This window comes from Panthera tigris, chromosome B1, assembly GCF_018350195.1.
Source record: "Panthera tigris isolate Pti1 chromosome B1, P.tigris_Pti1_mat1.1, whole genome shotgun sequence".
NCBI classification, from domain to species: Eukaryota; Metazoa; Chordata; class Mammalia; order Carnivora; family Felidae; genus Panthera; species Panthera tigris.
In genome coordinates, this window is record NC_056663.1 from 87,008,746 (window position 1) to 87,080,834 (window position 72,089).

General features: G+C 37.5%; 1 long non-coding RNA gene across 1 annotated transcript; it reads right to left on the bottom strand.

The window, feature by feature from the left end:
- Positions 1–19,229: 19,229 nt before the first annotated feature.
- LOC122237953 lies at positions 19,230–53,428 on the bottom strand. The gene is made up of 3 exons (XR_006216765.1): positions 53,324–53,428; positions 38,734–38,838; positions 19,230–19,369 (listed from the first exon to the last, which is right to left on the bottom strand). It is a non-coding gene; the product is annotated as an uncharacterized LOC122237953 (long non-coding RNA).
- Positions 53,429–72,089: the final 18,661 nt, after the last annotated feature.

A 72,089-nucleotide genomic window follows, 5' to 3' on the forward strand; every position in this document is an offset into this window, starting at 1 on the left:
CTGGGAAGAGTCAAAGAAAAAAAAAACCTCATCCTGCAACTTTGAGGAGCTCCTAGCCTGGGGATGGATAGAGATCTATAACTGTGAATTATGATGTGGTGTGGTCAGTGGCACTGGGGTGGGATGAGGGAATGAGGTCCTGTGAGAGCACAGGGAAAGGGTGGTTGGGGAGGAAGGTACACCTGACTTTAAAAGATATATTAAATAGAGACAGAAAGGAAGGTCATCTAATGCATAGTGGATTGCATCACATGGGAAAAACCAGGAAGATATAAAGATTTCCTTTTTGAAGAATATAAGAAGACAAACAACACAACTGGCAAATGATTTGAAGAGATATTTCGTGAAAGAAGATGTAGGAATGGCCAATAATACATGCAAAGATGCTCGACATCGTGAGACATGAGGAGAAGGCAAATTTAAAATCACAGTGGGACATCTCTACAAACCCACTTGAGTGGCTAAGATTAAAAAGACTTCAATCCCAAGCGCTGGCTGGTGAGGGAACAGAACAACTGAACCCTCACGCACTGCTGGTGGGAATATAAAATGGTAAAGTCATTTTGGAAAACAGCTTGGCCATTTCTTATAGGATTAAATATATCCTTTCCCTAAGACTCAGCCATTCCACTTCTATTTATTTACCCAAGAGAAATGAAAACATGTATCCTCTCAAAGATTTGTATATACATGTGCCTAGCAGATTTATTCACCGTAGTCAAAAGCCTCAAGTAACCCAAATGTTCCTCAATTGGAAAATGGATAGACAAATCATAGTACAGCCAACGAATGAAATATTTCTCAGGAATGAAAAGAAACTACTTACATACCCACTGGCATGGCTGACCTCGAAGCATTATTCTGAGTGAAAGAAACCAGACATTATGAGTGCAAGCTGTGTGATTACATTTATATAATACTTTAGAATGGGCAAAACCAATCTATAGTGACAGGCTATCCATGGTTGCCTGGGGTCAGAGGTGGGGGAGGGAACGACCATAAATGGGCATTAGTGAGAATTTGGAGGTGAGGGAAATATTCTTGATTGTGGTAATAGTTGCATTGCTGCATGTATCTGCTGAAATATCAAATTAAATCTCGGGCAGCAGAAACTATAAAGTCCGTTACAGAGATTATTCTTGACTCAAGCAAACAGGACCACTTGTTGATTCCCAAACACCACATGCTTTTCTGCATCAGAGTTTTTGATAACATTGTTCCCTCTGCCAGGAAGGTCCAGCCTCATCTTTGTTGGATGAAGTTCTACCAACTTTACGATGCATCCTTTCCATGATGTCCACCTACCTAATTAGATGATCTCGAGCTATCCTGCCTCTGAACCCTGTAATTATTTTTTTTTATCCTTAAGTTTTTTCTTATTTTGCCTGGCATTCTATTTATTTGTGGCCCTTACTTGGCTTGTTCTCCAATAATCTATAAGCTGCCTGGGGGCAAGGGCTCTATACCTTCAAGAGCATACTGCCCAGCAATGCATGTGAGAGTGGGTATTCAGTGCCAATTTGCTGACATCAATCGATTGCAATGCATTGTTTTGCTAGTCTGATCTGAGAGACGTGTGAAATCATTTTTTTTCCTTCACATAAAGATACATTTGAAAGAGATCCGCTGTTTTTTACTGTTGTTCATACCAGGTGTTCACAATAGAATCAGGAGGATTTGCCCTTGGATTAGTTTTTAAAATTGAAACAGCTACCTGTGAGTTGAGCCCAGAAAGATATATGACAGCTTCAGAGAGACATGTGGCAGTTGGGTCATGACATGAAAGGGTTGCTGATGTAAAACTATTATTTGTTCTGGGGAACTTCTAAAACAAAGGGAAAATAATTTTGCTTTTGTAAAACATGAAAGTTGATATATGGTAATTATTTTCTGCTTGACTGCAATTATGACTTCATAACATAATATAGTATATTAATGACTGTGCTGTGTTAATTGGAGAAACAGGTATATTAAGAATATGTATTAACTGTCAAATTCCATATAGAAATTTGTTATTGTAATAAGGCTCTTTCATATATATTATTTTATTTAACAGTGTTTCCAGGTCTTGTAAGTCTCATAAATTGCAAAAGATATTTTAATCCTAAAGAAGAATCTTTTCCATAATTAAAAAGTTATTTGGGCAAGTAACTTAACCTTAGTTTCTTCACCTGTGAAATAGGGAATAATAAATGTTTCCTGGTGATGCATAGAGAGCAGATCTATGCACAGATCCATCTTTACAAAGGATAAACCTCAGCTCTAATGATCTACCTCTTAGCCATGTAATTGCTATTGCATATAATTGTGCTTTTTTTTCCCCCCCACCAGAATTCAATACATATGTTTATAAGGTTAAGGCTATGGGTACGGGCTTGAATAAATAGTAAGTTCATAATAAAATGTATCAAGCAACAAGGAAAAAAATGGAATGTCGGTGAGATTTTAACACTGGTAATGTATTTATATCCTTAACTCTAATGGAAAATGGCGTGAAACATTATTTTTCCACGCCATGACTTTTATCCTCAAAGCCAAAGAAGTTGAGCAGTGAGTTTATAGCCTTATCAACACAGAGAATCAACTAATTGACAGTTTTTTTTTAATGCAATTTGTTCCAAGAAATGCTAAACTGGAGATTGGAAAGATGAAAATGCTATAACCCTTGGTTACAGAGAAGAGAGAACTAACCCTACTGCTCTCTCCCAAGGCCCCCTGGGCCATTACTTTTTCTTGGCTGTAAGGTTGCTAAAGGGTGTTCTGTGTACTAAGTAGATGTTGACCCAGATTTATATTTTGGATCTTACAGTTATAGAACCCAGACTTTTTTTTTCCGGGCTTATCAGGCCTTGTGTGGTTCTCAGCATCTGTGTCTGTTTCTCAGTTGTGTTTAGAGACATCATCATATTATACCCTCTGGGAGAGTAGACAGTAGAAACTGAAGAGCACTGTTAATGGCAACTCCTCTACCTTCTCTTTTTCACATGTTATGCTCAGTTTTACCCACTGGTATACTGGTGAGGATACTGAGGGAATCATCAAGATGAAAATAGCCATTTTTTGAGTGCCAATGGTATGCTGAGCCCATTCCATACAATTGTATAAGGGGAATATTATTATTATTATTCCCATTTTACAGGTGAGCCAATGGAGACTTGGGTTAAGTCAACTTACCCAAGTGTACAGAATAGTAAACATTAGGATTTCAACCACCAATATTTTTTTACTTTTAGGTCACTTTTAAGAACATACTCTTTCACTGCTGTGATCTTTGGCCCTAAGATGAGATTAGAAAGAGCTGAACATATCACCACAAATTAATCAAGCAGTACTTATAGACACACACCCTGATCTGAACAACTTTTTGCTCAGAATGGGCAAAGAGAATTCATATACAGCCAAAGCTGGGAAGCACTGTTCTTATTTTTCTGTCTGCAAATTCAAGTTATAGCCTTTTGAGCATACATAAACATACAAATATAATCAATATATTTGCCCTCTTAGGCTTTGGGCTTGAAAGTCTAGTTTTAACAAAAATCTGCCAATACATGTTTAATAGATTCAATGTATAATCCCCCCCGTCTTCAGAATGTATAAGGTTATGATTTTAGATATTTTTCATAAATGGCTGCAGCATCCATATATTATTGGAGTGAGCTTTTCTAATGGGGATAAATGTACCGCACTGTGGGCTCTCAAGATGGCAAGATACACAACTCATGCTCAGCGAAGCAGGGGGAAATATATTATCCCTCTGCCATGCTGTGACATGCATATATTCCATTCGAGCTTCATGAGGGCATTAAATCCAGAGAGAGATCAAAAGAAAATACAGACACAGACTTCCACTGCTAGCTTTTACAGCAGTTTCTGTTGGCTCAATGCTATTTGCATAGAGCGCAGAAGGTTCAGTTGCTTTTCATAGGAGAAATTTTGTTAAAACATTATTTTTTCTCTTGCAAGTTACATTTCCCTAAATTGCCTAAAAATCTGGGGAGATTTATAATAAATGATAACTCAAGGGAAAACGTTCTACTCCAGTTTCATAATGATGGAGTGTGGAAAAAAAATTAAAAAGTTACTCACAAATTATCAAAAACAGTTCAAAATTTTATTTCCCGAAGACAGGGTTTTCACGAAACTTGTTTCAAATAATTGTTTTTGTCTGGCTTATTTCCTTCCATTCTTTTGTTGGTAGCACTTCACAAATGAAAATAAAGGTGCCCCAGGTTAATAAATTCTATAGGCAATACTGTTCATTTTCTTCAGGCCAGCAAAACAAAACAAAAACAATCATAATGGGAGGGTGATTTTTCACAAGAGCTATCATTTTCAGTTTTTGTACTCTGCATAGTACAGTAGACTGTTCAAGCCATTGAAATCATGGGGGTGCTGGTGAGGGTTCCAGAGGATTATAGAAAGTACTCAGCAATGCCTCTTTGCTCCAAACTAATCCTGGTGTCTGAAATGCATTGTTGAACCAGAGAGATAAAGCCTTGTGATCGCCTACCTCTGTGGAAATGTAAGTGTGAGGAGAGGTGTTAACACTCTGGCTATCAACCCATTTGGCAATACTAACAAACTTCAGGATGGCATTCAACTAAGGGATTGAAGCCACAAATTTTGGATTCTAGCTATTGTCGATTCTACTACCGTGACCTCTGAAAATAAAGAGATGGCATTTTCGATGAGAATTTTGCATTTGCACAGGAAACTCGATGATAGGTTTAGTTTAAAAAAAGGGAGCCTGAGGCTGGGGGTCTGTCAGTCATGACTAAGTTCAGTTGGCATGAAAGGGATGTAGTTATCTCTCGCATTGTTGAAGGTTGGAAGTTGGTATTCTAGGGCTGTGGAGGCACTACAAAATTGCTAGGGACTCAGGCTCTCTCCAGCTGACTGCTTTGCCTCTCTTAGGATGGTTCAAAATGATGGCTGGGGCTCTAGCTCACATGGAGAAAGGAATGAAAGAGCGGGTAAAGAGCACATGACATGTTTTAATGGATTTTCCTACTGCCCATACAATTTTTCCTGACATCCCATTGGCCCAAACTGAATTCCACCATCCCACATAGCTGTGAAGGAAGTTGGAAAACATAATCTTAATTCTGGGCGTCTTTGGCTCAGCTGAAGATCAAAAGTTCTGCTGCTGGTCAAAAGGGAAGGAAGGATATTGGGGTGGTAACTCTTATCTCTTTTACAGTGGGGTTCAACAATTACTTAGGATCACACAATTTGCTAATTGTAGAGATAAGTAGTGAGTCTCCTGCTGGTACAGTGCTCTTCGAATCAAAGAAAATGAACTTCTAAGCTCAAAGAGGGGGGAAATGAGGGACTGTATAGAGGGAAATGAGAATAAAGGCCATTATGATTTTAAAGTTGGGTTAGAAAGTTTGGTTTAATCATTCTTTCACACGTACATTTCGGCCTATTATAACATGATACCTATTCTATTAAGTTTTATTCTCTCCAGTTTCAAATAGAGATGATATTCAGATTTCCCATCCAGTAGCACTGGCGAAGCAGAAAGAGCCAGAGAGTCACTCAACTTGTGACTACAGGTGTCAGGTGTGCGCTGTGCACTGCCTGGAGGGCTGCTAGGTCCTCTGGCCAACTCATGCCACCACACTCACGCCTTCTCTCACTCCCCTAGCATTTGATACTCTTTCCCTTCACTGTCAGCTCATGACCCTACCTGCTATTTCACTGAGAGAATAAAGGCAAACACAGAGATTTTCTGCCAGTTCCTACCATCACAGATCCACCCGTCACTGGGTCCATACACTTGGTGTTCCCGTTCATTCCAATGGGTGAACAGTCCCATTTGTGTTTTTTTAATTATTTTTTTTAATGTTAATTTATTTTGAGGGAGAGAGAGAGACAGAGTGCAAGCAGGTTAGGGGCAGAGAGAGAGGGAGATACAGAATCCCAAGCAGGCTCCGGGCTCTGAGCTGTCAGCGCCCAACGCAAGGCTTGAACTCAAGAACCATGAGATCATGACCTGAGCTGAGGTCGGACCCTTAACCGACCAAGCCACCCAGGTGCCCCCATTTTCTCTTTCTTAACGTGCTCATTCCTATCAGCATTCAAAGATTTTCTAAAATCTCCCCTAACAAAATCACCCACTCTAGACCATTTCACATCCCCTTTCAGGTATTTCCTTTTCTCGTTGGAAGGTGTGTGTGTGTGTGGGGGGGGTTATGTTTTATATTCATTCCTTGGCTCTTTCCACTCAGGCCTTCATCTCCAGCACACCACCAAAATCCTTCTGGTTGAGGCTACCAATGCTTCCCATCGTGCCATATCCTATGGGCTTCTCAACCTTGATCTTACTTGACCTGTCAGTAGCACTTGACCCAATTGTTCACTTTTGCCCTCTGGAAGCATAGTTTTTACTTGGCTTGGGTAGCTGTCTTGTTTTCTTCCTTTGCAATGGCTGTGCCTTCCTCTTCTTTTCTGGTTCCCCTCTCCCTGACATAATAATTTTGAGAGTGCTCTAGGGCTCAGCCTCTTGGTTGTTTTCTCTCCTTTTCTTGCTTTCTCTCTAGGTGATCCCATTCACTATGATGGCTTTAAATATCATCTATGCCTAGGTGGTTCTGAATTCACATCTTCAGCCTTTTCCTTTTCTGTGGGCTCCAGACTTGTATGTCTAACTTCCTCTTCACCCTCTCCCCCTGAGTATCTAAAAAGCATTTTCAAATTTAACATCTTCAAAATAGAACTCTTGATCTTGTTTTCCCATTTCTTCCTCACATTAAAATTTTTTTTCTAATGTTTATTTATTTTTGAGAGAGACAGAGACAGAATGTGAGTAGGTTACGGGCAGAGAGAGAGGGAGACACAGAATCCAAAGCAGGCTCCAGACTCTGAGCTGTCAGCACAGAGCCCAACGTGGGGCTTGAACTCAGGAGCTGTGAGATCATGACCTGAGCCAAAGTCAGAAGCCCAACCAACTGAGCCACCCGGGCACCCCTGTTCCTTGCATTTTAGTAAACAGCACCATCGTTCATTAAATGGATCAGTTCAAAAACCGGGAGTGATCTTTGACGCCTATCTCATAAGCTTCACATTTAATATATCAAAAAAGTATAATCTCTAACCTCAAAATACATCTAGGATTTAATCAGTTTCATCACGTTCACTGTTACTTTTCCTAGTCCCAGACCCCCATTTTGCTCCTAATTGGTTTTTCTGCTTCTCAACTTGCCCACCCCAAGTCATAATTTTCTGAGTTAGCTGATTGAAATATAAATCAGGCCATGTAAGTCACTCTTCTGCTCAAAATCCTCCAGTGGATTTATTCAGTCAGAATAAAAACCCAGCCCCTCACCAGGTCTTCAAGGCTCCATTTGACCTGCCCTTTTCCTGTCCACACAACCTTATCTCCTGCCACTCTCAGCTCTACCATACTGACTCTTCAATTCCTCAAAAATACCAGCCTTGCTGCCACATCAGGACCTTTGAATATGTTATTTCCTCTGGTTGGAAAGCTCTGTCTGCAGATGTCTGGTAAGGATAGTTCTACCATTTTCTGCAAGTCTTCATTCTGATATCACCTTCTCAGATGGGCCTACTGTGGGTATGCACTCCGTCTTCACATTTATCCCCTCACCTAGGGTTATTTTGACTCACACAACATAGCATTACATGAACACAGGACTTTTGGGTTTCTTTATTGTCTGTCTCTCCTCCAGTGTAAGTTCTATGATGGCAGAGGTTTTTGTGTTGCTTAGCTTTTTATCTTCTGTGCCTAGAAAGAGTCAAGGTAGTGTGTGTGTGTGTGTGTGTGTGTGTGTGTGTGTGTGTTGTGTGTAATATGAGAGGGAATGATTCTGAAGCCTTGGAGAGACTTTAGTCAGTTACCTGAATAAAACTAAACATTTATTTCTGTTTTCATTTAATCTGTGCTGGGCTGCCTAACCTTTATGTCTGTCCTCTTTCTGGGAGAACAAATCAGTATCCAGCAAGATCAAGAGCATTTGGGAAGCAAAGGTCAATCTGATGCCCACCCTACAAGCTTTGCATTTCAAAGATGGCATTGTGGCCAAAAACAGATCCATTAGCTGCTTGAGCACATGCTACCCTTCAAACACTGGAAAACAGGGAGAATTATCTTCTGAATCAAGCAAGTCACTGGAAAGCCCTGGATGCAAAGGCACATGTGCAAATTTCATCATTTCTTTCGAGCTCATCTCTATTTCACAGAGGCATCCATTCCACACTTGTCGAAACGTATTGGGCTTGAAAATCATTCTCGGGATGTTCAGAGTTGCATCAAGGACACCTGATGGGGGAACAATGTGGTTAAGCAGAAAAAGAGACTCAGAGGACCAGGAGAATTTGTTTCTGGCATCCGTTTAAAGTCTTTTGTGTGTGTGTGTGTGTTTGACAGCATTACTTGTGGCACCCATTCCCCCTCCATTTACATAAAAAGCAACATGCATACTTTTCAGCCTCAAGCAACTCCTGACAGGTTTTGGCTGGATAACTTGAAGGAGGGTGAATCACAGCCATTTTTAAGGGGGAGGTGAAAACAGTTGTTTAAGACCAGAAACGCTCTCCTGCCAGAGGGAGAAACCCATTTCCTAAGTGTACCCAAGTGATCCTGTGCGTTAGGAACTTTGTTTCCTGCCTATTATGAATACCTCGACTCTAGGTAAGGTTGACAATCTTCAGTTAAGTTGTTTGATCCAAATTTTGTGAAATCATTAGTGTCAGTCCTTTTGTGTGGCTAACTGAAAAGAACCACTCCTTGGGTTCCATGGACATTTAGCTTGAGGTGTGTGGCACTAGCTTTGGCCTGCTTTCTGTGATTGCTTTCATCCCATTGCAGGCAAAAATAGAAAGCGTATTAGGTTTGCCTTTGGCAAAGGACCAATTTAGTGTTGAGGCATCAGGTATCTGAAATACCCTTACCACTACCCCTGGATGGCTTGCTAATCAGTCCTGAGTTGGCTCTGGACCTGTCTTTTCTTTTGCTCCTCACTCTGACTCCCATTGTGAAAACAGAATCTGTCTGTGGCTGGGTAATGAGAAGGAGCCTTAATAATCAAATCATTGCAAATATGTCAAAAAATCAAAAACAATTTAATGTGTACTTCCCATGGATGTTAATAGGAATAGGATGTTTAATTTGGAATTTTAGGCAAGAGGTATTTTGGACCTGGGACAGAGGAAGAGTCCCCGGAAACACTTTCATTTTATATAGGTGGCCACCTCCACAGCTCGGCAATTAGAGTTTCCTTGCCTTGAGTGTAATATTCTAAATCAGGCCAGGTTACGTTTGACCATTATCCTTCTAATTAGGCTCCGACCCAGACCTCCACCATAGATTTGGTGCAATTACGCTTGGCTCTTAAATGTTTGTGTTTAATTCACTTCCGATTTGTACTTATAACATTGATAGATATTTTGGGAAAGTCACTGAAAAATGTATCTTTGTAAATTTGGCCCAAGTCTCTGACTCAACCAGAGAGAACTGTTAGCTTACAAATACCTCATTATTTTTTAGATAGCAACTACTCTTGGACAGAGCAAGTAACTCACACCTGGAAGAATTGCAGTAAGATCAATGGAGCATTCTTTGAAGGAACAAACCCATCTAAGCATAAATCTAGTATTTTTAGTATTGGATCTGAAATTCCTCTTTTTCTAACTCTTTGGCCATGATCTCTGTTAAAACAGCCAGCTCTTCAAATCATAGATCATTAGGAGCTTTCATATTGGACTTTTATCCCGATACTGAAGGCTAGAAGGCAGTGTGTTTTATTTTAAGTTTCGCTACATGGACAAGAGCAGGATGATTTCTCACTGAACTAAATCCCTATTGTCATTTATTTTTATGATAATAGTAAGGTCTGTGAACATTTTGGAGGCTTTAGGATAAAAGAAAATATCGTTTTTAACTTTCACTACACTTGTCACTTGGGAACCCGTATTGTTCATTCGCTCTCAAGAAATCACCTAAATAGATTAAGTGCTCCATATGGCTTTGGAGAAATGGAAAATACTGATGGAAAAGGTGTTGGTGACCACAACAATACACTTGCAATTGCCATTTAGCTTATCCCTTTGTAATCCTCTGTTCCACCTCACTGAGGCTGGTAATGTGAAAACCAAACCAAGTGCCCCCGACGCTCAGCACAGGGATTGCTGAGCTCATTGCACCAACCCCATCACCTCCCTCAAGACTTTTTTCATGTGCATGTAATCTTTTTAGGGGAAGAGAATGCCATGGGGAGGAGGGGGGAGCTCCTCATGTTTTTTATTCTCTGAGGCAGGCAATGCAGATGGGGCATCAGTTCCTGTTTTTGCCTTTTTTGCTGGAAAGAACACAGACATTTGGTGTTAGAGGTCATCATGGTCAGTTGCAAGTGGCCTAAGTCCTTGGTACGTGAAGTATGATCTCGGGATCATCTTTGTACGATGTATCATCCTTGGATGCAGAATCCGCATCCCTTGGAGGCTAGTCAGAAATGCAGAATCTGAGGGTCCCACCCAGGCCCAGTGAATCAGGTTCTCCATTGTGACAAGATCCCTGGTGACTCATATGCACATGAGATTTACGTTGGAGGAGCCCATCCGTAAATTGCTTCATGTGTTTCCCCCCTGTCAGCTTCCAGAGAAGACTCTCCTAGGAAGTGCCACAGGCATTGCATTTCCGACTTGTGTTCCTAGGTAGGGAAGTATACTCTTCCTTCTCTGCCTCCTGTCCTGGTCTGACAATGTAGACCTTTCGATTTCATGTTTAGGTGTCCTTTTCAACTTAATAGTTGATCTTTGGGAAAAGAAATCAATATTTGCCCACAAGTCATTCCTTTTCGGGGCCCGTTTCAAAAGAAGAAAAGGATTGACGAATATTCTTAGCGTCTGCCACAGCCTTTATAAAGCTGCAAATCTCTCAGGTCAGCAGAGAGTCTATGATGACTACTAAAGTGTACAAATACCGTTTGAAAAGGCATTGCAAAAATTCTTACCTAAGGCATGGCTCTCTGTTCCTTCACTGAAGCAGCTCACACAAAGACCACTGGGGCAAGTCTTCAAAGGGGACAATTCTCTGCAGAATGCAGCTCACCGGGATTTGCAACAAAGGACTTCTCGAGATCAGCAGCGGCTTGCTGAAGCTAGAGTGGGTTGAGGGATTGAAAAACATGATTAAAATGCAATTAAGGCACCACAGCAGTAGTGGAGAGATCCTTGTGGGGCCTGTAATGGGGTCCTATGGAAGGAGAGGAATAAACCAGCAGTTTTATACAGATTGGGCTAGAAAGCTGTTGAAGTTGATGGACTTAAGTGGTGTTTCTTTCTTGTATTCTTGAAAATAATTATGACTTCTCCCCATAGATATCAGTAAACAGGCTAAATTTATAATGCCACACAATACATTAATACAAAGTGTGAAAATAATTAAATCGAATAACTTACCCTATATGCAAGTAAATGTAGTTCCTTAAAATCAAATTGGTTTTGAGGTTTCCCGTTCAATTAATATAATTTCTATATGCAGATCCAGGCACTGACTCTTCTAGCAACAAATGACAATGCATGATGTGCCTACTTAGAGACTGGGTTTCATAATGCTTATTATATCAGTATTCCTTACTATCAATTTAGAGAATTAATGTAAGGCATTAAGTTCTTTTTTTCTTAAACTTTCTTTATTTATTTTGAGAGAGAGATCACCAGTGGGAGAGGGGCAGAAAGAGAGAGAGAGAGAGAGACAGAGAGAGAGAGAGAGAGACAGACAGACAGACAGAGAGAATCCTAAGAAGGCTATGCACTGTCAGCACGGAGCCCTATGCTGGGCTTGAACTCACGAACGGTGATCAAAATCAAGAGTCAGATGCTTAACGAACTGAGCCACCCAGATGCCCTTAAGGTATTACATTCTTTAAGCATATTTAGAAAACCAAATAAGACAAGACTCCCTGTCAAGACATGACAGCTTGGGATAGGAATGTAGATAAAAGTACATATCCCGTAGAAAACATTATGACCTTGACATATGGTCACACACATTGTACGCTGTGCAACTCCAGGGGGAGACATGTACATGGCCTCCATGAATGCCATTCCACAGTTACAAGATGCGGCAGCTATGAGTCTTGTCATGTGCTCAATATACTCCTCTTAAAAACTTTAGTATCACTCATTTTTGGTAATATGTAAAATTCTCTAGCCTACAGCCATGTAAGTTTATAGAGTAGCTCCAAAAATACTCTTTACATATCCTGCCATTTGATGTATGAAAGGAATCTGACGAAATTAAAAGCTAGTGCTATTTCTTTTTTAATGAGAGAATGTGCTGGCATGCTGTTTTGGAACCCTTTTCTCAAAATTATGATTGTAAACTGGCATTGATTTAAATACACAAGTTCAAATGGTATTTATGAATAAGACACTTCACCAGTGTTACTCACTGTCGTGTGTTGGTTGGGAGTGTGGGCTCTGGAGTCCACGGCTGGGACAGAATCCTCCCTCTTTCACCACTGAGTTCTGCCATCTTCCTAACCTTTTTCATTGGAGTCATGGGGCTCATTGTAGTATCGACATATTTCATGCAGTTGCTCTGAAGATGATATGAGATGCCACAAACCTCACTGAGCATAACATCTGGCATAGAGTCTAAATAAATGTTAGGGACCATGGGTCTTACTCTGATGTTCTTGAGTCCGTACTGACCTCTTCCTAATTTTTCTGGGAGGTTTGGAAGCTAACCAGATTTCCTTTTAGCAATATCTTGGAAACAAAAAAAGGAAAGGCTCGCTTTAAGGTGCACACTTACATTTACAGGGACGTGATGCTCTGAGGAAAAATAGGAACCCTAACTCTATTTCTTGCATCCTCTGGAGTCTGAGTTAGAAGGACCAGAATGAATGTCACTGAAGGATTTTGGGCTTTTGTTGGTCCTGCTATTAAAACTCCTGCCTTTTCCCTTCTTCTCTTGATGACAGGGTGAGTGGGGCCATGAGTGTCACCCTCTAAATGTTTCCAGTTATCTTTAACATGTGGAAGAATCATGTGTCCCTGCCCACATAAACTTGGGTGATCCATATGTTTGCTTTGGCTAAGGAAGTATGAAAGAACGTGATTTTTGTGGCTTTGAGGAAGAATCTTTAATGCTGGATGCTTGGTTAATTAAGCTCTTGGTCCCTCCTGCTTTAGTGACTGTTAGAAGCATGAGCTCGATGGAGTGGCCCGTGGCTTGGATCCCTGCCAGGCTGTAAAGAGCAGAGGCCCCCCCCGCTGGCCTGGGATGGACACAGAGCATGAGCCAGATATAAAGCTTTATGGTCTCAAGCCACTGAGATGCTGGAGGTTCCTTGTTGATGTGGCCTCACTTGTCCACCCTGATTTCTCCAAGGAGCCTCGTGAGAACCTCACACAGTGTTGCCTCTGAGGTATGCTCTAAGAGCCACAGATGCTGTGCAGGTGACAATGTGTGGTGCTTCTAGGCAATATTAATTTTATGATTGTTTAGAATGATAAATATAGATAATATACAATAAGTCAGCTAGTTATATATTTCGAGCATATAGTGATAAATAGTAAACACTACTTATTCAAATGTCAATCATTCGTTCTCCTAAAAATCCACACTTGATCTTTAACAAATTAATCTTCACTAGTTAGGTCTAACCTTATTGAAGAGGAACTGAGGTAGAATAAGCTTCTCTATCCCAGGCTCAACTCCATTTATTTTTAAAGAACCTCGAGTAAAATCTATCCGATTGGGATAAAAGGCTGCAAAGCTACTGGCTAATTTTCTTTAAAAAATAGGGAAGAATATTAACATCTGCCTAAAGAGATTCTTTCCTGCAAAATGGCATTGAACCGGTGTAAAATTATTATTGATTTTTGCGTATTATTTATGGTGTTGTATGAAGGTGACGAACATGGAGTGCAGCAACCGTTGCTGTATTCTGAATGCGATTCAACCCGCTTTACAGAAAACCAGAAAGTATCTCACAAAGGACCTTTGAAAACTAGGAAGTGCAAAGCATGGTTACTAAGAGACTCATGGGATGGGAAAAATACTAATCTGTTTAAAAAACAAGGTATTGTTCAATTACATTGTAGCTAGGAGATCTGTATTTTGTCTCCTTTACAAATATTATTGCATAGCTGACTGAAAAGTAGAAACAGAAAAAAAAAATCAGATTTGTAACCAATAATTTCTCTGCTAAAACAAATTTGATTAGGAAAAGAGCCATGAATAACATGAGAAATTAATAGGTTTTCAACAACCAAAGCAAAAATACGAGAAGGAAGGCAGGCAACTGATTTGTCAGAAATTAAATTCTGTATGCCATAACGCTTTATTTGTTTATTTATTTATTTATTTATTTATTTATTTATATTTTTAATTTTTAAAGTTGATATATTTATTTTGAGAGAGAGAGAGAGAACTAGAGAGCCAGCGTGAGTGGGGGAGGGGCAGAGAGAGAGAGGGAAAGAGAGAATCCCAAGCAGGCTTGTGCTGTTGGCTCAGAGCCCATTACGAGGCTCAATCTCATGAACTGAGCTGCAGACTGGAGTTGCACACTCAGCTGACTGAGCCACCCAGGCGTCCCTATAAGACACTTTCAATCCCTATATGTACTGATCATATCCATTTTGCTGTATTTTATAGGAATTTGTTCTTAAATTCTAATGTTCGTTTAAAGATTATTTCTGATTATTCTGTTACCTTAGTGATAGATTGTAGATGTGTCAAGGGCTAAATGACACTCACCAAGATATGCAGTTTTGGTCCCCTGTTAGGGATGATCCTGTCTTACTTATTCAGTAACCCACATGGAATGTTTTCTGTGTCCTTTCATAACAGTATGTCCTTTTTATAAGAGTTACTTCATTTAATCATCCTTCTTCACTTCAGACATGAGGGAACTGAGCTTTGGAGAGGTTAAGGAAATCATTGAAGGACGCTGTTGCAGAATTGCTTCTGTGGGCTACCTTACAAAATATATAGCCCATTTCAATTCTCATTAGACCGCCTATGGGATTATGTGCGGATATGAAGGAAAATAGAGAAATGGTACCAATCATCGGGTCCCCATTCTCTCATCCCTTGACTCTGAGAAGACTAATGCGCCTGGTCTTCTGTACCTTTTGGATGAATCTATTAATGGTGTCTTTGGACCTCACTCAGAGGCTCAGATCCCTATCTATCCCACTCCAGAAAGGGCGAGACGTGGGATGTTGGGTTCCAGGATATACTTCTAATTGGAAGGCCCTACGGTAATTATGGCAACTCAGCTTGTGTGCGTGACACAGCATGTGTACCTTAAGAAAGGTACAGGGGTGCCTGGGTAGCTCCATCGGTTAAGTGTCTGACTCTTGATTTCTGCTCAGGTCATGGTCTTAAGGTCATGAGACTGAGCCCCACATCAGGCTCTGGACTCGGTGTTAAGATTTTTCTCTCCCTCTGCCCCTCTTCCCCGCTCATGCTCTCTCTCTCTCTCTCTCTCTTTCTCTTAAAAAAAAAATGGTATAGAGACTTCCTTAAAGTCAACTTCCATACGTAGTATCCCTTCATTACATTACATTTTCACTCTTCTAAATCACCTTTTTATTTGTAAAGTTTAGACTTTCTTATATCAGGTGACAAAAATTCGAGCTGTTTTCATAGTGAAGCCATATGCCAGACAACAACTCCCTTGTAACAGTGTTGTCTTCTTGTGTGGTTGTTTGTTCAATTGTTTGAATATTTGATTGCATTTTACTTGATTGTTTAAAAAATTATTTGAAAATGAAAACCTGAAAATGTTCAACATGATAAGAAAGCAGAAATGGAAGTTCTTTGATCTGCTGAAAGTGACAGATCTTCAGTTCAGCTACTCATTGACCTTAAGACAGCTTCTATGTATCCACTTAGAGAAGAAAAAAATAAAGAATGTATATTTCACGAGCATAATCATACTACTCTTAAAGAAGTCATGCTTTTGATGCCTATGAAAGTGTGCCACAGTCCAAACATGTTTTTACATTTCTTTCTTACTGTATAGCTGGTATAAGTGTTGAGTGAAGTGACTGATCTTGATCCTTTATAGACATTGATCACAGCTACATAAATATACTTGTTTATATTTGTTTTTCTCCAGTGAGAAAATGAGTTCTACAGAAACTTGAAATGTTAGTAGAAATGCTGTGTTGTTCAGAGCTGTATCCAGAGCACACAGAATAGATACGAGCTCACTGCAGGTGCTTATTAAACGTTTGTGCAACACATGAGTGAGGGATTCCGGCTTTACATAATTATACTTGTTATATGTGCCTTTATGTACACCTATGCACCTTATGCTTATTTAAAAAAATATTATCCTTCAGCCTTAAAGTTATTCTTTAATTTTTGCTCATTATTCTATTCTGTTTCAGGCTCAATTATGGTTATTAGGAATTTATGGAACTTAAAAATGCACTAGGTGTTTTATGGCTGTGGTATACTATCTTCATTTAAAAAAATTTTTTAACATTTATTTATTTTTTGGGGGGAGAGACAGAACATGAGTGGGGGGAGGGGCAGACACACACACACACACACACACACACACACACACACACACACACAGAATCCTAAGCAGGCTCCAGGCTCTGAGCTGTCAGCACAGAGCCTGATGCTGGCCTGAAACTCAGGAACAGCGAGATCATGACCTAAGCTGAAGTCGGCTGCTTAAGTAACTGAGCCACCCAGGTGCCCCCTTCTATCTTTAAAGTCACTTTTTCCCACAGCCTTTCATATACTTTTATAAAATTCACCCTGATATGTGTGCACGTGTGCGTCTTAAAACAAGTCCTTGAGGATTAGTTTCTAAATCTTTCTCAGCATATTGTTATACCTGATGATTCCAACTAAGCGTTTCCTAGGTGAGTTCGGAGAGCATCCGGTCTGCTGGCTTTTGATTTTCAATAAAATCCGAGTTCTTGCAGCTGGTTTTCTTCCTGTGCAAGGGTTGGTGGGCCAGTATAATTTCAATAGCCATTACTGCCCGGCAACTTCAGCAATGGAATGTCATTTAGCGACAGTGTCCGAACATGGTTTTAGCACCTGTTCTAAGTTCTTTGCCACCCTGGTTTTTCAGGAGCATTCCATTTTGTAGAAGAACAGAAAACTTAAACAGAACACCGAAACAGCCCCCGCCCCCCGCCCACCCCGTGTCTGTGCAAATGGGGAAAGGTTTTTACAGACCACATTGAAAAAAGAGCAGTACAGTCCACACAGGAACCATTTTTTTTAATGTTTATTTATTTTTGAAAGAGTGAGACAGAGTGCAAGTGGGCGAGGGGGCAGAGAGAGAGAGAGAGAGGGAGACACAGGATCTGAAGCAGGCTCCAGGCTCTGAGCTGTCAGCACAGAGCACCATGTGGGGCTCCGAGGTGGAACTCACTAACTGTGAGGTCATGACCTCAGCTGAAGTCAGACCCTTTAACCCCCTGAGCCACCCAGGTATGCCACCCACACATTAAAAACCTTGTTGGCTTTCTGTTAATCTGGCTTGGAACTGTGGGGAAGGTGAAGAAAAATATGAAAATAATATTCTCTGATTGGAACCAGGGAGTTTAGATTCTCCAAAGTTGCTTCTTTGGCCCCATGAATCATTTTGGAGATTATATCGCATTGAATTGGCCACCTGAAATTCAGGTGAGGACTTATTCCATGTCAGGGAATCATACATTCTGAAGTTCATCCTGACTTTTTCCAATTCCCCTTGTTTTAGTACCCTTTATGTAGCATAATTGTTTTTCATGTAAAATACAGGCATCCTAACTGTACCCTCCCTGGATAATCCATCTCTCTTTCTTCCCCGCCTCTCATTTTACCTGTTTCTTTTTTCTTCCCTTTCCATTCAGGGCAGTACATGCATGGCAGCTATTTTGCTGGAAAGAGCATTACATTGTCAATTTTGTTTTAACATTTAAATGCTCAACTCGCATTCCTGTCTCTTTAGACATCACGTAAGAATGGTACACATTGGAGTTTTAAGATATCATTTCTTTTCTCCTCTCTCCACTCCTTGTCTCCAGCAGCCCTGTAAAATAGCTCATTGCTTTGCATTTCTCAACCATTCAAGTGTTTATAGAATCTAACGATCCCGATCTCTCACTTCCTTTTTATAAGCATGAAATGATAGCTGTATATGGCACAGTTCCCAGGGAAGCTGCATGGAAAGTGGCAGATGAGCCAATGGCAGGGTATGGAAAACAGCCGTAGGTATGTGCTTTTAAGGAGTTGTCCTATCAGCGCAACTGCCACGTTCAATGGCATAAGGATTGTTCAGCTTCGTTTTCTAGGAGAAAGGAAATTTGAAAGATGTATTTGAAAATTTCTCCGATCAATCTCCCTTTGAAATTCAGTGCACAGTAGCTCCATAGCAAAGAAAAAAAAAAGTGATGCCAAATGAATTAAACAGCTGAGGCCAAATGGGAAGAGAGGGCTACTGAGCAGGACAATTGTCCATGGGGAAGCAAAGCCAAATATGAATAGTAATTAGTAACTTAGTGTTCTGTACACATTAACCCACAAGAACAAGCCTTTAAGAAGGTGCTGGGGCAGGAAAACATGGTTAATATCTATAAGAATCCTTCTAGCAGTAGATTTGTATTTCTTTAGGTTACAAGATTATATTAGCTGTATTGTTTCTGGGATTCCTGATGGAAAAGTCCCAGTGACTATAGTTGGATGTAAAGAGGCTCAGTCCAAAATCAGAATAACTGGGGTACAGTGGTTAAAAAGACCCTTGGATTGGATTCAGGGATGGAAATTACAGGTAGTGATCCAAGTAGGCACAGGGAGTGTGCAGCTGGGGTCCTGCTGTTAGGGAGGGAGAGATCAGGCAGTAGGCATTGACGAAATTCATGTATTAATGCCAGTAATTATATGCCAGGCCTAGTTCTAAGCACTTTATGTGATTTCTCTCATAGTCCTTATACAACTATGGAATATGACTGTTGTCCCCACTTCACAGATGAAGAAACTGAGCATAGAGGATTTAAGTAACTTGCCTGAGGTTCACACAGGAAATAAGTGCCAGAGTCAAAGTTGAAATCTGTACTCTTAACTCCTACATTGTCCTTCAGGTAGGCAAATAGCTTCAAAGAGACCTAGTCTAGCATCTAGAGAGTGACTCCCTCAGAGACTCGAGGTGGAGGTGTGTGAGTGAGGTTATCTGGGAAGCATTTGGTGGCAAGTAACAGCATACAATTTAAACACATTTATTGACTCAGTAACTGCAAGTTCAGAGTTAATTGTCATCGTCAAGGCTGAGTCCTGATTCATTTCTCTGTGATTCTTTGGGTTCTGTCCTCCTCTCAGTGATGGCTGGTAGAGAGGCAACTGCTACAATTTTGGATCTCCAATCGTCACAGAACTCTGGCTGGAAGAAAAGAAATAGCTGTTCTCTGATGCTGTCCCAGAGGAACGAGGAAGAGCTTCCTCAGATGGTTAGCGCAAACCTCTGCCTGTATCTTAGGACTCTGAACTCAGTCGCCTGCTCGCTGCTGATCTAGTCCCTGACAGGGGGCATAGGATTGCATGTGGACTGTTAGGGACTCAGGTGGGGCTAACTTTCCCGAGCCACATGAAGTTGGGGAGACAACTGGATATCTAAATAGAATTGCAGATCTCTGAAGGAAAGAAAGAGGGTGGGAGGGAGGTGGATGCCCACAGTGACTAGTCCAGAGAGGCTACATGTTGGTTTTGGGTCTATTGACTATCATATACATCCAGGGGCCCACCTCTTAGAACTGTTAAGTCAGGGAAGAGCTTGATTCAGAGCTCCGTTTCTTGGTTTAATATGTATTTGAGAATGGAGCTATAAATCAGGTGAATTAGATGCTGTGCCATTTTTCTCATCTGCCTAGAATTTCTGATCTCCCTTATGCTGGCCAAAACTGGTTTGAAGCAGTGGCCTTGGTGAAGCAAAGGTAGAAGTTCAAGTGGCCTTCCTATGACCGGTGGAGCCACGCTGAGCATTACAAAATGAGGCTGAACATTTAGCACATGGAACTTGCTGGTCTGATCTACTTTCGATACCATATATAATACTCTCTTCTATTTGTTTTATTTCTCAAGATTTATTTTTCTCATTGGCTCCTGAGGCTTTATTTAGGGAGTGAAATTTTGTTGACTGATTTTAGGGTTTTTCCTAAACACAACTGTGAAGTTGGTAAAACGTTTCTTTGGTCCCCAGCATTGTGCTTTGGGCAATAGTGGCAAATACAGTGTCCCACACTGCCGCTCTTGCCTCCAGTTTCCATGGCAGACATCGGTCATTTGTCACGGTCCTCTTTCTTGCTGAGCATGGTTGTAGCTAGAAATTATTCTCCATTCAGTGCTCAAGGCGGCCATTGAAGAGCTGGCACAAGTGGAAATTATTTCACATCCTTGCTCGGGGAACTCTGTGTCTGAGAGGAAACATGGGAGAGCAGAGGAGCATTCTAGAACTATATATGAAACAAGTAACCCCGCTTTGACTCAGACATATTAGGAACCAGCCAAGCTTGGGTTTGAATCCAGGCTTTGCCACTAACTAACTTGGCAAGTTTAGCTTACTTCTCTGAGCCTACTTCCTCTTTGTAAAGTGAGATTAATGATACCAATTTCCAAGGCTTTTTGGTAATATTAAATGAGATGGAAATATGTACTAGTCTTACCAGATTGCTTGGCTCCCTGAATATGAGTTCTTGTTATGTGTTTATGAAAACCTAGACTAAGGGGACGATATGATGAATTTATTCTCAGTAGTGTGCAAAAATATTTGCATTTTTTCAAGAAAATCCCTTCAATAAAATGGATTAATTGTTGTAGAATTTTATGTTGAAATTAGGGATCAAATGCTTTGAGCTGGGGCTTCATTTTCTCAAACCCCTCAGACCATCCTTGGTTCTATCCAAAGACACGGCTTGATTCTAGTTTCTAAAATGTCAAACTTGGCAGAGACTAGTATTTTAGGGAATTACAGAGGGAGGAGAATCCATAATCTTTGCCCTTGAGGAAGTCAAACCAGAGGAACACAGTGACAAATAAACATACTGCAGAATACAAATAACTAAAGCCTGGAAATATACCCACATATGCTAAATTATAGCTCCATAAATGTATTCACATTTAAAATATCTGCAAAGACAGGCAGATCAATGGAACGGAATAGAATCTTAAGTAGGTCCAAATACTTCAGGGAATCTAGTGTGTGATAGAAGTGGCATTTTAAATCAGTGAAAAAAGGTAGATTATTTACTAAACAGTATTAAGAAACTTTTTAGCTATTGAGGGGAGAAATGGATCTGTATGCTTTAAATAGAAAATACAAAACTATAGAAATTTGATAAGGCATCATGGAAAAAAAAAATTAAGTAACCTTAGGGTAAGACCTTCTCAAGTAAGAAACAATCTAAGTAGACATTTAAAAACAAGAGTGATAGAGATACATTTTGCTACAAAATATTAAAACTTGCTTGGAAAAATGCAGTAATTAAAGGCGAAAGACAAAACTAAAAAATCTGTACATGTGCAATTGTGTTCCAAAAAGGCTTATACCAATTTTACCACACCTGCAATGCGCATGTGCCTGTATCTTCAAAATGTGTATACAGCGTTCTTTTTTTTCAACGTTTATTTATTTTTGAGAGAGAGTGAGAGAGAGTGAGCGCAAGCAGGGGAGGGGCAGAGAGAGAAGGAGACACAGAATCTGAAGCAGGCTCTGAGCTGTCAGCATAGAGCCCTATGTGGGGCTAAAACTCACAAACTGCGAGATCATGACCTGAGCCAAAGTCAGTCACTTAACCGACGAAGCCACCCAGGCACCCCTACAGGGTTCTTATATATCAACAAGAAAAATATAAACAGATCTTATAAAATAGTCAAAGGATATGAAAAAGTTCAGAGGAAAAAAATGTCTTTTTTAAGCACATGAAAAATCTTCAGTCTTATTCATAATTAAAGAAATATAAATTCAGAACAAAATACCCTTGTAAGGTGAGCAGGGCAGAGCAGACTTTATTATCTCAGAAGATTGTAGTTTGGGATACAGTTGAATATTTTGCTTACGATAAAACTATCAGTGACCAAGTTGAGATTCATCAGGATTTTTAATTCCAAATACATAGATAGCACTTCTATGTAAGCTATATACCAAGCTTATCCTACTTTATAAAGTGAAATAGTCACTATGACTTTTTCTGAAGTCAGGGCACAATAGCACTGAGAAGATGTGCATGTGAAGAATTATTGGATTTTTGTTTTCTACTTGTATTTCTTAAACATCACCAAGTACAAGATTACTAGAGGCAGCTTCTATGTATACATAACAGCTTGGATTTATGGTTTCAGGAAATAACATAGCAGGAAACTTAGTGACATGCCTTTAAAAAAGTTTTGTAGGCTGTCTATTTCAGCTTGAAAGAAGTAGGTCATGAGGGTGACCACAGATTTATCAAGAAACTTAAGATGTTTTTTATTTCATATGAAACTGTGCTTATCCCCAGATTCTTACAGTGATGGCATGAACTATATAGCTAAGGAAAAGCTCCTGATCCACCCGTGTCGATGTTCAGGACTTATTTTAAGACTAAAGCTCAGGTTTGCAAGGACTCTGGGGTAGCTGTCCAACCTGATCACACATGTTCTTATTCCCATGTACATCTTTCAGAAAGAAAATAGTTTCCTCAAATTCTGTTTGGATCCCAAAAGCTTGTAAGCAGACCCAGCCTCCACAGGTGATATAGTGCAATGGATGAGCTTGGTGCCATTGAACTGTAAAGTACCATGAAGAGTGTCTGAAAGTTGAAATTAACTTTTTATTAGCATGACACAGCTGTGGGCTGTTTCATCTTGTCAGAAGCAAATTTCTGGTTTTCTCTCACTCGCCTTTTCATAGACCTCACGTTGGTTCACCTCCAGCTATTCCTGCCGTCCTAACAGGCACTGTCCTGCTCCTTGTCAGCTTTTTCTGGTCCTACCGCTTCTTTATGTGGCTTTTTGATGTTTCAAAAGAAGCGTGGAATGTGATAGACTTTTCATTTTCAAATGTGCTTTTACTGGCTTTGATGCCATATAAGAGCAATAGCCTGGAAAGATTGGGTGAAGAAGAATTGGGGGACCAACTCTTCCAAGGGCTGACTGAACAATCTCAGTGATGCAACATTTGGCTATCTACATCAGGAATGTGGGTTAAAACTAAGTCTTCACTTCTCCAGAATTTGCTAGCCACCCGCCAGGTTTGTTGCCAAGACACCTGACAAAATACAGACCTCCGGTGGTCAGACCCACACTAGATCTGAAATGTAATAATCCTTGATTTAGCAGTGTATCAGTGTGCATGTCCTTTTCTTAATTCTCTCTTCTGAATAATCAGAGTTAGGTAGGCAGTTCATGCCTTGTTTTCTGTATACCTTGTCCGTCTCCATTTGGTCACCTGAATACGCATCTTGCTTTTTGCCTGTGAGTATTTAAAGCCATGACCTCTTGAAAGAAATAACCTGAAACAGCTGAGACGGTATGAACATTTGCTCTGTTATGCAGTTTTGATTTCTGGAACATCGTGTTTCAAATTGCGGTGGAAACAAAAGGCCTCTTTATGGCATTCGGTAAAAGTACATTTTGTTCTCAAAAGATTTGATGAGCCGAGATGCTCTACAAAGTCTCTTAAGGATTAGGATGGAACAACAGAAGAATAAAGATCTGACCTAAATTGTAAATATTTCTGGTTTTGGAATATCTGATTATTGAAATTTTCTGTGATGTTAGCAGCTTGGGAAAGAGAGAAGTATTGGGCTCTGCCTTGTAGGGCCACATCACATTTAATAACAGGGAAAACGTTACTCCCTAAAGGGCATAAAGATGTCTGCGTTAACACCATTTGAGCTCCTTTATTTGAATAACTGTAATCTCACGCAGTAAATCCACCAAAAAGCCAAATTCACAATTAAAACTAGAGGCAAAATCAATGTGCCAAACTCATTGCAAGGATAACAGAGGTTTGATTGTCTCATATTTAGACTTGAACCATCACTTCTTAGGTTTTTCCAAATTCGTTGAATATTCTTGTCACCTTGGGAGCAATGGGTCATTTGTCTTGAAGGAATGCAAGAAGAATACACAACCGACAAGTTGAAAGCACAATCTAATTACCTAAGGAAAATATACTCCATGTATTCAAATTACTCTTCTGTTCTGTAGGCATGATGAAAGAATATGATGTAAAGTTGAGATGAGAGTCTTGCCGTTCTTTTACTCCTTGCCGAAACTCTTTTAAAAGTGTTCATTTGGTGAATAAGTGATGTTAAAAATGACAGAAACTTAATAAACATAACAGGAAAATATGTTCTAGCACCAACTGTGAATTAGAACAGATTTGATAGTGAAGGCTATAACTCTTCAGAATATACCAGCACTGGAGCCCCTGGTCATTTTGTGTGACCTCACAAAGCACCCAAGGATTTGTAAGTTCTAGGTTTCCCAGGGAAGAGACCCCTCCCTCACCTCGGTGGCTTTTTCCTTACTCATGAAGGCTGCCCAATAAAAAATCCTCTACGTGGTTGTATTCTTGAATTCAAGGGATAAGATCTGGTTGTATTCAGGCTTTTGTTGGATAAGTCTAAGTTATTTTAAAATTCTGTTTAACTAACATTTTAAAAACCGAGTTTCATGTTTATGGCAGATTGTCCAGTTGCTATAATAGACTTTAAAGAGTTAGGCTTAGACATTTATAACTGGAAGTCTGGCCATTCACCTTGTGGAGTTAGTGATACAGAATATGAAATAAAATACCATAACTGTGGACAGGAATATCAATTGGAAATGATGTTCTGCTCTAAAAAATATGGAGACGATTATGCATTTGGGCTTTTGGTTCAGACTATTCCATGTTTAACAAGTGAGCTAGCCTGTTTTCCCTAAGTGCTTCTAGGAATTCCCTTTAAAGAAAAACACAAAGTTAGTAATATAAAAGAGTATAAGGACATTGGATAAAACCCAGAGGTCAAATATTTAAAACTAAAAATTAGCTAATTTAAAAATGGTCCAGTAAATTTTATTTAAAATGCTGCCCTTGAGATGTGGCTTATTCTATACGCTTTGAACATTTTAGGTTATATGTTGAAAAGTGACATTGACTTTCATTTCTAAAGGTGAATGTGCATTTCAGTCATGCTGTAATTTTGAAGACTGTGTCTAATATTTTGAGGGCTTTCTATATATGTTTTTATATCTTAAAAAATATGTATTCTCATTGTAGATGATTCAAACAATGCTGAGTATACAAGAAAATGCTCTGCCTCTCTTCTGCCTTCTATCCTTCTTTTCTATATTCTGTCCTATAATTAGTGTTACACATCCTTGCATCTTCTTCTCTGTGCCTTAGAATGTATTCATACACACCATGCTATATGCATACTTATGCCTACAAATACCTACATATTTTTAAAATACAGGGGATTAAATATATAAATTATTTTGTGACTTGTGACTCCCCCCCCCCCTTAAATATATTGCTATATTTTTCTATATTGGTCCATTTAGGTTCATTTCATTCTTCTTAATGGCCATATAATATTTCATGGCATGAATGTGCCATAATTTATTTAACCACTCCATTTTTGGTGATCATTAAGATTGCTTCTATTTTTTTAAAGCTGTTTGAAAGAATGATGAAATAAACATCAGTGTACATATATCTTTGTGAATTTAAAGGAGAATGTCTTTGGAATAGATTCCTAGAAATGGAAATGTTACATCAAAGGGCGTGTATACTTTAAGGCTAGGTAAATCCTCGTGGGGTTGATATTCAGCTGGTATGTATTGGGAAGACTGTTGCCAGGACATTATCAATTGGTTATACCTGGCATGTGGTTTGATGAGTCAAGGCCTGTGCCACATTAGATGTTAAATGCCTTGAATTTCATCCCTGAAATTGCCTTCCTAAAAGATTTCATTAATTTATACTCTTCCCAGAGGTGTAAAAGGACTTGCCTTCCTCACCCCCATTTAAGATGTCTTTGTAACTGTTGCCAATACGAGATGAGGAATTAAGAAATGGAGCATTGCTTTTCAGTGGGTATAATATTTCAGCTACACAAGATGACTAAGTTCTAGATCTGCTGTACAACATTGTGTCTGTTAATGATGTTGTATTGTGTACCTAAAAATTTGTAAAGAGGGAAGATCTCATGTTAAGTGTTCTGACCTTAAATAAATTTTCTATTTTAAAACTTCATAGTTCCCTGATCACCAGTGAGGTGGTGTCTTTTCATAAGTTTATTGGCCAGTTTTGGTTCTTCTGGGAATTGTGTCTTTATTTGCTTTGTTTAATTTCTATTGGGTTGTTTGACTTTTCTTAACTGATGGGCAAATAATTTTTATATATGGTAGACATTAAGCTTTTATAAAATATGTTCTGGATGTTTTCTCCCCATCCGCCGTTTATATCCAACTTTGTTTTTGGAGACTTTTGTTGTAAAGATATTTAAAAAAAGTTTTAAATACCTTTGAATCTCACTTTTGATGAGATATGATTGATATACAAAAAGCTGTATCTATTTAATGTATACAACTTGATGAGTTGGGAGATAAGTATATACCTGTGAAACCATCACCACAGTCCATGCCATAAACATATCTATCACCTCCAAAAGTTTTTGCCTGTCTTCCTTATTATTACTATTATTAGTGATAAGCACACAATATAAGAGTTATTCTCTTGGCAACTTTTTAAGTATATAATGTGGTGCTGTTGACTATAGGAACACTGTACAGTTGATCTCTAGGATTTTTTCATCTTGCATAACTGAAATTTTGTACCCTTCGATTAGTAACTTCCCGTTTCCCTTTGCTCTCAGCCCCTGGCAGCTACCATTCCACTCTCTGCTTCAGTGAGTTTGACTATTTTCTATTCATCATATCATGGTATCATGTAGTATTTATCCTTCTGTATCTGGCTTATTTCACATTAGCATAGTGTCCTTTAGGTTCATCTCTTTTGTTGCAAATGGCAGCACTTTCTTCTTTTTTCTTAAGGCTGAATAATGTTCCATTGTATGGGTATACCACTATTCATTAATTGATGGACATTTAGATTCCTCCATACCTCGGCTGTTGTGAACAACGCTGCAATGAACATGGAAGCAGATACCTCTTCAGGACCTTGATTTCAATTCCTTTGGATATATATCTATATAACCAAACGTGGGACTGCTGGATCATATGGTAGTTCTGTTTTTAATTTTTTTGAGGAAACTTCATACTGTTTTCCATAGTGCCTGAACAAATTTACATTCCCACCAACAGTGCAGTAGGGTTCCCTTTTTCCCAAACTTTGTGAACACTTTTAAAAAATACATCCATTCTAACAAATGTGAGGTGATATCTCATGGTGGTTTTGATCTGCATTTCCCTGATGATCAGTGATATGTTAGTTTTTTTATGTACCTGTTGACCATTTGTATGTCTTCTTTGGAAAAATATCTATTCAGGTCTTTTGCCCATTTTTAAATTAGGTTATTTGGTTTTTTACCAATTTTACCAAATTGATTCTTAAGAGTTCCTTATATATTTTGGAATACTAACATGGCTTACAGGTATATTTCACATTGCATAGTTGCCTTTTCATTTTGTTGATTGCTTCCTTTGTTGTGCAGAAGCTTTTTACTTGCATTTCTACATACCTATAGTGAACTATCCAAAAAAGGAAATTAAGACAACAATCCCATTTACAATGGTATAAACATTAAATTACTTTGGAATAAACTTAACCAAAGAGGTGAAAATCTTGCCCATTAAAAACGATAAACTGGCTAAAGAGATTAAAGCAGATCATCATGGAAAGATATTCCATGTTCATGGATTGGAAGAATTAATATTATTCAAATGTTCATATTACCCAAAGTGATCTACATATTCATGCAATCCCTATCAAAATCTCAATGCATTTTTTATAGAAACAGAAAAAAAATCCTAGAATTCATATGAAACCATAAAAGATTCTATATAGCCAAAGCTATTTTTAGTAAGAAGAACAAAGCCTGAGGCATCATACTTTCTGATTTCAAAGTATATTACAAAACTACAGTAATCGAAACAATATGGTACTAGCATAAAAAGATGTATAGACCCCTGGAACAGAATAGATGCACCCCTCCGAAACCCACACGTGTATATTTGATGTTTGATAAAGATACCAAGAATACACAATGATGAAGTGATACTATTGACAGTCCCTTCAATAAATTGTGGTGAGAAAATTGGATATACACATGCAAAAGAATGAAATAGGACCCTTCTCTGACACCATACACAAAAATTAACTCAAAAAGGATTAGAGACTTAAATGTAAGATCTGAAACTGTAAAACTTCTAAAGGAAAAGGTCAGAGAAAAGTTTCTTGACATTGGTCTTGGCAATGATTTCTTGGACATGAACCAAAGGACAGGCAACAAAGTGAAAATAGACACATGGGACTATATCAAACTAAAAAGCTTTTGTATAGCAAAGGAAACAATCAACAAAATGAAAACGCTTTTAATTTTAACAAGCTCTAAATTGTCAGTTTTTCTCTAAGGAAAAATGATTTTTCTTTTTTTGTTTTATGGTTTACTTAGGGAAGCCTTTTACATTCTGAAATTATATAAATATTCCCCTGTATTTTCCTCTAACACATGCACATACAAATTTAATTCTTTAATCCATCTGCAATCTGTAAAAGCCGTGTGCAATACTGCAGCTCTCATTGTGGAACTTAACTTGTTCCCTTACAAATAGATGACTTTCTCCTATGTCAATTATTGAATAGCTCATGTTCCCCACTAATTTGAAATATCAACTTCATTATAAATTTTATAACTAGGATCCTCATTATATGTGAGTGTGCTTCCAAACCATATTCTATTCTATTGGCTTGTTTTGTATTTCTGCATGATACTATACTATATTAATTAGTAGAATATTTTAGTATGTTTTGCTATCTGATAGGGCAATATCTCCAGGTGCAGTATTAATTTAGACTTTCTCTTGATTTAATTCTGTCTTCATAGCCCAATTCTGAAAACATTATTTTTGCTTTTTTCCAATATGATCATATTTTATAGCTTTTTGGTCTTATTCAACTGTCACTAATGCTTAATACTTTTTCTTGTTTTACTTGTTTAACTGGTACTACGGGGCATAAGGTGTCACTTCTTTCCCTCTGAGTTTTTTATTAGTTGAGACATTAATAATTATTCTTTAGGTGATAAGTTGCAGGCAGGAACGTTTTCACAAAATATGGTTTCCTTAGTTTTAATGTTTAGGTTTACCTCTTTTTTTTCTTTTTTTTACCTGGTATATAATATTACATTGTATGAATGTTCCATAATTTACTTAACCACTCCCTTTTTGGTGATTGTTATGATTGCTTCTTTTTTCCCCTTGATGGGAAAAACATGCATCAGTGTACATGCATTATTATGTCCTTAAAATGAGAATTTCTTTGGGATAGATTCTTAGAAATAGGATTGTTGAGTCAATGAAGTAAATATGTATGTTATATTACTAATGGAATACTAATGAAATAAATGTCCATGTTATGTTAAAGACAATTGCAATTAAATTTAGAATGACAAAGATTTTTCTGCCCCCCTCCATCCTTCCTTTCAGAAACCACTTCCCAAATAACAAGGAGGAAGGAACAGAAAGACACAAACACTTTTCTCTATGAAACTAGGAGATACCTGGAACCCAAACCATACTATTTTGGGGATCGACAGGTGGCAGGGCAGTAGAAACTGAGTTGCCAAAGATGAGGAAGACAATACTGGCATAGAGAATGGTGACAAAAAGAAAGCTGAGTCCCAGGAAGGCTTGGAGGAGCCACAGGACAGCTGAGCCAAAGTGGCTTTGGACTTCGGGACCCAGGCAACGTAGAACATGGAGTAAGATCTGGCCTGAACACAGGAGGATGAAGCGACTGATGAGATACCCCACCATCTCCCCCACTGGGTTCCTGGAATGCCTGCCGTCTGCTGCCCAGAGAGGTGGTGTCTTCCTCAGAGGGAATCATTCCAGGAGAAAAGACTTACTGAGAAAAGTATCTGCAGTTATGTATGCATCGATGCCTCCACTAAAGTCCAAATCTGTGTGTTTCTCCACTTAGATTTTCTCTAAGCATCTCAAAATCCAAATCCCAGCTCTATTTTTTCATCATAAATCTTCTCTTCATACAAGTGTCCTATCCTAGTGGCAATTATGCCATCTAGTTAGTGCCCCAAGCCAAAAACATTGAGTGGTCATTGATTCCCTCTCTCTACTTCTCCATGGTATAGCCTGATAATTTTTACTGCCTGAGACTCGTCCATGTCTCTGTAGTCTTCACAACTCCTGCTTTATGTTACAGCATCTCTTCCCAGGCTGACTACAATGGTAACCTTGAGCCTAGTCTCCACCCTTTAATCTGGCATCATTAAACCTATCCTCTGCAGCCTGCAGGTTGTTCTATCTAAAATGAAAATCTTGTCATCATCTCCAGCCCTCCTTAGAACCTTTTGTGCTGACATTACCTTCTCACTAACCATGTCTCCTCCCTCAGCCCAAAGCAATGGTTGTAAAAGTTAATATGCATCAGCATACATTGAATAAATGCATCTTCCTGGGCCCCTCCCTAAAGATTTTGACAAATCACTCCGGCGATTGTCTGTAAATGTTATTGGATCACACCAAGAAACACTAGGCTAGAGAATCTTGTCTAAATTCATTAACATGACACGTGTGGCCTTCATGTCCTTTATATGTGCCCTGACTCCTGCCCACCATTTGTCTTCTGACTTCGCATTCTGTTCCAGGGTAATCAAGCTTTATTTCCCCTGATCATATAATTTTGTTTCATGTCTTCAAACATGGGGACCTGTCTTGCTTGTTCAGGACTTCAGTGTCTAGCTCAGTTCCAGGTACATGACACAGGGGTTCTTAACCCAGAGTAAATGAATCAGAATCTGTGAAATCCCTGAAATTGACATGCAATTTTGTGCATTTGAGAGTGTGTGTATGTGTCATATTTTTTCTAAGAAGAGTGTCATCAGATTCTGAAAGTGGACTGTGAGCCTTAAAAGGAGGTTAAGGGTTACTAGTGGAAACATCGGATAAGAATTTGTTCAATTTGCAAAATCGATTTGAGCAATTAATTTTTCCTCAGGCTGACATATTTGACTAGTATGTGTGTATTTGTGTTTGTGTTTATGTATAAAAGAGAGGGGATAAACCCCATATGGTTCATTTAGATGAAAGTAAGAGTTGTTCACTAGTAGTTTTAATGGCATCTCTTTATTCTAAGTGAACTAATGCATATTTTATTTAAAAAAAATTTTTTTTTCAACGTTTATTTATTTTTGAGACAGAGAGAGACAGAGCATGAACAGGGGAGGGGCAGAGAGAGAGGGAGACACAGAATCTGAAACAGGCTCCAGGCTCTGAGCTGTCAGCCCAGAGCCCGACGCGGGGCTCAAACTCACGGGCAGTGAGATCATGACCTGAGCCTAAGTCGGACGCTTAACCGACCGAGCCACCCAGGCGCCCCAAACTAATGCATATTTTAGAATAAATCATGAAAAATACTTGCATACGTCAGCTATCCATAATAGAACAAAAGTTTGTTTTGTTTTTAATATAGAGTCCCTGGTAATTAACTCTGCTTTTCCCCTCAGTGTGTGGACTAACAGGATTGATTGTTTTGATTGACTTAACTCTGTTCCAGATCAATAAATGATACAATTGGCTTTTCCCACCCCTTCATTGACTGAATCAACTGACTGTTTTGGTTCCAAAAAGAAAGCCTCATGCCTTTAATCCATATCTTCCCTGTTGGAGTCTAGTTAGTCTGTGTTAGAGTTTCAGTTCAGGAACATTGAGTTTTGTGTCAATGAATTTTCTAATTTTGTTGCCTTGGAACAATCTCCCTGTCTTTTCCCCAGTGACTTAAAATTACCTAGTCAATCTTAGCTTTTTCAACATGTGCTGGTGCTGGGTATCATTCAGACTTCCCTATGAACAGCATTTGAAAAATTAGTGGTTGGTGTAAAAAGTGATGAGATGTGATGTTCTAATTAGAACGATAAATTAAGAGAATAGGGTTAGTAAGGTACTCCCCTGCATGCCTTCTTCATTAGTATTACATATTTAAATGTAATTTATCAGTCATTTCATTTAAAACTAAAAACTAATGAGTTAGAAAAAAAAATTTTTTAATGCGTATTTTATTGCTGAGAGACAGACAGAGCATGAGGAGTCAGGGGCAGAGACAGAGGGAGACACAGAATCTGAAGCAGGCTCCAGGCTCCAAGCTGTCAGTACAGAGCCCGATGTGGGGCTCGAACCCACAAACCGCAAGATCATGACCTGAGCCGAAGTCAGATCCTTAACCAACTGAGCCACCCAGGCATCCTAAACTAGTGAGTTTTAGTTCCAGATATTTGGTAAATACTAAAACTTGATATTTAATAAAGAAAGTTCAAAATATGTAGTGAGTTTGTTAACCACATACCAAAATGAGTAGATTTGTCATATTTATGTTGTTTATTAAATACTTCAAATTTTAAACAGTTTTAGATTACAGTAAAATTGAGAGGAAGATATAGAGATTTCCCATGCACCCTCTGCCCCCACACATGCATAGTGTCCCCCATTATTGACATCACTCACCAGAATGGTACATTTTTAGCAAGAAAGAACCCACATTGACACATAATCACCCCAAGTACATAGTTTATTTAGGATTCATTCTTGGTGATGTATATTTAATGGATTTGGACAAATGTATAATGGCATATCCATTATTATTATATCACACAGAGTATTTTTACAGTCCTAAAAGTCCTCTGTTACCTGTTTATCTCTCCCTCCTGCCCTGGCAACATTGATCTTTTTGTTTTCTCCACAGTTTTGTCTTTTCCAGAGTGTCATATAGTTAGAATCATATAGCATGTAGACTTTTCAAATAGACTTCTTTTACTTACTTACTAGTAGTTTGCATTTAGGATTCCACCATGTCTTTTCATGGCTTGATAGCTCATTTCTTTTTGGTGCTGAATAGTACTCCATTTTCTGGATATACCACGGTTTATCCATTCACTGACTGAGGGACATCTTGGTTGCTTCCTAGTTTGGACAATTAGGAATAAATTTTCTATAAACATCCATGTTCAGGTTTTTGTGTAAACATAAGTTTTCAACTCCTTTGGGTAAATAGCAAGGATCACAACTACTGGATTACATGGTACAGGGATGTTTCATTTTGTAAGAAACCACCAAAGTGTTTCCTAAAATGGCTGTATCATTTTGCATTCCCACAAGCAATGTATGAGAGTTCCTGTTGCTCAATATCCTTATCAGCATTTGGCATTGTCAGTGTTTTGGATTTTGGCCATTCGAATAGATATGTAGTGGTAATTCCTTATTTTAATATTTATTTTATTGATGACAAATGATGTGGAGCATCTTTTCATATGCTTATTTGACATCTGCATATCATCTTTGGTGAAGTGTCTGTAAAGGTCTTTGCCCATTTTTAATTAGGTTGTTTCCTTTCTTATTGTGGAGTTTTAAGAGTTAGGTAAGTTCTTTATCAGATACGTGTTTTATAAATATTTTCTATTAGTCTATGGTTTGTTTTCTAATACTCTTGACATTGTCTTTTACTGAGTAGATTTAAAAAAATATTTTAATGAAGTCTAGCTTATAAATCTTTTATGGATTATGTCTTTGGTGTTATGTCTAAAAAGGAATCACCAAACCCAAGATCATCTAGATTTTCTCCTATGTTATCTTCTAGGGGTTTTATAGTTTTGCATTTTACATTGAGTTTAACATGTTGAGTTAATTTTTGTGAAGGGTGTAAAGTCTGTGTCTAGATTAATTTTTTTTTTTTTGCATATGGATGTCCAGTTGTTCCAGCACCCTTTATTGAATAAACTATCTTTGCTTCATTTTATTGCTCTTCTTTGTCAAAAATCAGTTGGCTATATTTATGGAGGTTTGTTTATGTTCTTTTCAGATTCCTTGTTTCTCCCTATACTCATTGTTGAGCCAGACATGATGCCCTCCTGGAATCCATATGCCAATCTATTTTGTAGGGGCAAAGCAAGAAATAAGTAGATAAGTAATAATTCTTTCTACCTGAACTCAGTCACCTAAGAGATATTGGAAGGACTGTTCATCTTTTATCTTCTAATATCACAAAATAGTAAAATATTATGTTGGCCTCTTCCTTTTCTGTTTCTCTCTATTGGTATCCCCTTAGTGATGTTAACTTTGATGCAGGTGGGCCTAAAATCATACCCAAGGGGAACTGGAAGGAATTGGGTACTGTCTTAAGAAAGGACTATCAAAAGGGGGATTCCTTTTTATTATATCTGAAGATTCAAAAAGTTAGTGTAAATATACATATTCTATTATTTGTTGTGAACATTAAATTCCTTTGTTCTATGTGTTTCACTATATTGGCTGCTATAGAATAAAAATTAAGTTTTGGCTGGAGTAATTCTGAGAAAATGACTATTGCCTTAAAATCTGTTCTAGTGATCCATAAGTCTCAAGTATGAAGGTACAAATGAGATGAGAAGTCTGAACAAATTATGAAGACCCCTTGGGAGCATCCTATTCAACTGAGAGTTCCTTGAAGTTAGGGATTGGTAGTATGTCATGTATCTCTAACACCTGGTTCAAATTCTGCTATATATTTGGTGCTCAGTAAATACTTAAATGACTAGAAGGATAAAAGAAAGAATACATGAAATGATTTCCTCAAAGAGACATAGCATGTACCATGGCCATCCTCAGGCACAGGTGAAGTATTTACTTTGTGTCAAGAGTGAGGGTTGCCACCCATGTTATTGTATTGTATTGTGATTTCATGTTATAGACAGAGAAGCTGAAAATAAGTGGGTTTAAATGACCTGGTGTTACAGGGCATATTTGAGATTTAAACCCAGTGCATTTCTCACGGTTACCATAAATTTATTAATAGAGGTTCAGATTTGCAACTTCCCATCAGGATGGGGGAGGAGGCAAATGATAACTCAGCCACCACTGAAATAGAATAATCTTGGTAACTTTGAATGAAGTAGGAAGCTAACAAAACATTAAGTGTTAACTCCAGCCCAATTGTCTAGGTACCAATGAGACCCTTACGATGGTGCTCTCTCACCTCCTCATTCCCCATCTTTCTTCCTCCATATGCCATTTATTACATTTTTCTGTTAAGATACTCAATGATATGTTAGCTGTATTTTCCACAGCACCTAATTCCCTGTGCCTTAACTAACTTTACTGCTTATGAGAAAGAGAGAGCACAATGTCTAGTAAACTAACAGCTATCAGCATAGATCCAAGGAACAGCAATAGGATAAAAAGATAATAGGTAATAGTGGGAGGGAGATATAAATGATCCATTGAAACAAAAGTGAATTATAGTATTCATTAACTCCTGATTGCCAAAGTTTTAGAAACTGGATATTCCATTTCTAAGTCTGAACATCCTACACAGAATTATTTTGAAGTCTATTAATGTTCTTTAATTTTACAAAATCATTGTTCTTCAATCATCTATATTTCCAGAATTGATTTACTTTATTTCCCCTTGTAGTTAAACAATTTTTACATTCAACCCCAAAGATTTTTGATTTGGGAATTGTCTCAGAGAAATTTGAGCATGAGCATGAGAAATTTCTCAGAGAAACTTGAGACTACCCATGAGCTAGTCTTTCAAGGCAAAGCAGAGGCAAGAATTATTTTATGAAAGGAAAAAAAAATGATTATGGAAATTATATTGATACAAACTTCTTTTTTTTTTATACAGGTAACCTTTCCTGTGGCTAGAGTTTTATGGTTCAGCATTTTCAAATGTAAATATTTTTTCCTGACCATGGCATAAATAAGTTTCAAATAGCACAGAGGTGTATTTGGTTTAAAATAAGTGACCTCTCATTTAAAAAGCTGCCTGAAAGGCGCAGTGAAAGGGGGAGTCAGAGTGTGAGAGGTGGCAGTGTTTATTATTTATCAGGCTTCCCCTAGGTCCCCATTGGTGTACATGAGCTTGACTGTCTCTGCTCTTACCACATTAATCATTTTCTCTTTTAAATTCAGGAGCATCATGCTAGTGTGTACTGGGTCAAAGACAAGGTAAAACAACGAGAAAGTCAATTATGGTAAATAAGTCTCCAATAGTAAGTTAGAGATAGTTCCATGATGACTTTGGCACCAGCCCTTAAAAACAGTCTGCTTTCCACTTATATTGCAAATAACTGTATTTATAATCTCTATTAGTAAAAATCTATGCCCGTAAATGTGATAAGGTATACAATTTTTGTTCTACTTAGAATAATTTTAAATGTAAATATGCAGAATCTCTGGAGATATCAAATACTGTGCTCCAATCAAGGCCCATATTTCCTGTGACATATGGCAGGCAAGTGGGACAGGTGTGAGGGCTAGGGAAAGTGTCATAGTTATAGAATGGAAAGAACTGGACCTTCCATTGAGACAGAGATTGTTTTCCTTCCAGGATGACTCTTTCCTAAAAAATACCTCTCAGCCTTTCTAAGATACTTTTGTAATATAACACGTTGCATATCCAATTAGAAAAAGAAAGCTTCCTTTAGACAGAATCCTACAAGGAGTGTCCTTTACTTGATTATGCACCAGAATCCTGACTTTAACAGATGGGGAGGTTGTATCAGTTTCGACCACAAACTTTGAGATGTCAATAATTCATTTGCTCACAGATCTATAATCCAGGCTGGGCTCAGCTGAGTGGTACTCTTGCAGGGTCTCATGAGATGTCTGTCATCAGTGCAACTTCTGTCAGTGGCGTTTTGATGGGGGACTGATAGTCCTGGATGGTCTCAGAAACATGTCTGAGTCCCAATAGAGATGACTGGGCCTTTTCCCACAGATCTCCTTCTCTCTCTCATCATGGGCCAACCCCAAGAAAGCTAGCTAGGCTTCCTTACCTGGCAGTCTCAGAGCAGCAAGAGGATAAGAGAGGAAGCTGCAAGGGATTCTTAAAGTTGAGGCTCTAAGTCCTACAACATGACTTCTACTGCATTCCATTGGTTCTAACAGCCAGGGGGGAGGGAAAATAGCTCCACCTTGAGAAGAAGAGCAGCAAAATCATTTTTATAAAGGCATATGCTTTTAAAAATGGGAGAAATTGATGCAACCATTTTTGCAAGCAATGTACTAGAGAGAGAATTTACTCCATCAATATGTCTAAAGATAGCAATACTAGGAATTTATTTGCGGGTTTAAAAGTAGGATCTGCTGAGAATGACTGAATAGTCTGTAAGAAAAACAATGCAATTTACTACACATGCATGCTGGATATATTTTATAGTATAATAGAATATACAAGATATACGGGAGTTTCTCTTATCTGTCTCCTCTTCACTAAGGAACAGAACCAGTATAATCCTATCGAGATCCTCCCTATGCCCTACCTTGTTCTCATCCTACCCAGGTAATCTGTTTGTAGGACTTCTGTTTCAAAACCCTATTGCTATAATATGATCTTTACTCATGCAATTGTTTAAAATTCCATCCTTGAGGATTCAAAGTAAGCCCAGAGTACAGGGGGTCTGTAGTGTTAAAGTCTAGCCTGAACGTTCTGGGTGTGTGTTCTCTGCCCGGATCAAACTTCTGTATACTGGCACAGCTTTCTTTCTTCATGCCATAGAAACAAGAGTGGTTTAAAAAGACTGTGATGTGAAGAGTCTCTTCCTGCTTGGAATCTGAACTACAAAAAGCCTGAATTTGCCCAGAGCTGTGACAATTCCAGTGTGTACCTGATAGAATGTTTTGGGCTGCAAGTAGCAGAGTAGCTACTCAGATGGGCTTAGGCAGGAAACAAATTGATCATCTCCTATAGCCTCAGGTTTGCTTCATTTAAGAGCAATGGTGGGCTCTTAATAGTGGGCTCAGGTTCTGTCTCCTATGGAGTTAATTCTAATCTCTTTTTATCTAGCAGAAGAGAGAGAGAGAGAGAGAGAGAGAGAGAGAGAACAACTTCTCCTTTAACCACGGACATCTTCCATTCAGTCTGATTAAGCCAATTTAGGCCACATGTCCATTCCTAAAGCATTGGCACCTCCATGGAATGCCCTAACTTGATTGGCTGAGGCTGACCATGAATTACCCTGGAATCAGGGATGTCACCTTGCCTGACATCATAAATGGGAAGGGATAACTGAATAAAATTTAAGTTGTGATAGGAAAGTAGAATGGGGAAAAGATGCAGAGAAGGCAACCAAAAAATGCCTTTTATGGTGGGTAATTCTAGTAAACGTCGTCTGAAAAATAGCAGCTTTGGATAATGCAGTAACTGTGGAAACAAACTAAAATGTGTAGAAATATAATTAAAGGGAAAATTCGAAAGCTTCAAAAATTTCATTTAAAATTACAAAGTTTCTAAAGTTTTATTAAAAAATTAAAAGCTAATATTACTGAGTTTTACTTATTGGCTTTGAACAAATATTTCCTCCTTTCTGCTCAGTACTTCATATTCAAACACAAATGCACATACGTGATGTGGTGTGTGCTTGGATCTCCTAGAGGTAAGACATGATTCATCAGCATTTCAGAGGAAAGCCTTGATTTGTCCTCAAGTGTTTTCTTTTCCAGACAATGCTATTGTTGGTGTCTACCAAAGGCCACCAGATGAAAGTGATTGGGGATGGAGCAATGTAGTGAAAGGGAGGACCTGGATGTGAGTTATTCTTTCTTACCTTCGTCTCCTCTTCTTTAATCTCCAGCTGGCACTTGAAGGTAAGTTCCCAGAGAGCAATGTCTTGTTTGGTTCCCTGCTGCATCATTAGCACCTAGAATAGCACCTGATACAAAATAGATCCTCAGTAAACTGATACTGAATTAATTGCTACAAATGAGAAAGAATGAAATCATGCCATTTGCAGCAACGTGGATGGAACTGGAAGGTATTATGCTGAGTGAAATAAGTCAGAGGACAGATATCATATGTTTTCGCTCATATGTGGATCTTGAGAAACTTATCAGAAGGCCATGGGGGAAGGGAAGGGGAAAAATAGTTATAAACAAAGAGCAGGGGAGGCAAACCACAAGAGATTCTTAAATACAGAGAACAAACTGAGGGTGGATGGGGGGTGGGGGAGAGGGGAAAGTGGGTGATGGGCAGGGAGGAGGGCACTTGTTGGGATGAGCACTGGGTATTGTATGGAAGCCAATGTGGCAATAAATTATATTCACCAGAAAAGAATTAATTGCTACAAACTCTCCCAGAAGTAGCACTAAAGTGAGGGCAGCTATAGGAAAAAAGAGTCTTTTAACATCTGTGAGCAGGAAGGGGAGAGAAAACGAAGGGAAACACCACCTGCTCAGTTGGTTATTTGCAAGGTTAGGACCGCTTGAACAGCTCCCCTCAAATTGTTGTATTCTTTTTTTTTTATTAAGCAGAAATAAAATTAAGCGGTTATATCTTCAAAGAATAAAACATCTTAAAGTTCAGTGGTGGGATTTTAAGGAGAAATTTAATTAAGGTTCATGGATTTTGTCATGTTGCATGGAGCTTTTGGCTTTCCAAAACGTATTAGACACGGTGTGAGTGTAACGCACCTCTGTGTGTTTTGTTTGTAGATGTTGATGCGAATGGCTGCTCTTTGATGCTAGCACCATGGAATTTAGATATAAACATTTGATAAAAGCTAAATTCCCAGTGTCCTCACAACTCTTTGATGCCTCACCAGTAAGTGAATGAGATCCTTTGGTTCCAGGCAGGGATGCTAAGTAGGGCGACTACTCCACTTTGCCTGAAGAATTCTATTAGATTAGATTTTAGGGCCATCTCTTTTGGAAGTCCATTGGTTATTGTGGCTCATTTTAAATTCAATAACCCATCTCCCAGGCTGCCAAAAAGGAGGTAGGGTCTCTTGGGGTTGTTAACAGTGACCACGCAGAACCCCAGTGTGTGTGTCTGGAGGGAGAGCACAAACATTATCTGTGAGAATGATAACAGCTCTTTTTTGGTGAGGAAGAACCATTAGGGCTGCGTCTGCACTGGGCTCTCCACATGCATTTCCGAGTAGTCCTTACAAAAGTGCTATGAGGTAGGTGTTTATATGACTTCTGTCCTTGTCTTCCTGTAGTCTATTACTAACACAGCAGCCAGAGTGATCCTATTCAAATATGGGTCAGCTCATGTCACTCCTCTGCTCAGAACCTTCCAGCAGCTTCCTGTCTCTCACAATCAAAGCCAAAGCCCTTGCTATAACTTTCAAGTCCTGTGATTTTTTGCCTCCCCTTTACCTCTCTGACTTCATCCTCGCTCCCTCCATGCATGTTGCTCCATAAACGACCCTGGCCCTGTGCTTTTTTCTTGAAAATCCTGCCTCAGGGTTTTCATACTTTTTGTCCCTTCTGCTTGGAATTGTCACTTCCAAGATGGTCATGTGGGTAGCAGCCCACTTTCTTCAGGTTTTTGCTTGAAAGTCACCTTCTCACCGAGGACTTCCCTAGCAATCCTGACTAAAATTTCACCAAACGTCTCTATCATCCAACATTTCCTAACTTCCCTTCCAACTTCAACTTTTTATTTTTTTGGCATCTCTTTTGCTTACTTGCTTTGTTGATTGAAATGTAAGCCCCACAAAGGCAAGGATTTTTCTCTGTTTTCTAACCATGCACCCTACAATCTCATACCCAGCAACTAGGCAACTAGAACATTACCTGGACCACAGGAAATACACAGTAGGTATTTACCGAAAGCTGAATAATTTTAGTCTTTCTTTAAAAAAAATTTTTTTTTACATTTATTTATTTTTGAGAGACAGAGCCTGTGTGGGGGAGGGGCAGAGAGAGAGGGAGACACAGAATCCGAAGCAGGCTCCAGGCTCTGAGCCATCAGCACAGAGCCTGACGTGGGGCTCGAACTCACGAACCGTGAGATCATGACCTGAGCTGAAGTCGGATGCTCAACTGACTGAGCCACTCAGGTGCCCCTGAATAATTTTAGTCATCACATATTTATTCAGCATTTACTAAAAGCCAGGCATTATGCCTGACACTTAATGAACCAGAAAGACAAGATCTCTAACCTTATAGAATTTAAAATCAAGGGGCACCTGGGTGTCTCAGTTGGTTAAGTGTCCGACTTCGGCCCAGGTCATGATCTCCTGGTTTGTGAGTCTGAGCCCTGTGTTTGCACTGACAGCTCAGAGCCTGGAGCCTGCTTCAGATTCTGTGTCTCCCTCTCTCTCTCTGCCTCTCCCCCACTCGTGCTCTCAGTCTCTCAAAAATAAATAAACGTTTAAAAATTAAAAAAAAAAACATAAAATCAAGAGAGAAAAGAAACAATTAAGCAAGTGCTCATTTTATACATGTGGATTCTAAGTTTCGCAGAAATTAGTGAAATTCTCCAATGTCCATTTTCCTTAACTGGCACAGCTGGGGGAAACTCCCAGGAATTAAAAATTACAATGTCAGCTGTCTTTCCTTTATGCTGTGCTGCAATTGACATACTTTTTTTTTTTCTTTTTTTTACACACATTACTAATTGCACACATTTTGTGTACTCACAGTGCCCTTCACTGAGCAGGAACTTTGTTGCTGTTTGCATCTATTGGGATTGTTCTCAAAGGTATTAAGGATTATCATTAGATGAAGCTCATCAATCATTATTATTGTGGATAAGCTTCATTTGATCTGCCCTTCAAGAACATCAAAATAAGAATAACAACTATTTCATCTCACTTGTTCTAAATAAAGAAAAAAAAATCCTATAGCCTCTAGTAGGCATAGGACATTGTGAAAACATTGCCAAGTGGTTCACACTAGGAATTCTTTTTGAAAAGGTGATATTGGCTATTCAATTTCAGTTTTATGTAGTAATTATAAATTTTTAAGTTTGATATATTTGATCAGAATAAATACTTAAAATGGAGACCTATCTAGAAGTCAATTTTCACTGTTAACCCAAATTTTGTTAGGTTACGGATTTTCACTGACAAAGCAAACTTTTCAAAAACATAACTTTATGTATGTTTTTTGAGAAAAGAAATTAAACCTTTTAAACGACAACAAGACATTGCTTGATGCTCTATCTCAGGAGACAATTGTATGTGCCAGTCTGCAAATATGGAGGAAATCTCTACATTTGGAAATATATCACATCTCACAGGAAAGGTTTATCACCTCCACTGCCATTTGACGCTATAGTCTCAAAGCCAAGGCTTTGCTGTCTTTAATAACAGGTAACAAAAGCTGCTGTTGAAATAAGTTCTACCAGATTCATGCTGTACTTTATAGAATGCAAAACGTCTTGACTTTAGTAAGATCCTTGTCCTTTTCATACCTTGAAATTTTTGGTGAAAATGAACGTGAATGGAACATGGTTATCTCTTTCATTTCTTTAATCCTTTCAACTTCACCCTTGGTGAGGAGGGATATTTTAGTGTATAAATGCCATGAGCATTAACAGGAGATGACCTTGTTTTTATTTTTTGTCAGTGTTAAGCTCCAAAGAAGAAAGAGTCACTGTACTCCTCTGGCAGGAACTAGAAGAGATCAAAGGACTAGCTGCTGGATAAAGCCTGGACCCTGGAGGAGAGAAAGAGAGTGGGAGCGAGGGAACCAAGGGAAAGGGACTTCCAGCTGACCCTCCAGATGTCCCGAGCCATACATGCAGTATCTTACATCAAAGACATTACATATGTTGTATTAGGTATTACACTGTCCTTGGGTTCCTAGTAAAGACATAGTTATCACATGACATGAAAGTTATGTGCATTTCTCAAACACCTGAAAGACAAATGCTTTGGTATAACCAGGATACTACTGCATCTAAAATGAAGGTATGAAGAAAGGATTATTTCATATGATTTTCCCCAAATCATGGTAGTTCCATGGAAAGTAATGGGAGAATTGTAGAGGTTTATAGATGGGCTAAAATGTCCACCCCAATCTTCTTCAATGTCGCCAGTGCCGGCATAAAAAATACAAATGCCTAACTCGATGTTGTGATAGGTGTGCACAGAGTGAAGTGCCCAGCCCTTGCTTTCATAGCTCTATCCAGAGATGGGACAGTCAGGGTCACCTCTTTTCTAGCTGAAGGAAAGCATAACAGCATATTTTAGTCCTTGAAAACTAGTCAGATGGTTGGTATGTTGCTTTTGGAATGAAAGTCTTCGAAGTCTTCTGAATAAGAGAACATAATCTCTCATTATGCAATCTTACAAGTTCCAAGAAAACATAACACCAAATTTTAAAAGTTATATTTTTAAAAGAGATAAGACATTCCAAGTTGGGTTCTAAATCATTTCAAGTGGCCAACTTTGGCTACAGAGAATGGAAAATTGGACTTTTTGAAAATGTTTGAAAATATGAATAAATGGGCTCTGAGAGGAGGATTGGTTTTGTCACACTTATTTCAGTTTCCCTGAAGTTAGGTCTTTTCTGCTCATTTCCAGTTTTGTTAGATATTCTGGTTCAGTGAGACTATGGCGTATCTGAATTCTGTATAGGTAAGTTCTTTCTATACCACTTGAGGTTAATTAGGTTAGTGTACGTATTTTTCCATTAATTTATTGGAAATAAATTTTAACCCGGCATATAACAATAAGATACCTAAGTGGCATTTACAGAATTCTCAGCAGAACTGAGATTATAACCACTTGGAGAAGTCAGTCATGCTAAAAAGTATTCAAAGCACCTGTTTTCTGGAGTAGTCTATGTCCAACATTTTCATCATTGTGTACTCATCTAAGTATTTTCAATAATTTATAAATCTGAAGTCTGCAGTCATCCTGCCCCTAAAACAGTTGCTGATGTTCACAAAACAACCCACTGCTACCTGTACAGTAGAATCATGAGGTGGAGTTTAAACTCCCTCTTATTGGTCTGGATGGATGTTAATACTTCCATTACTTTACATATAGATTACTCCGTAACTGAACAGGATGGAGAAAGGGGAGCCATTCTACATATTGGAAGCTTCATTTGACAGTCATAATGGAGATGCTGATGGTGACAATGCTCTCAACATTCTTCCTCATAATACCCAGATGGAGGCAAACTTAAGAAACTCTCCAACTCTCTGATGAATGAGGTCTTTAAACAAATGAAAAATAAGAAAGCATCTGGAAATGATATCATCCCTGCCAAATTTTCATGCTGGAGACAAAGTTAACTCATGTAATGTCTCTGTATTCTCCTCTTGAGATACAAGAATAAAAGAGAAAATGGGATATGGCTCCAGGGAGGTGGAGATCCTGAGTTTTATGTGATGATATACATCCAATGGCAGGATGTGTATCTGAAGCAGCTGCAGAGCATATGTTTTAGATAAAAGAGAGTTTTCATAAACCAACATCCATGAGAAAACTCTCATTTCTGGTTTGGAAAGAGAATAAGTTCATTTCTTAAAGGGGGGTATTTTGACATGGAGATTTCACTTCACTCTCTGCAAGGAACTTCTGTTTCATCTAGTCCCTAAAGCTTTTCTTAGAAAGTACCGTATAAATGTACTTCACTCTGCTTTTAGACGTTTTAGTTGTGGAAAGAAGCTCATCAATGGCTTAGTGACTGGGAATGAATCTGAAGTCTCCTGCTTTAGAACATATCCTTATTTAATTTCTGAGTGATGAATAGCATTTTTGAAACTGTAGAAACTACTTTGTATACTTTCTATTTGTTAGCAGATTTGAGAAGAGCCTGACTTACTGGGAGCACACAGAATTTAAAATCAGAAAACCTAAGCAGAAATGATATTTTTACCATTTTCTGATAAGTTATTGAGGCCTCTGTTTTATGATCTCCAAATCGATGTATTAATAACACTGACAAGGGCTTTGTTACAGTAATACACTATCACAGTGCCAATCAGTCCCACTCCTTCCTCCCAGTAGCTACTTTAAAAACGTGTTCTGTTCCCTTTTCTATAGTACTCTAAAATTGTAAAGCGTGTTTTCTTTTGGCAAAGTGCTTTATAATCATGGTTGTCTTAATATATGTCTGATAGGTAAGTGTATTAGTCAGCTAAAACCTCTAGGGAACTCTTTTCCTCTGAATCAGGTTGGGATTTATATGTGAAACTTGAAATCTTGGCAGTATATGGATCTACCGATCATTGTTTTGATGCAACTTCCCTTGATGCTTTATCTTTTAATTTGTAGACCAAGGAGAGTAGAGAATATATGAGTATCTGAATTCTGGTAAATATTCAGCTTTAGCAATCGCTGTTAGTTTTTGAGAGTCTCATCCCCATTTGCTCAGGGGTAAACTTAATCTCATGCAAAGGTGACTACCATCTAAGTCTCTGAAATATATCCTTCAGTGATTTCTTGTATTCCTGGAATCATAGACACAGAATGACAGAGTGGAAGAAAATTTAAAGAGAGCCCACACCAATACCAATGATTTGTTAATGACATGGTGGGTTCAGAGGCATGAAGGGTCTGTGCAAAATGTCACAAGTGGCACGGCCCCATGAATTCTTGGAGTGAATGTCTACGGCATATGTGTTGCCGTAACAGCAATAGGAATGAGTTAGTAGATGTCAAGTTATTCGATATTATGTTTATATTAAGGATTTTCTTTCCTTTCAAGTTCCAGGTTTGGCCTTGAGGACTCTTAATTTCTGAGGAGAAGGACCAGGCAGCTGCTAGAATTCTAGTTGGTATGACTGTCACATCCACACTCCTCCACATTCCTACGCCAAGAAGTGGAAAAAATATATACAAAGAATGAGAGGCAGCCTGAGAGAAGAAAATTAAGTACTTGACTAGTTTTTCCTTCTCTCTCTCTAAGCCAATAATTATTGATTGAATCATTCATGTCTTAAATCATTCATGACTGTAATGCTGTGGCAGCCTACGTAAGCAAACCAAAATCTAAGCCTACAAATGCTTCAAGGTTACAAAATCAAAACGCTAGGAACGACCAATCACAAATAGCCAACTAGGCTTTAAACTATAGCCAATCAATAATTTCCTTGGTTTGCTTCTGACTTTTCTCGATAAAAACCTTTCCTCCCCCCACCACCTCCTGTTAGGTGGAGAATTCCTAACCCCTTCCAGTTTGGCACTGCTGATTGAAATAGATTTTTGTTCAAATAAAGTCTTAAAATTACAACAACGAGAAGAATGATGTGAAGATGTGTCTCAGAAATAGACAGAAGATAATGGAAACACTGGTTTTGAGTCAGAAGACCTGAGTTTGAAGTCCAGCTCTAGAGCATATATAATCCCAGGTGGCCCCTTAAGTACCCTTAGACTCTGACCTGCAGTTTCTCCCAATTTTTACTGGAGATTTTTATTTTTACTTTTATTTCTGATATTCTCTACCTCTGTATCCCTGTCTCTGACTCCTTCCCTTTGATCATTCTAGAATAGAGGCTATAATTTTGGGACTTGTAGATTCTTTTCTATTTTATTTTCAGATTTCAAAACTATTTATTGATCCTACTCTTATTTTTATCTCCTTACTTCTACTCTTTTGGTGTTATTTTTCTAATTTTTTAAGTTAGATATTTAGATAATTAATATTTTCAACTTTCGTTTTTAGGTACCAAGTTAGATACCTAAGTTATTAATTTTCAGCCTTCTATCTTTTCTAACATATGTACATTAGACTTTAAATTTTCCTCGGTATTATTTTCATTGACTCCACAAGTTTAGACATGCTGTGTTTTCATTTTCATTCTTCATATTTTTTACAAAATTTTCAACAGCTAATATATGCATAATTTATAAATTAAAACTATGGAATAAGATGCAGACTGAGGATCTGGTGCCTACCTTCCCTACTCACTCCATTCCCCAGCTTTTTGTGAGTTATGACTCCTATTAGTTATTCATGGATTCTTTAAAATTTTTTTAATATTTATTTATTTTTGAGAGAGAGAGAAAGACATAGTGCAAGCAGGGGAGGGGCAGAGAGAGAGAGGGAGACACAGAATCTGAAGCAGGCTCCAGGCTCTGAGCTGTCAGCACAGAGCCCGATGAGGGGCTCAGAACTCATAAACCGCCATATCATGACCTGAGCCGAAGTCAGATGCTTAACCGACTGAGCCACCCAGGCGCCCCTAAAATCTTACTTTTCTTAGAGCAGTCTTAGGCTTGCAACAAAGTTGAGAGTAAGGTACATAGATTTCCCATAATCTCCCTCCCCACACTCTTGCACAGCCTTACCAACATCATATTACCATATTACCAACATCACTTATCAAAATGGTACATTCTTTCACAAGGATGAACCTACATCAATCCATCATAATCACCCAAAGTCTGTACTGTACCTTAGGGTTCACTTTTGCTTTCGTACATTCTATGAGTTTGGACAAATGTAACGTGGAACCCCTTATCGTAACACAACATTTTTCTCTGCCTTAAAGAGCCACGGTCCTCCACTTATTTATCTCCCACTCTCCACCCCTGGTAACCACTGATATTTTTGTTGTCTCCATAGTTTTTTTGCTTTTTCCAGAATGTCATATAGTTGGAATAAAATAGTAGGTACCCTTTTCAGATTGGCTTCTTTCACTTAGCAATATGCATGTAAGATCCCCCCATGTCTTTTTTTTTTTAATGTTTATTTATTTTTGACAGAGAGAAAGAGACAGAGTGTGAGCGGGGGAGGGGCAGAGAGAGAGGGAGACACAGAATCCGAAGCAGGCTCCAGGCTCCGAGCTGTCAGCAGAGCCCAATGTGGGGCTCCAATCCACAAACTGCGATGTCATGACCTGAGCCTAAGCCGGACACTTAACTGACTGAGCCACCCAGGCGCCCCGCTCCATGTCTTTTTGTGCCTTGATAGCTTATTTCTTTTTAGCACTGAATGATATTCCATTGTCCGGAAGTACCACAGTTTATCCATTCACCTACTGTAACACATCTTGGGAAATTAGGAATAAACCTGCTATAAACATCCATGTGCAGGTTTTTGTGTGAACATAAGTTTTCAGCTCCTTTGGGCAAATACCAAGGAGCACAACTGCTGGATTAAATAGAACTAAGTTAGTTTTTATAAGAAACTGCCAGGCTATCTCCTAAAGTGGCTGCATCATTTTGCATACCCACCATCAATGGATGAGAGTTTTTGTTGCTCCACATTCTTGCCAACACTTGGTGTTGTCAGTGTTGCAAATTTTGGCCGTTCTCATAGGTGTGTAGTGGTATCTCATTTAATTTGCATTTTCCTGATGACAAATGCTGTGGAGCCTCCTTTCATATGCTTATTTCCCACCTGCACATATTTGCTGAGGTGTCTCTCTCAAGGTGTTTGGCCCAATTTTTAATTGAGGTTTTTGTTTCCTTATTGTTGAGTTTTAAGAGGTTTTTAAAATATATTTTAGATAGCACTCTTTTATCAGATGTATATTTTGCAAATATTTTCTCCCAGTCTGTAGTTTGTCTTCTAATTCTTTTCTATTGTCTTTCATAGAGTGGAAATTTGTAATTTTAAGGAAGTCCAGCTTATCAATTCTCTCTTTCATGTCTTTAGTGCTATATCTAAATAGTCATCCCCATACCCAAGGTCATCTAGATGTCTTCCTATGTTATCTTCTAGGAGTCTTATAGTTCTGCATTTTACATGTAGGTCTATAATCAATTTTGAGTTAATTTTTATAAAGGGTGTAAAGTCTGGGTCTAATTCCTCTCTCTCTCTCTTTCTTTCTTTCTATCTTTTTTTTCCCTTTGTACATAGAAAAATATCTGGCTGTTCCAGCATCATTTGTTGAAGAGACTATCTTTGCATTTTTTGTCAAAGATCAGTTCACTATATTTATGGTGATCTATTTTGGGCTTTCTACTCTGTTCTATTGATCTATTTGTCTATTGTTTCACCAATAACTCACTCTCTTAATTACTGAGGTTTTATAGTAAGTCTAGAAGTTGAGTAGTCTCAGTCCTTCAACTTTTTTCTTTTTTATATTGGGTGGGCTACCTAGATCTTTTGCCTCTCCAGAAAAGCATTAGTTTGTTGTTATCCATAAAATAACTTGCTGTGATTTTGACCAGGATTATGCTGAATCTATAGATAAATTTGGGAAGAAATGACATTTGACAATATTAAGTTTTTCCATCTTTGAATATGGAATTTCTTTCCAATTATTTAGTTCTTTGATTTTGTTCACAAGAGTTTTATAGTCTTGCTCATATATATCTTGTACATATTTTGTTAGATTTATATAGAAGTTTTTATTTTGGGGGATGCTAATATAAATGGTATTATGTTTTTAATTTCATATTCCGGATATTCATTGTTAGTATATAGGAAAGCAATCAACTTTTATATATTAACCTTGTATCCTGCCATCTTGCTATAATCACTTATTCATTCCAGATTTTTGTTGATTCCTTTGGAATTTTTTACACAATTGTGTTATCTGTGAACAAAGACAATTTTATATCTTCTTTCTTAATCTGGATACCTTTTACTGCTCTTTCTTCCCTCCTTGCATTAGCAAGGGCATCCAAGGTGATGTAGAAAAGGAGAAAAGGAGTGGTGAGAGGGTCTATTGTTTGTTTTTTTTATGTAAATATGAGCAGATCTGAATACCTTTTCTTAATTTCCCTTTTTCTTACACAAAAGGGAACATATACTGTATACTTCCTTTCCTTGTTCTAGACACTGTGCCCTATTGATAGAAAGTGTCCTAGAGCCTCAAGGAGGGCACTTGTTGGGATGAGCACAGGGTGTTATATATAAGTGATGAATCACTAAAATCTACTCCTGAAATCATTTACACTATATATTAACTAACGTGGATTTAAATAAAATTAAAAAAGTAAAAGAGCACCTAAGGAAGAAGATTCTAGTCAAAAATGAGTGGGAAGACGTATAGGGTCCCAATAATTTGGCAAACTAGTTAAAATTAAACTTTTAGTTATAAACTTGCTTGAACATACTTTATAAACAATGGATTAAATCTTAATTGTTAAAAAAAAAAAGTGTCCTAGAAATTTCATTCTTATGATGGCTACAAAATATTCCATTGTGAGCAAGAAACAAAAATTGTTTCTCTAGTATTCTATTGAGGGACAGGCATTATTTCCTCTCTGTTGCTATTGTAGTCATTGTTGTAATGAATAACTTTGCATATGTCATTTTGTACATAGCATAGATGTATGCTAAGAGAAATTCCCAGGAAAGAATTGCTGGGCCAATGAATAGATGTATATCTATTTTGATTAGCATTATCAAATTGCCATCCATAGGGGAATTGTTTCGTACTATCACCATCAGAGTATGAGAATGTCTATTTCCTAATAGTTTTATCACCAGGCTAGAGTTTTAGAATTTCTGAAGATTGAAATATACTCTTAAAATTTTTTTTTAGATAGATGGTGGGGAGAAGCAGATGGAGAGGGAGAGATCTTAAGCAGTCTCCAAGATCAGTGCCGGGCTCAACATGGGGCTTGATCTCACAACCCCTGAGATCATGACCTGAGCCGAAATCAAGAATCAGGCACTGAACTAACTGAGCCATCCAGGTGCCCTGAAATATACTGTTAATATTTATTAAAAGTTCTTGTTCTTTGGGCATTTAGAAGTGTTCAATTTCCCAATATATATGGATATTTGTTTTTCACATGTTTATTGGTTACTGATTTCTAATTTGATTGCATTTTTAGTCAGCAAACATGATCTATATTATGCCATTTCTTTGAAAATTGTTAAGACTTGCTTTCTGGACAAGCACGTGGTCAACATTTGTAGATGTTTCATTTGTGCTTAAGAAGAATGTATGTTCTGAATTGTTGGGTTTGGAGTTCTCTCTCTGTCCAATTAGATCACACTTGTTACTTCTCCTATTCAAATATTTTATATCTTTTTTGACTTTTTTTCATCTGCTTGACTTATTATTGAGAGATGAGTGTTGAAATCTTCTATTACAACAGTAGATTTCTCAATTTCAGCCACTAGTTCTATCATTTTTATATTGTAAGGCAATTATTTTAGGTACATCTTTCTATTGTTTAATAATACGTTTTGCATTAAAAATATTTTAAAAATATAAGTAAAAATGTAAAAACTACAAAAACACACAGAATAAACATTGCTTTCATGTAATTATACCACTCCAAAGTAACTGCTACTTATTTAATATGATGATGTGTTTCTCTTTCTGTATCTTTGTAATGATATTTATTATATAGAGAGACCCATATGCAAGGAGGCATTCATGCTCTACTATCCCAAGTGAAGAATTTCCAGGCAAGTGGTTTGTTCAGCCCCTTAGTACAGATGTGGATGCTCTTCCCTCTCATCCCATTGGATGTTCAGAAGTCACTTTGGTTTTATTTTGATCATAATGAATGCTAAAAGAAAATATTCTTATAGAGTAGAACTGACAAGAGTTGATGATGGAGTAGTTGGTAGGGGTGTGAAAAATAAGAATCTGAGAAAACATCTAGATTTTTGTTAGAAATGGCAGTGCTATTTACCAGGACAAAGAACCCATGAGAGAAACAGGTTTACAGAGGTTGTAAATTAAGAATTCTGTTTTGGATATATTAACTTTAAGATTCCTATTGGATATTCTAGTGGAGATAACAAGCAGACAGTTGGATTATGTAAATATTGGTTTCAGGGAAGAAATATATTTGGATACATAATTTCAGGAGTCATTAGTGTAGAAACAATATTAAGTCCATGGGGATAGATGAAATCACCTATAAAGAACAAATACTTGGCGTATGGCATTGAAGTTAGGATTAAAAAAAAAAGGCAAGAAAAGAAACCAGCACAGGAGACTCAGAGATGAAGCCAATCAAGTAGTAGATAAGTCAGAAGGGTATAGATACCAGAGAAGAGCTCTAAATAGGAGAAGATACAAATGATCGTTTAAACTTTATGAATGTGGGGGTGGGAATTAGTATCTGAATCAAGGGGATAGGATTCACTGCATCCAGAGAGAAAGGCATATCTTTGATTGCTAGAGGAAAGGAAAAGGGGAGAAGTGAGTGTAGATACAGATAATGTTGTAGATTTGGGAGAAGAAATTTTGCTTTATGATTTCTTTTTTTAATTTTATTATTATTATTTTTTTCTGTGAAGTAGAAGATGAGGTTAGCTAGAGGAAGGATAGGTTGGGGAAATGGTTGTTAGAGTTTTGATGATAGTGGAGAAAACACTACCAGAAAGATTATGCCAATTTGTATTCCATTTATGGTACAAGAATGTCTATTACACCTACCGTTGTCAACATTGGGTATTATCATTAAAAAAATAAGTAAACTTCTCATTTAAATGGGATTAAAATGATACTGTATTTGAAACAGAGTTCATTTCTTTGCTTACTAATAAGAGAGAACATTTTTTAAACTGGGGGGTTTTATATATATACTTATAAAATATATAACTATTTAAAATGTATATGAAGGGTATTAGCCCTCTGCCTGCTCTATATGTTTCAAATATTTTCACATTTTGTTTCCTGATTTTAATTTTGTTCAAGGTGCTTATTAGAGAATACAAATGTTTTTAAATTTTTGTGTATTTTTAAATTATTTATCATAGCTCTTTGGGATATTCTCCAATTTATGGTTAGAAAGAACTGTCCCCTCCTAAGAACAGATACATTCATCTATAACTTCCTGAAATTCTTGATGACTTTATTTTTTATGTATAAACATTATATCTATCCTAGACTTATCTGGAAATAAAATGTGATGTATTGCTTTAACTTTATTTTTCTCATAAATGGTTGTCTCAATATGACTTATTGAATGATATATTTTCTTACACTAAGTTAAATTAATAAAATTAATATTTGTGGAATAATTGTTGTTGGCAGGCTTTGTGCCAAATACTTTATAGACATTGTCTCATTTATCTTCAGAACAAACTCTTTAGTTGTAATATTATTGCACCCATTATAAAGTAAAAGACAGAGACTACAGTTGGGGAGTCCCCAAGACTCCCTTAGTTTCAGTGATAGACTAGAAGCACTCACAGACCTTATAAAAGCTGTTAGACACATGGTGATGGTTTCTTCCAGAAAAGGGAAGGGGAAAGTAAGGTAGAATTCAGAAGATGCCAGGTACAAACTTTAAGCTATCCCCCTGCATGGAGTCATATGGGCAGAGTTTGTTTCTCCCAGCAATGCCTGTGTGGCAACATGCGTGGTGCCAGAGAATCTCACCTGAGCCTCGGTGTTTAGGGTTCTTATTCAGAGTCAATCATGTAGATAAAGCTGACTTCCTACACAGCTGACCTTACTTTCCAGCCCCTCCAGAGGTCAAGTTGATACTGCATGACCCAAGGCCCCCACCATAAATCACATAGTTAACATAGATTATTTGGCATGGCCCCAAATCTTCAAGTAAGCCAAGACACTCTTACCAGGCAGGACATCTCACAGAGTAACTTCTAGAAGCTGGGCAAGGTAAATCCTATATTGTCCTGAGACTTAGAAAAGGAAAGGACTTTCCTTTGGGTAATCCAACCAACTTGCAGTGGAATCAGAATTTAAATCTGGGCCTTTTCGAGTTCTAGAACCTGAGGTCTTAGTCACTAGAATTTATAACTTTCATAACATAATAAAGCGATTGCTGAGAAGGGAAGAGCTAAGGGCCATTTTAGTAGGTGAAGTAAATGATTAGGCACTAGGATTAGATGTTTGGGGGGTGATTTTTGTTTTTGTTGGTTTTGTTTTGTTTTTGGTATGTGCTGCTTTCTCATGTAGCTAGGTCACCAGTTTTATCATTTACTAAATTTCAATAAATAATTATCTCTTTAGTTTTAATATTCTGTTCATTGTCATCACTCTTTGTTCTTGTGCAAACCCATACTGCCTTAATTGTTATAACTTTGTGGTATGCTTTAGTATCTGATGGAGTAAGTCAGCAGCTCCCTTCTCTTTTTACCCCTAAAATTTCTCACCAATTTTCATCCATTTATTTTCTAACATCTCAGAATCATTTTCTTAATGTCCAATTTCTTTGGGATTTCATTTTAATTATATACTGCTCATTGATGAATCTGGGGAAAGCTCAGATATTTACATTATGGCTTCTTTCAATCCAGAAAAAAATAGTATTTATTTATTTATTTATTTATTTATTAAGTTTATTTATTTATTTTGAGAGAGAGAAAGCATGAGTCAGGGAAGGGCAGAGAAAGAGGGAGAAAGAGAGAATCCCAAGCAGGCCCTGCACTGTCAGCACTGAGCCCCATGTGGGGCTTGAACTCATGAACTGTGAGATCATGATCTGAGCCAAAGTTGGACGCTTAACCAACTGAGCCATCCAGGCACCCCGATATTTATTTTTGTTTATATAAAACTTGTTTAAGTAATTTCAGCAAGGTTTTATACTGTCTAATGCAATTTTTATTAATTTCATTCCTTCATAATTCACTTTTTTATTGTGAATATTTTGAACTGTACTGGGGGCAGTGACTTTGAGGTGATGCCCAGAATGCATTCTCCCCTTCTTCTTTAAAAGAACTTTTGATTTTTAGTTGGACACATGGTCACCTTGAATAAAGATATTTCTCAGCCCCCTTTGGCATTAGTTGTAGCCATGTGAGCAAGTTGTGACCAATGGCATATAAGCAGACATATTTTGTGTGACTTCTGGGCAGCGGTTCTATAAGGGAAGGTATATTTCTTTGTTTCTTCCTTCTTTCTGACTGGAATTCAATGATTCCTAGATGCAGGAGCCACGAGGATATTCCCTAGTGAAGGCAGAGTAGAAAGCTCCAAGAAGCCGACTCCCTAATGATTTTGTAGAATTGCCATCTACCTCCATATCCTTTACATGAGAGAATAATCTTTGCATATTTAAGCCATTGTTTATTGCAGTTGTTTTAGCATTTGGAGCAAAACACAACTGCTATAGTGTTTTTCCTTTTTCTTTTTTTGCTCAGGTTTTTAAGTTAATTTTGCTGAGTTTTATATGTTGAGCAATAAAGCCACATGCAAATAAAATAACTTTTTCTTCTCCTTTGCAGTCTATACCTCATTAGCTAGAAATTTCAGAACGATGCTATGTAAGAATGACAAAAGAGGCATTCTTCTCTTATTCTTGACTTTAACGGGAATTCTGTTGCAGTTTTATTATTAAGTATGGTGTTCGCTGTGGAGATTCTTCAAATTTAAAAGGGGGATAATAATATCTATTTTATAGAATTATTACAAAGGTCAAATGCACTAATAAATATAAAAATGCCGTGTAACTGTTGAAAGCTATACCACATTTGGCATAAAGATGCAGTCAGCAAATATTTTCAGTGTTAGTGTTTTTAATAATTAATAACTTTAATGCCATGAAGAAAAGAATTGGGTACTCCATAAAATATCTCTTTGGTGCCACTGTACAGAAATAAGCTGGGTCTAATGGATCATTAAAAAGCTTTTTATGTCTTAATATTAGGGCCAAAAATTAGAAAAGAAATAGCTGCTCCCCATTACAAAGAAAAGTGATAAATAGAGATTGAAGTTTTGAAAAGAAATAATAATTTCAAAGTAGGGATAGTTCTCAAGGAATGAGACTTATGTTTGGAAAGTATTCTTAACTCTGTTTTATGAGGTTGATTGATGGATGGTCAATTTACCTCAGTTACCAACCAAAGTATTAGGTCACTGCATATGTAATTTAGTCCTAAAGAAAGTTCTTCATATGTTCTTCCTCCCACAACTGCCCTCAGAACATGTCCACTGTGGATTTACATAGGTCCTTTCACCTTGTCACGTTTCCAGTCTGTTCTTAGAGAAATTAGTTCTGTGTAGTTGCTATTTTTTTTTTTTTTTTTTGTGGAAGCAAGGTGTGACTTTACTTAAAAAAGTCTTTTGCTGTACCTCAAAAATGTTCTTTTTGTTTTTAATGTTCCATAGCAGATATGCTCCTTTTAAAATTAGTCCATTTTGCTCCTTGCAATTAGTTCCAGAAAAGATCTGTGAGGGGACAAATTAAATCTGTTGACTTAAAATACCTTTTGGCTGTTACCCATTGATCTCAACTCTGAAGTAGCTGAAACCTATGATATGGCAGCCTGACATTTAATACATTGGATATAATTTAAGCTTAATAACACTATATATTGTTTTGCTTTTCCTAATGAGAAAAATACTTAACTTTAAAATACTATATATAAAAACCTTTGATAAGTTAAATATAGAACTACCCTATGATTCAGCAATTGCACTACTAGGCATTTACCCAAAGGATACAAAAATAGTGATTTGAAGGGATACATTCACCCCAGTATTTATAGCAGCATTATCAACAATAGCCAAATTATGGAAAGAGCCTAAATGTCCACCCACTGATGAATAAAGAAAATGTGGTATATATACAATGGAATGTTAGTCAATGGAAAGGGTGAAATCTTGCCATTTGCAATGACATGGATGGATCTACAGTGTATTATGCTAAGCAAAATCAATCAATCAGAGAAAGACAAATACCATATGATTTCACTTCTATGTGGAATTTAAGAAACAAAACAAATATACAGGGGGGGAAAGAGAGGAAAACCAAGAAACCAACTCAACTATACAGAACAAATTGATGATTTCCAGAGACAAGGTGGGCAGGGTGGTGGCAGTGGTAATGGGTTAAGTAGGTGACGGAAAGTTAGGATGGCACTTGTGATGAGCACCGGGTGTTATACATAAGTGTTGAATCACTAAATTCTACACCCGAAACTAATATTACACTGTCTGTTATTTAAATAAAAACTTAGAAGAAAAAAAAAAAGACTTGTCCCAAGTTCCCCATTAAAGAAATAAATTTTCTTATATATGGGTAACATAAAATAAAACAAAATAAAATAAAAGTCTTTTATTATATACATACAAAAGTAAAATTTGAGATAATTATCTGGAAAATTAAAACAAAGTAAATCAATCAATAAGTGAAATACCCAAGTGGAATTTTTCATGTTGCCTATATGAATTCTTCTCTTTTTAATTTTCTGAATAACCATCCCCCAAAATGTGTTTATTATAATATTCATCTAACATCAACATTTACTAAATATCTATCAAGCACCTTGGACTATGACATATGCTGATAATAATAATAAACATTAATATAAGTTTTTATAGGCTTCCTTCTTTTATATGATTTCATTATCATAGAAATCATTTGATGTAGGAAAAAAATACCACATCTGAGAAAACTGAGACACAGAGAGCTAGAGCATTTTATAGAGCACATCACATCAGATCAGTCCTATGACTTCTAATTTGAACCCAGAATTTCTGGCTATAATTTTAGAAATTTCCTTTAATCTTTACCTGTCTTTATCATTTGACTTCAAGCCTGCTTTTTGAAAATAATATGCAATAACTAACACTTAATGAATGTAAATTGTGTTGGACGCTGTTCTAAGTGCACTAGCTGTATTAATGCATTTAATTTTTATTACCTCTCTTTGTGGTAAGTGCTGTAATTAGGCCTGTTTGCATAAACTGGGGTCCAGTGAGGTTGAATAATTTGCCCAATGTTGACATAGCTAAGTGCTTAGTAGAATTGGGATTTGAACCCAGACCTATAGGCTAGAGAACCCAGTCTTTTAATCACAAAGGTACTGTGTTTCTTCTGGAGCAAATCCTTCATTCTCTCCTTGTTCATGTTAATTTTGCCTGATTGACCCCCTCCTTGTAGCAGGTTAAACTTGCATTAGAAATACTATCTATTTGTTTTTATTTGGGTTTACTTATCCTATGTCTAGAGAAAACTGGAAAGTGCTCCCCCCTTTTTTTCCTAGGTGTTAAATTACAAAAAGAGACTGTATACTGGTTTTTCACAGATGTAGTAAGTTTGCACACACAGATGTAGACATTTGCAAAATTGTTTGATTCCTCAGGCCGACCTGTTCTTTGCTGCTGTGTTAATGGAAGTAAATGGTTGGCACTGAATTTTAAAGTCCACTTGTGCACAGAAACATTGTGTAGATTCATCCCACATCCAACTATGCTTGGGCTCGCTTTTATTGCTTTCCTTGGAAGTGCCTCCAGTGTTTTACAACTATTACACATCGTGATATTCAGAACTGACCAGAGCTTTCTAGGTGAAATTCTGTTCAGTATCATGATTCCTCTGAGCTTACAGGAAAATTACATAAGCGTTTCTTTTTTTTTTCATCTTTCTGTTTCTGTATTGTAATGCAAGCCCATATATCATCTGCTATCCACTCTTTCTTCAGGTCTTTTTTTGTCATTACTGCCTTCCAGGTGTTTGGGATTGTTTTACCTGAGATAAATTAAGTTTGCTCTGTCTGCAGCAGGATATTATTGTGCTATTTTCTTCCTCTTTCTCAGCATGACTTCCAAATTTAGAATCACTTTTAAATAGATGTTCTGATTACCTTTTTTCCACATCATAAAGAAATGTAATATAAAGCAGTAACTATGATTGACTTATTAGTATAGCTACTTTATTATTTGGCTTTGGCTATTAGATATGCTTTGTTTCTGAACAATTTGAATCACAATTTTTTTTGTTGTTATTAACTGAACACCTATTATGTACGAGGCATGTTACTATGAGGAAATAAGCATGACTCTAGAGCCCACAGTTTCTCTGCCACTTGCCATACATGTGACCAGATCCTCAACGTCTTCAAATGCTAAATGGCATGAAGCCTATGTTATAGGATTGTTCTAAACACTAAGATGAATTTGTGAAATCTGCTGGCATATATGAAGCTTGAACAAATACCTAATACTCTTTCAATATCAACTGTGTCACCGGCACTCTATGCACAATCAGTCTTCAAAAAAATAGGTGAAGTTAATTTTATACCTGCTTTTACAGATACTGTGTGTGAGATTAACTACTTGGCCTAGGTCACTTAGCTAGTGAGTAGCTGGGTTAAGATTAATTAGGACCTCTGTCTATCTGACTCTAGAGAACATGTAGATTCACTGTACTGGACCACCTCACAATTTAACGAGTAGCATAAAAATCTATTATGTAACCAGAAAGGGTAGCCTCTACTCCAAAGCTATAATCATCAAGACAGCATGGTATTGGCACAAAAACAGACACATAGACCAATAGAATAGAATAGAGACTCCAGAATTGGACCCACAAATGTATGGCCAACTATCTTTGACAAAGCAGGAAAGAATATCCAATGGAAAAAAGACAGTCTCTTTAACAAATGGTGCTGGAAGAACTGGACATTAACATGCAGAAGGATGAAACTAGACCACTTTCTTACACCATTCACAAAAACAAACTCAAAATGGATAAAGGACCTGAATGTGAGACAGGAAACCATCAAAACTCTAGAGGAGAAAGCAGGAAAAAACCTCTCTGACCTCATCCACAGCAACTTCTTACTCGACACATCTCCAAAGGCAAGGGAATTAAAAGCAAAATTGAACTATTGGGACATCAACAAGAGAAAAAGCTTCTGCACTGCAAAACAATCAACAAAACTAAAAGGCAACCAACGGAATGGGAAAAGATATTTGCAAATGACATATTGGATAAAGGGCTAGTATCCAAAATCTATTAAGAACTCCCCAAAATCCACACCTGAGAAACAATCCAGTGAAGAAGTGGGCAGAAGACATGAATAGACACTTTTCTAAAGAAGACATCCAGATGACCAACAGGCACATGAAAAGATGCTCAACGTCACTTCTCATCAGGGAAATACAAATCAAAACCACACTGAGATACCACCTCATGCCAGAGTGGCTAAAATGAACAAATCAGGAGAGTATAGATGCTGGTGAGGATGTGGAGAAATGGGAACCCTCTTGCACTGTTGGTGGGAATGCAAACTGGTGCAGCCACTCTGGAAAACAGTGTGGAGGTTCCTCAAAAAATTAAAAATAGACCTACCCTATGACCCAGCAATAGCACTGCTAGGAATTTACCCAAGGGATACAGGAGTGCTGATGCATAGGGGCTCTTGCACCCCAATGTTTATAGCAGCACTTTCAACAATAGCCAAATTATGGAAAGAGCCTAAATGTCCATCAACTGATAAATGGATAAAGAAGATGTGGTTTTACCATAAGAGACTCTTAAAAACTGAGAATAAACTGAGGGTTGATGGGGAGTGGGAGGGAGGGGAAGGTGGGTGATGGGCATTGAGGAGGACACCTGTTGAAAGGAGCCTAGGTATTGTTTGGAAACCAATTTGACAATAAATTTCATATTAAAAAAAGAAAATGTGGTTATATATATACAATGGAATACTACTTGGCATGAGAAAGAATGAAATCTGGCCATTTCTAGTAATGTGGATGGAACTGGAGAGTATTATGCTAAGTGAAATAAGTCAGGCAAAGACAGATACCATATGTTTTCACTCTTATGTGGATCCTGAGAAACTTAACGGAAGACCCAGGGGGAGGGGAAGGGGGGAAAAGATTACAGAAAAGGGAGGAGGCAAACCATAAGAAATTCTTAAGGACTGAGAACAAACTGAAGGTTGATGGGGGCTGGGGAAGAGGGGAAAGTGGGTGATAGGCATTGAGGAGGGCACCTGTTGGGATGAGCACTGGGTGTTGTATGGAAACCAATTTGACAATAAATTACATATTTAAAAAATCTCAAAAAAAAACTTAAAAGAAATAAACTTATGTGTGCAAACATAAAAAAATGTTGAAAAGGGTAGTCTGAGTAGTGGTATTAATGGGCCATATTTGATCTTCTTTATGTATTTTTTATCAATAAAAATAAAAGAAAAAAACCCTACAGTTAGAAGGTGAACTTCAAATAAAAAGCCATGTATCAATTAGTACGTACATATTAGAACTAAAATTCCTCACCATCTAGGCCCAGGATTGACAATATCTTTCTCTAAAATTCCAGCCAGTAAGTCTTTTAGGCAATTACTCAGTTTTACCATTATAGTACAGAAACAGCCCTGGACAATATGTAAACACATGGGTGTGGCTGTGCTCCAATAAAACTTATGGACACAAATGTGAATTTTATGTAATTTCTACATGTCATGAAACACTATTATTCTAAAAAAAATGAGTAGCATAAAAATCTATTATGTAACCAGAAAGGATAAGTGCCATAATCCCAGTATAAACGTAATACTATCTGGGTAAGAGAAAAACGAGATTGTTCAGTTAGTCATTCATGGAAAGATTGTTGACATTTTCTCTGGGCCTTGACTGAAAAATAGAATTTGGATGTGAATGAGAGGAGATGCATTCCCCGGCACAAGAGCCAATATTAGTAGTTACAAAGTGACAGAAGTGATAGGTCATTGATGGGCAATAGCTTCTGATGTTTTGTTTTTGTTTTGTTTTGTTTTGTTTTTTTTTTTTTTTACCAGGATTTAAAAGAGTAATGGGAAATGAAATTGCAAATTTAGCATTGCTGTAAGGAGATTTATCATGGCAAAATGTGAAATGGATTAAAGATAGGAGAGATTAGAGACAAGGGCGTTTACTGGGGTGCCATTTTAATATTACAATTCAGGGGTAATGATCTGAAATAGGGTATTGGCATATGGAATGGAGAAAGAAAGGAAAACAAAATGTAAATATATGTCATTGGGGAGAGTTTACTGGATTTGACAAGCAAATGTCTAAGAAGAAGACAGAGGAGTAAAGAAAGCTTACGAATTGCTTGGGTGCGTGGTGCTTCCATTAGAAACGAAATGGGTGTATTTGCTCTTAGACACATTGAGTATGAAAGCTTGGTGGGTTTTTCTATCGAATATGGATGTGATGTGCAGCAGTATTTTGGGAACATAGAGCTAGAACTTAGGGGAGATATTAGAATTGGTGATGAGAATTGGAGCTATAAGATTGGATGAAATTTTAGAAGTAAAAATTATATGAGCAAAAGGAAACGAAACCATGTTAGCTCTCAGAGTAGTATGTATCATTCTGGAAAGGAGTTCAAGAAGATACTGACCATGTACTACGTACCTGACTTTGCATTATATGCTTTTGTGTATATTGTGAATATTGCATTCTTCCATTTATATGAAGTTTTATGTTAGGTAAAACTAATCTATGGTAAAAAAAAAACAAACAGTCAGAACAATACTTGCCTCTATGTATATAGGGTGGAAGTTGACTACAGAAGGGCACAAGGGAACTTACTGGGTTGATGGATTGTGGTTTCGGCTACTTGGAAGTATGCATTTCTGACAACTTCTCAAATGATAAATTTAAGTTTTCTATATTTCACATAACATAGAATCTTAACTTCAGAACAAAACAGAATAAAAAATTGTATAGAAAGGTTTTAGAGTGATGGATAATAGTTAATATCTACAACGTACTTTGAAATGTATCAGAACATAAGCAGGATTAATGAAATAGCTGGATCGATATATGATAAGGCAATTCTAAAAAAATGTAAACAACTCTAGAGGCTGGAGGGTAAATATATAGGTGAATATCATATAATTCTTTCAGCTTTACTATAGGTTTGAAAATGTTCATACTTAAATGTTGGAGAAAAGACTGTCCAAGTAGTGTAACTACTATGTTGTTCATGTGGTCAATCCCTTAGCAAATCAAATGCCTACCATATGCCAGGCCCTTGTTTCATAGGTACTTCCTTAAAAACCAGAATCTTTACTCATGGATAGATTGGCAGTTTGTTTTCACACCTTTTGAGCTGTCTCAGTAAATTGCATGGATGGATAAATTGAGCCAAATGGTAAGGACAATGGAGATAAAAGATGGAGGATATTTAAATAGGACATAAGTGCTGAGGATAAAGCCTGAAACTTGTGATCTTACTAAAATCTGTAGTTCAGGGGCTCCTGGGTGGCTCAGTTGGTTGAGTGTCTGACTTTGGCTCAGGTCATGATCTCCTGGTCTGTGAGTTCGAGCCCCGCATTGGGCTCTGTGCTAACAGCTCAGAGGTTGGAGCCTGCTTCAGCTTCTGTGTCTCCCTCTCTCTCTCTGCCTCTCCCCCCTCTCATGCTCTGTCTCTCTCTCTCTCTGTCAAAAATAAATAAACATTAGGGGCGCCTGGGTGGCGCAGTCGGTTAAGCGTCCGACTTCAGCCAGGTCACGATCTCGCGGTCCGTGAGTTCGAGCCCCGCATCAGGCTCTGGGCTGATGGCTCAGAGCCTGGAGCCTGCTTCCGATTCTGTGTCTCCCTCTCTCTCTGCCCCTCCCCCGTTCATGCTCTGTCTCTGTCCCAAAAATAAATAAAAAACGTTGAAAAAAAAAATTAAAAAAAAAATAAATAAACATTAAAAAAATTTTAAATCTATAGTTCAGAGATGAAGACAAAATTGTCTAAATAAACTATATGCTTATTCATTGATTCATAGGTCGGCCAATGTAAAAATATTCGAACTGCAGAGAGATCTTAACTTTTGTTGATATCTAGCTTTCAGATTTGCAAATAAAATTTCACTTCATAAAAAAGAAACTCTCCATAAAAACAAAGCATTTTGCAATAAAGTGTCTTCTATTAAATTCAAAAGAATAAAAGTCAGTGATCTTTATGATTAATCTGATTCACTTCAGATCCCACTAAAAGTAAATATAAACAATTGAAAAGAATATGGAGTAAGGTAGTATTATCTTCAGAATTGAAAGATGTATCAATTAGTTTGGGAAATATACAAAGTTGTGCAAACCTGATAGTATTTTTGTATTAAGCAATGTGATTGATTTTCACAGTATTAATTCAATGGAATAATATAAATTTATCTTTATGTACTACATGAATCATTTATAAATTATTTGATATCTTCAAGTAGATAAGTTTGGGTTTTAATGATAGAATGTGTGTACATTTTCAATTGATATTAACTTTTTACCTTCCTTCCCAAGCAGTTTTGAATGTATTCAATTATTCTGGTGCCGATCTATGGACTCTGATTGATTTAGCATCTTAAATCTCTCTACAGATGGAGAGGCTTTATTGGAGAAATATCTAAGCACTGGGTTGAGGGTCACTGGGTTTTATCTTTGTCACTAATTAGATATGTGTTCTTGCACAAAGCATTTAACACCTCCAGGCTTCATTTTCTTTATTTGAAATTGAGGAATTTGAAGAAGTTGACTTTAATGTATTTTATGAATTTTTAAGTTTATTTATTTATTTTGAGATAGAGACAGTGCAAGTGGGGAGGGGCAAAGAAAGAGGGGGAGAGAGAGAGAGAGAGAGAGAGAGAGAGAGAGAGAGAATACCAAGCAGGCTCTATGCTGGCAGCACAGAGCCTGATGCCAGGCTTGAACCCACGAAGTCACAAGATCATGACCTGAGCTGAAACCAAGAGTCTGATGCTTAACTGATTGAGCCACCCAGATGCCCCTGACTTTTTAAAAATTTTGCTAAAGAATCTAGGGTAAATCTAAGTACAAGTTTGGAGTAATTGTGCTTTTTTTTATTCTTTCTTTCTTTCTTTCTTTCTTTCTTCATGGAATGTTTTTCCTAGGTGTGTAACTGGAATGGGGGAGAAGAAGGTTAATTTCCACTTAATTCACACAAGTTTAGGTGATGGCTATCTATGTAATAATAGGTGTATATGTAAATAATCTCATGTAGGTTTAGCTATTATAACAACAACCAATATTTTTATTTACTGCTTGCTGTAGTCCTCATTATCTTTACTGGTGTATATATTAGCTTGTTTAATCCTAGCAGGTTTATGAAGTATGTACTATTTTTAATGGTATTTTGTAGATAGTGGAATCCAAGAAAAAAAACATATTTAAGTAACTTGCCCAAGATTACATGCTACTAAGTGGGTGATCCAAGATTTAATTCAGATGGTCTGTGTTCAGAGCTTAGATCTTAACTATTATGCTAATCTGCTTCTCTAATGATTATCATTAGCTGTGTTTACACTAATGTCTATCAATCAATCCATCAATCTTTTACATATGATAGCAGAAGAGTGGGTTTTCTTGATACAACAAATTCAATGAAACACACTTTTTTTTAATATGAAATTTTTTTGTCAAATTGGTTTCCATACAACACCCAGTGCTCATCCCAACAGGTGACCTCCTCAATGCTCATCATGAGAACTTTTTTTATTACACTTTATTAAATTTTGACTAGACACGAAATATTATTTATTTCTTTAATGTGTATTTATTTTGAGAGAGAGAGCAAGCACAGGTGCACGAGCAGAGGAGGGCCAGAAAGAGAGGGAGAGAGAGAGAATCCCAAGTAGTCTCCATGCTGTCAGTGCAGAGCTTGACATGGTGTTCTAGCTCACCAACCATGAGATCATGACTTGAGCCAAAATCAAGAGTTGGACACATAACTGAATGAGCCACCCAGGCACCCCTAGATACAAAGTATTTAAAAAATATGGGTAAGACATCCACCAGAATGACTGAAATAAAAAACCGATAATGCCGAGTATTAATGAGGATCTTATGCACTGGCTGTAGGAATATAAATTGGTCATTCGTAAAACCATTTCCCAATAATTTCTAAAGCTAAATTTGTATTTATCCTATGAACCAGCAAGGTATGTTCCTTATGCTCAGGTATATTTCTGTCAGAAATATGTACTTATGTGTGAACAGAAACATCTATAGCAGCACTATTTATAAGAGCCAAACACTGGGAAAAAATACATGATTATTAACAATAGAAAGGATAAATTGCAGCATTCTTAGATTATTCAATAATCAGAAGGAACAAACAGGAATTATAAGTAGTGACATGCTGGGCTTATAGACATATTGTGCAAAAGAAATCAGACACAAAAGAGTACTTAATGCATGATTCCACTCATGTGAATATCAACAACAGACAACACTAATCTGTGCTGTTAGCAGTCTAGAAAGTGTTTACCTTTGGAGGGTGATGACTGGAAGGGAGCACAAGAAAGCTTTTGGGTTCTTATAAATTTCTGTATCCCAATATGGGTACTGGTTACACAGATGTGTTCACTTAGTGATAATTCATTAATCTGTTCACTTAATATTTATGCCATTTTCTATGTGTATGTTAAAGTTTAATATAAAGCATTCATTATAAAAAATAATCACAGGGCTAAAAGAACACCAGTACAACGCACGCCCATGGACGCACCACGTATTGTAAGAATACCATTGCCTTTGATGCTCTTTCTGCTTTCCCCCTTTATTTTATTTTAATCTGCCCTTACCCCTCAAATAAAACTATTATCTTTGCTTTTTTTCCTTTTTTTTTCTTCAAAAGCTTTATTTTTTCCATTCAGTTCGTGGCTTGAGAAAGTGCTCCAGGGTGGTTAAAAAGCTGCCTGGTGCCTGAGGAAGAGGCTCAAGCAGAAGACTTGGCATGCAGTCCTCTGGGCTCCATAGGCTCTAAGCTGTGCTTGAAGATGAGCTTTTCCAAGAGAGACTTGCCCAGCCCAGCCTGGAGACCAAGCAGCCTGGAAGGGCAGTCAGGTGGTGGCCATCTTCTTGATGAGCTTCACCTCCTCATCCAGGAAGTGGATCTCCAGGAAGTCAGAGATGTGGGTCTGGAATGCTGGGCGTGCGGATACAAAATGGTCTGGTTCAGGGTCTTCTCCAGAACCGTGGCAACTTCCATGACGTCCAGAGTTTTACCTCATTCATCTTGGGACAGTTTCTGCATACCCTGTGCAGGGTGTAAATCGCTGATTTTGTGTCTTGAATTGCTGGCACCTGGAGCTTTTCCTCAGCAAAGCCACAGAAAAGCAACCCACACCCTCGAGAGCCACACTGTCAGAGTGGAAAGAGAAGCCCAGAGAGAGGTAAGTGTACAGATACATGCTGACCAAGCGGTTGACAAGTGGCCTCCACCTGGATGAAATAATTATGAGGAATGTGGGAGCTCATAGCTGGGGGGCAATAAGGAGCTCCAGATATGGTGTTGGCTTGTCTCAGAGGCCGGGGTCGGCAAAGAGGATGTTTCTGAAGGTTGCAACTGGTTGAAAAACTTGGAGGGTGGTTTGAGGTTGAAGGAAGAAAAATCCCTGGGTTTGTTCTATTGAAATGCTGTTGAAGCAAGAGACAGATCTGCAAGATTGCTGGGCTTACTGCCTAAAACTTTTATCTTGAATTGGCATTTATTTTCCCTGTAGTTTCCCTTAGTAGTTTATACTATACATGATTTATTTAAAAATAATATATTTATTTATTAAAAAAATTTTTTTTTTAAAGTTTATTTATTTTTGAGACAGAGAGAGATAGAGCATGAACGGGGGAGGGTCAGAGAGAGAGGGAGACATAGAATCGGAAGCAGGCTCCAGGCTCTGAGCTATCAGCCCAGAGCCCGATGCGGGGCTCAAACTCACGGACCGCGAGATCGTGACCTGAGCTGAAGTCGGACGCTTAACCGACTGAGCCACCCAGGCGCCCCAAAAATAATATATTTAAATACTTTACATCATATGTATTTTAATTTTAATTCCAGGATAGTTGACATATAGTGTTATATTAGTTTCAGGTGTATAATATAGTGATTCAACAATTCTATCCATTACTCAGTGCTCATCTTGATGTGTGCTCTTAATCCCCATCACCTATTTCTTTCTTTTTCTTAGTGGTAAAGTTTTTATTTTAATTCCAGGTAATATACAACGTTATATTAGTTTCAGGTGTACAATATAGTGACTCAACAATTCTGAGTATGACTCTGTGCTCATCATGTTAAGTGTACTCTTGGTCCCCTTCACCTATTTTACGCATCCCTCTACCCACCTCCCCTCTGGTAACCATCTGTTCTCTATAGTTAAAAGTCTGTTTTTTAGTTTGTTTTTTTTCCCCCTTTGTCCATTTGTTTTGTTTCTTAAATTCCACATGAGTGAAATTATATGATATTTGTCTTTCTATAACTGAGTTTATTTCGCTTAACATTATACTCACTAGCTTCATCCAAGTTGTTGCAAATGGCAAGGTTTCATTCTTTTTTATGGCTGAATAATATTCCACTATGTATGTATATATATATATATATATATATATATATGCCATATATATGGCAAATGGCAAGGTTTCATTCTTTTTTATGGCTGAAATCAATTGGTATCCACTATATATATATATATATATGTGTGTATATATGTGATTGGTATCCACTATATATATATATATATCCCATATATATATCCCATATATATGGGATATATATATATTATATATATATATATATATATATATATATAATATATATATATGGCACTTCTTTATTCATTTATCTACTAGTGACCTCTTGGGCTGCTTCCATGGTTTGGCCATTGTAACTAATGCTGCAATAAACATAGGCATGTGTGCATCCCTTTGAATTCATGTTTTTGTATTCTTTGGGTAAATACCCAGTAATGTGATTACTGGACCCTAGGGTAGTTCTACTTTTAATTTTTAAAAAATATTTATTTAGAGAAAGGGAGAGAGAGAGAGTAGGAGGGAGAGGCAGAGAGAGGGACAGAGAGAATCCCAAGTGCCAATGTGGGGCTCGACCTCATATGACCATGAGATCATGATCTGAGCGAAAATCAAGAGTCAGACCTTAACTGACTGAGCCAGGAGCCCCTCTATTTTTAATTCTTTGAGGAACCTCCATGCTGTTTTCCACAGTGGCTGTACCAGTTTGCATTCCCAGCAACAGTGCAACAGGGTTCTTTTTTCTCCACATCCTCGTCAACACTTGTTGTTCCTTGTTTTTGATTTTAGCCATTCTGGCAGATGTGAAGTGATATCTCATGGTAGTTTTGATTTGCATTTCCCTGATGATGAGTGACTTTTGAGTATCTTTTCATGTGTCTGTTCGCCATCTGTATGTCTTCTTTGGAGAAATGTCTATTCATGTCCTCTGCCCATTTTTTAATTGGATCATTTGGTTTTTGGGCATTGAGTTGTATCAGTTTTATATATATTTTATATATATTTATATATATACTAACCCTTCATTGAATATGCCATTTGCAAATATCTTCTTCCATTCTGTAGGTTGTCTTTTAGTTTTGTTGATTGTTTCTTTCATTGTTCAGAAGCTTTTTATTTGATGTAGTACCAATAGTTTATTCCCTGGTCTCAGGAGACATATCTAGAATAAAATTGCTATGGCCGATGTCAGAAAAAATTACTGTCCATGCTCTGTTTTAGTTTTTTTAATGGTTTTATGGTTTCAGGCCTCACATTTGGTTCCTTAATCCATTTTGAATTTATTTTGTGTATGATGTAAGAAAGTGTGTCTTTCTTTTGCATGTAGCTATCCAGTTTTCCCAGCACCATTTGTTGAAAAGGCTTTCTTTTTTCCATTGCATATTCTTGCCTCTTTTGTCAAAGACTAATTGGCCATGTAATTGTAGGTTCGTTTCTGTGTTTTCTATTCTGTCCCATTGATATGTGTGTCTATTTTTGTGGCAATACTCTACTGTTTGACTACTACAGCTTTGTAGTATAACTTGAAATCTAGAATTGTGACACCTCCACCCTTATTTTTCTTTTCAGGATTTCTTTAGGATATGTTACCTAGAATTTAAATTTAAAAAATTTGGGGATTCCTGGGTGGCTCAGTTGGTTAAGCACCCAACTCTTGGTTTCAGCTCAGGTCATGATCCCAGAGTCAGGTTTTTGCTAACAGCATGGAGCCTGCTTTGGATTCTCTCTCCCAACTCTCTTCGTTCCTCCCCTGCTCATGTGTATGCTTGCACATTATCTCTTTCAAAATAAATAAATAACCATCATGAAAAATTATAAGTTAAAAAAATATTGCTTTGGAAATTTAGGTCTTTTGTGGTTTTATACAAATTTTAGGATTATTCTAGTTCTGTGAAAAATGCTGTTGGTGTTTTGACAGGGATTGCATTAAATCTATAGATTGCTTTGGGTAGTATGGACATTTTAGCAATATTTGTTCTTCCAATCCATGAGCATGGAATGTCTTTCTGTTTTGTGTGTGTGTGTGTGTGTGTCCTTTTCAATGTCTTGCAGCAGAGTTTTATAGTTTTCAGAGTACAGGTCTTTCACCTCCTTGGTTAAGTTTATTCATAGGCATTTCATTGCTTTTGGTGCAGTTGTAAATGGGATTGCTTTCTTAATTTCTCTTTCTCCTATTTCATTATTAGTGTATAGAAATGCAATGGATTTATGTACATTGATTTTGCATCCTGAAACTTCAGTGAATTTGTTTATCAGTTCTTGTGATTTTTTGGTGATATCTTAAGGGTTATCTATAAAATCATGTCATCTGCAAATAAAGTGTTACTTGCTCCTTACTGATTTGGATTCCTTTTATGTCTTTTTGTTGTCTGTTTGCTGTGGCTAGGACTTCCAGTATATGTTGAATAGAAATGGGGACAGTGGACATCCTTATCTTGTTCCTAATCTTTGGGGGAAAGCATTCACTTTTTTTTTCCCATTGAGTATAATATTAGCTGTGGGTTTTTCATATATGGCCTTTATTATGTTGCAGTATGTTCTCTCTAAATCTATCTTGTTGAGGGTTTTTATCATGAATGGATATTGTACTTTGTTAAATGCTTTTCCTGCATTTATTGAGATGATCATATGGTTCTTATCTTTTCTCTTGTTGATTTGATGTACCTGTTGATTGATTTGTGAATATTGAACCACTCTTGCATCCTGTGAATAAATCCCACTTGATCATAGTGAATGACTTTTTTTAATGTATTGTTGGCTTTGGTTTGCTGATTTTTTGTTAAGGATTTTTGCATCTATGTTCATCAGAAATATTGGTTGGATATTGGTCTCATTTTTTGTAGTGTCTTTATCTAGTTTTGGTATCTGGGTAATGCTGGTCTCATAGAATGGATTTGGAAGCTTTCCTTCCATTTCTATTTTTTGGAATAGTTTGAGAAGAATGGGTAATAACTCTTTAATGTTTAGTAGAATGCACCTGTGAAGCCATATAATCCTGGACTTTTATTTGTTGGGAAGTTTTTGTTTACCAATTTAATTTCATTGCCAGTAATTAGTCTGCTCAAATAATCTATCTTTTCTGAATAAGATTTGGGAGGTTACATATTTTTAGGAATTTACCCATTTCCTCTAGTTGTCCAATTTGCTGGCATATAATTTTCATATATCCTCTAACAATCCTTTCTATTTCTGTGGTGTTGGTTGTTATTTCTCCTCTTTCATTTCTAATTTTGTTTGACTTCTCTTTCTCTCCCTGCCCACCTTTTTTTTTTTTATTTTTTATTTTTGAATGAGTCTGGCTAAAGATTTATCAATTTTGTTGATCTTTTCAAAGATCAGCTCCTTGGGTCATAAATCTGTACTATTGCATTTTTAGTTTCTATTTCATATATTTTGTTCTAATATTTATGATTTCCTTCCTTCTACTATTTTGGGGTTTTGTTTGTTCCCCTTTATCTAGCTCATTTAGGTGTAGAGTTAGGGTGTTTATTTGGATTTTTCTTGCTTCTTGTGGTAGTAGACCTCTGTTGCTAGAAGCTTCCTTTTTATTATTTATTTATTTATTTTATTCAAAAGAAATTTTTTTAAGTTTATTTTTTTGAGAGAGAGAGAGAGAGAGAGAGAGAGAGAGAGCATGAGCAAATTTGGAAGGGGGAGAGAGAGAGGGGGAGAGAGAGAATCCCAAGTAGGCTCTACACTGTTAGTGCAGAGACTGATTTGGGACTCGAACTCATCAACCATGAGATCATGACCTGAGCTGAAGTCAGATATTTAATTGACTGAGCCATTCAGGGGCCCCTATAAACTTTCTTTTTACAATAGCTTTTGCTGAATCCCAAAGATTTTGGACCATTGTATTTTCATTTTCATTTGTCTCCATGTATGTTTTTATTTCTACGTTGATTTCTTGGTTGACCCATTCATTACTTAGTAGCATGTTATTTAACCTCTATTAATTTTTGTTCTTTTCAGATTTTTTTCTTGTGGTTGATCTCCAGTTTCGTAAGTTTTGTGGTTGGAAAAGGTGCATATACCATGCCCTAATTTTGATATTTTTTAATTTGTTGAGATTTTTGTGGCCTAGTATATGATCTCTCCTGGATAGTGTTCTATATGCACTTGAAAATAATGTGTATTCTGCTGTTTTAGGGTGGAATGTTGTGAATATATCTGTTAGAGTCATCTTGCCTAATGTGCAATTTAAAGCCACTGTTTCCTTCTTGATTTTCTGTTTGGATGATCTATCCATTGATGTAAGAGGGATGTTAAAGCCCCATACTACTATTGTATTATTATCAGTTACACTCTTTATGTTTTTTATTAGGTACTTTATGTATTTGGGTGCTC